The sequence below is a fragment of the Helianthus annuus genome, chromosome 13, assembly GCF_002127325.2.
Source record: "Helianthus annuus cultivar XRQ/B chromosome 13, HanXRQr2.0-SUNRISE, whole genome shotgun sequence".
In the NCBI taxonomy this organism is placed as follows: domain Eukaryota; kingdom Viridiplantae; phylum Streptophyta; class Magnoliopsida; order Asterales; family Asteraceae; genus Helianthus; species Helianthus annuus.
Genome location: NC_035445.2, coordinates 7,482,428 through 7,554,516, shown reverse-complemented (window position 1 = coordinate 7,554,516; position 72,089 = coordinate 7,482,428). Strand labels below are relative to the sequence as shown.

At 33.4% G+C, this 72,089-nt stretch overlaps 4 protein-coding genes and 2 long non-coding RNA genes across 6 annotated transcripts in view; 4 read left to right on the top strand and 2 right to left on the bottom strand.

Annotated features, from left to right (window-relative positions):
* The first annotated feature begins 25,975 nt into the window (after positions 1 to 25,975).
* LOC110897404 (F-box protein At2g26850) lies at positions 25,976 to 29,785 on the top strand. Its single transcript, XM_022144154.2, has 5 exons — positions 25,976 to 26,580; positions 26,852 to 26,931; positions 27,594 to 27,766; positions 27,866 to 27,940; positions 29,392 to 29,785. The coding sequence occupies exons 1-5, from the start codon at positions 25,978 to 25,980 to the stop codon at positions 29,556 to 29,558; spliced, it is 1,098 nt and encodes a 365-aa protein (XP_021999846.1). The 5' UTR covers positions 25,976 to 25,977; the 3' UTR covers positions 29,559 to 29,785.
* A 4,991-nt stretch (positions 29,786 to 34,776) lies between these two features.
* Positions 34,777 to 38,487, bottom strand: LOC110897403 (uncharacterized protein C24B11.05). The gene is made up of 7 exons (XM_022144153.2): positions 38,324 to 38,487; positions 38,091 to 38,156; positions 37,470 to 37,567; positions 37,246 to 37,371; positions 36,742 to 36,987; positions 36,163 to 36,228; positions 34,777 to 35,222 (listed from the first exon to the last, which is right to left on the bottom strand). The coding sequence occupies exons 1-7, from the start codon at positions 38,376 to 38,378 to the stop codon at positions 35,067 to 35,069; spliced, it is 813 nt and encodes a 270-aa protein (XP_021999845.1). The 5' UTR covers positions 38,379 to 38,487; the 3' UTR covers positions 34,777 to 35,066.
* A 5,649-nt stretch (positions 38,488 to 44,136) lies between these two features.
* LOC110900423 lies at positions 44,137 to 44,766 on the top strand. The gene has a single exon (XM_022147313.1). It carries the CDS (start codon positions 44,137 to 44,139, stop codon positions 44,764 to 44,766), a length of 630 nt encoding a protein of 209 aa, XP_022003005.1.
* Positions 44,767 to 47,476: 2,710 nt separating this feature from the next.
* On the top strand, positions 47,477 to 49,512 carry LOC110902418. Its single transcript, XR_002571096.2, has 3 exons — positions 47,477 to 47,618; positions 48,133 to 48,200; positions 49,270 to 49,512. It is a non-coding gene; the product is annotated as an uncharacterized LOC110902418 (long non-coding RNA).
* Positions 49,513 to 53,382: 3,870 nt separating this feature from the next.
* On the bottom strand, positions 53,383 to 61,374 carry LOC110897402 (CDPK-related kinase 7). Its single transcript, XM_022144152.2, has 12 exons — positions 61,203 to 61,374; positions 59,995 to 61,075; positions 58,771 to 58,901; positions 58,280 to 58,321; positions 58,094 to 58,202; positions 56,842 to 56,920; positions 56,448 to 56,744; positions 55,609 to 55,721; positions 55,369 to 55,476; positions 54,933 to 54,995; positions 54,669 to 54,836; positions 53,383 to 53,873 (listed from the first exon to the last, which is right to left on the bottom strand). The coding sequence occupies exons 2-12, from the start codon at positions 60,490 to 60,492 to the stop codon at positions 53,736 to 53,738; spliced, it is 1,746 nt and encodes a 581-aa protein (XP_021999844.1). The 5' UTR covers positions 60,493 to 61,075; positions 61,203 to 61,374; the 3' UTR covers positions 53,383 to 53,735.
* A 10,468-nt stretch (positions 61,375 to 71,842) lies between these two features.
* The window catches only part of LOC110897400, a 1,281-nt gene continuing 1,034 nt past the window's right edge, over positions 71,843 to 72,089 (top strand). Inside the window, exon 1 of the long non-coding RNA XR_002568615.2 lies at positions 71,843 to 72,089. This exon is cut by the window's right edge and continues 57 nt beyond it. This is a non-coding gene — a long non-coding RNA (uncharacterized LOC110897400).

Genomic DNA, 72,089 nt, shown 5'->3' with positions numbered 1-72,089 from the left:
GACAATCATATGCATAGCCATTTTTCTTTAGAAAACCCCCAAAGCACACCCCGCGTTGCGGCGGGGCGTAAAGCGGTGTCAAATAGTACTAATGTCACACAACCGTCATCGACCACCAACACTGACTCGACCTAGGATCTGTGTGTTGCGATAAACCTGTCAAACATGAAAAAATAGAGGCAAAAACGTTGAATCACACATGCACGTTGCGCCATGTTAACTTACAAAATTTGAAACAAAACATAAAAAAGTTGAACCACACTCGTACGTTGCGTTGTTTTAAGTCGAAAAATTTAGAACTATACGTAAAACGAAAATTTGCCAAAGCTGAAAAGTATAAGTGACAAAAGTTGTGAAGTTAAATTGCAAATAATAAAAAGTTTTGGGTTAAAATTATAAAAAAAAAACAAATTATGTAAGGTTAAAACTGCAAAAGCTAAAAACCTTTGGGTTGAAGTAAAAAATCAAGTTTAGTTTTGAGTTAAAGTTAAAAAACAAATTACGTAGGGTTAAAATTACAAAGCTAAAAACCTTGGGTTTAAAAGTAAAAAAAATCAATTTTTTGTTTGAAAACTCTCAAAGCACAAGGTACAAATGATTATACACAAAAAACTTGCTTATTTATATATGGAATAATTTTCACCATATTTTTTATTTGTCAAAATAAACCACCAAAAGGTCTACTTTAACTATTATAACTGATTCTATACAACTCTAAATTCATTTAAAATGACTTTCTATATTAGGGTCCGGATTTAAATACATAATCTCCTAAAACTAGAAAGTCATATGAAAGGTAACAAACAAACACCGATTGAACTCATTTTAGTGGCATTGGAACCATCTAGTCGAACTCTACGATCTTAGATTTTAAATTTTCGCTTTTGGTTATTTAGCTTGTATCTTTTATTTTTTTTTGTTTTAAACCATTGTGTCTTTTTATTTGGTATTGTGTTTTTTTTTTGTCATTGTGTATTTTTTACGATTCATTGGGATTGTGTTATATTGTTCGGCGTTGTGTTATATTTTGTTTGACATCGTGTTATTTTACGATCTATTATATCTTTGTACTCTTCTTAAATTTAACCCTTTAATATAGGTGGTGTTTGTTTTTCTAAAAACATCTGTGCAGGCTCTTCTATCTGCGCCGTGCAGACCACGCACAGACATTGTCATCTGCAAAATGTTTGATTTTCCAAAGACGTTTCATTAAAAACCGTCTGCGCGAGCTCGTCTTGGTGCAGAATTGGCTCAACCACTTTTAAGTTCTTCTAAGTTCTGCAGAGGGTTAAACACCACCACCGTACACCGTTCACGTCCACCACCCACCGTCCACGTCCATCACCCACCACCACCGTCCAGCACCACCACCACCCACTACCACCGTCCGTACACCACCACCAGTTTATTTTAGAAGTCTACATATATGGCAAACAACTTTCTTCTTGCAGACTGCAGAAGTTTGGTCCACCTCTTCGTCTACAAACATTTACAGATATGACCCGTAGACTGTAGATATTTTACCTCTTAAAAAACTAACTGAAACATATCGTGTAGTATTATTAAAAACATAGCATCTCTTGGTAAAAATATCAAGTTAGTATCATGGATAACAAGATATTATATTTTGTAGTTATCTTTTTAAAGTAGTTTAACTTTGTTTTTATCGTCATAAATGCAAACATGTGTAGCAAGTTAATCTTCTGGCTGTAGCGAGTGCGGTCCTACTATAACAAAATAAATAAAAACTAAAGGAAGTTGATTGAATGAATTATGTTAAATCTATACTATTCTCTCATTTAATTGATTAAAATTATTAATAATAATAATAATAATATTTAATCTAAACTAAAATCTAATTTGATACAAATTTTTATTATCAATAATATTTAATCAAATCTAATAAAAATTCATACGAATTCCAAAGTTGATATTAACTTTCAAATATTTAAAAAAAATAGTATATCTAATTTTCTTTTCTTTTAAGTTGGTTATGAAAGTTGGCAGATTGGTATGATTCGAAATATATAAATTTTCCATAGTTATAGATAAGGTTTATTTTATATAAATTGATTGACTGTATTTTACTTATTTAGATAAGGATTTACTATTTTATTTTAAATATATCTAATTTTTTTTCTTTTAAGTTGGTTATGAAAGTTGGCAGATTGGTATGATTAGAAAAGTCTTTAAAACATTAAGGTTGGGAAGGGAGGGGGGTATTGGGTTCAAGTCACACAGACGATAGAGGGTTAAAGAAATTAGCCGTTCAAAAAAAAAAGAAATATATAAACTTTCCATAAGTTGTAGATAATGTTTATTTTATATAACTTGATTGACTGTATTTTATCTTTTACTTATTTATTTTCCTTCCGTTTGTTAGTAACATATAACCAAAATAAATTCATTTAATTAACTATCTGAGTCTCAAGCATCTATCTATACTTTCTATAAAATAAGAAATCTCAATGACATAAGAAAAGCTGATGTGTCAGCGTGAGAGCATGTCCAACAAGGATTTGCTTATCTCATTATTACAACATAAAGCTTAATATTAAAAGACTTTATAATTCAAAGTTGGCCCACATTTAGATTCCAAAGGTCTGCCCATTCAAAATCTCATACGAACCACTGTCAATTCAAGCCACTGTAATCAAAACCATTGCCCATTCAAAGGTCTGCCCATTTAAACGAATGTAATCAAACCACTGTAACCAAACCACTGATGATTAAAAATTCAAACTTCAAAATCTCTGACGATTCAATATTATGGCTCCAAATTCAAAATTCAAAATTACAGTGGCTCCAGATATATAACATATCATCTTCTTCAATCAATTACTCTCTCTAATCAACATCTTCTCCAATTCAAATTCTGGCTCCACATTCAAAATTCAAACCATTCTATAAATAAGACATAATTATCTGCCTGCACATTCAAATCTCTCTCGCTGATATCTGCAAGTGTGTCTCTCTCTCAAATGCATCTTTCTCGACTCTCGTGATTTAGCCGCTATTCTCCGATTAGACAATTTTGTTCGAATGGTTGATGATTCTGTTTACATGTTATCGTTCCGGTATCATTGTTCCAACATCGTCGTATCAATGATGTTGGTCATCACACATCAACCTTTCAATGTCGATGTTGCAATATAATTGTTGCAACATCATGAAAAGTTGCATGTGTTACATTCTTTGATGGGAGAGTTGTAACTTCAACCGACGATATGTATCTTCTATCGTGAAAAGGTCAGTTGTGCTACACCAGTTGAGAAGAGATCTTTGCATTTTAGGTTTGTTTCTTATTTTTTATTAACTGTTAAGATGCATGTTTATATTATTAAAATGAACTACTACAGAGAAAAATATTGAATTTGAATGAAATATTTATAAAGTATTACACGCTAGGATTAACACTTGCTAAGATTTCGTAGACTCTAGCCTTTCTCCATGTGATTTCATGCTCTCTTTTTAATTTCAGGTCAGTTAGCATGTTGCAGATTTTCTGATCCTGTTCTAGAAGTTGTGTAAGAAACTCTTCTGCATTCTTCTGGAAGTCTGATTGAGGAGAGTGGAGGACTTCATCGAGCAATGCTATGTTGTTCCAGGTTTTGTTGAAATTAGTGTTGTTGATTATGTCGACTTTCCTGTTTACTTCTTGGTTTGTTCTTTGTTCTTTGAGTGACTACATCGAGAATTGTGTTTTAAGATCGCTGGTGTCTGACCAGTGGTAGAAACTGAACTTTGCCATGTAGATTTTTTGTAGGTGGTCTGATTTGGAACTATTTTTGACAGAAAGTGATTTCTAGGATGAGTTGTTGATGTTTTGAATCAAAACGAATCAGCGGTTTTTTATAGAGTTTAAAAAACGCGTTTACATGGAAAATGAATCGTTTAATTGTAATTTTCATAATCTGCTTTTGTTCTTTGAATTTTGATATTTTCTCCCTTGGGTTTCTTGGTATTTAATTTTACGGATTTCCCATAAAAGTTGGGGTTTTGAATTGGTTTTTGCATTAAAAGACTGTTTAATGAAGCAGATTATGTTTATATATATTAAACCTACACGTTTTCATAATTACAAAGTTCAATATATAAACTCATAGTCACTTCACCTGTTTTTTCATCACGTTTTCCTAAGTAGATATCATACTTTCAGGAAAGACGAGTTATATAGTTTATTCAAATGGCCTCATTCTCAGATGCAAAATCGGATGATTTCAAGCAGCGTTTTGTCAGGAAAATCGAGGAACAGGTGTATGAAGACAGGGCTACTCTTCAAGAGTTGAAGAGATGTTTTGATGGATTGCAGGTTGGTCTGCTCACTAGAGAGCAGGTTTCCAGAGATCTTCTGCGCATGCCTTCAACTTCCGTTCGTGAGCTTTGTGTTGTTAGTAATATAGAGTGCGGTGATAGAGACGTGGAGTTCATGGCGATGCTGAAGGACATACATCGAGAGGTTTAGCAATCGATGGAGTTGAAGCTAAAGTTTCTTTATTCTTGCTGTTATTGTTAGATTTGAACTTTAATGTTGTTCAGTATGTGATGTAATTTTGGACTTTTAATGTCATGAATAAATGAATAAATTTTAAACTTATGAATCTATGTTGCCTTTTAGTTTTATTTATTTAGTTTTTTAGTTTGAATTAGTTTAATTATTGGTAAGTCAACAGAAGTTTAATAATATGAAGGGTTGGTTTGATGGCGAAGAGATAATGTTGATGTTGTATTGTGTCTGAACATCTGTTTGGTAAGTCAACAGAGGTCTAATAGTATCAACGGTTGGTTTGATGGTTAACAGATTATGTTGATGTTCAATTCTATCTGAACATCTGCTTGGTAAGTCAACAGAGGTTTAATATCATCAGGCGTTGGTTTGATGGTGAACAGATGAGTGCAAAGATAAAACAAATGTTCAGAATTTGATCATTGATAGTAGTTTTTTTGAAAAATTTGTTGATGATGAAACAACTGTGTATGCTAACAACTGTTTGATTTACCACTGTTGACTAAATGACATCCACTGCTAAAAACACATCCACTGCTAAATGGTACCGTCTGTTATCATAATTTATGTTTTTCCTAATGACTGTTCATTTACTATAGTGCTGACTGCTGACTGTCATGCATTATGATAACAGAGGTTCTGACGTGGACAGATGTTAGCTAAAAATAAAACAACTGCTAAAAGTTATCATCTGTTGTCATAACTTCTGTTTATGTAACAACTGTTTGACTTACACTGTTTCCAACGACCAACAGAGGTTTCCAAACACATTTTGTTAGACATCTTTTGTTAAGTTTGTAAATATAAATAACAAATTCAATAAGGGGTCTATGTGTAAATATTTTCATTTGTTGAAAATATGGGAAAACGAAAACACAACCGTCATTATTTCTTTAGCATCATTACACATCAAACATCTATCATCTGACTTCTTTCAAAAATCTCTTCTTCCCAGTCATTTTCTAGGGTTTCAACTTTTTTATTCTCCGTCTTCTACACTTGAATCACTGGAGGTTTTGTTGTTTTTTCTTCAACAACTGGTATGTAAATTCATATTGTAATACTTTATATTGTTTAATCGATTTTAATTCAAAAAAAAAATTCAAATCCTATCTTGCTACAAATACGATTTTAAGTTTATTGCTATACATTTAAGAAGGGTTTAGTTAGGTGTTTGAATCATTTGTTGATAACATATTAAAATAGTTATTATCTGCAGAAAAATTTTAACTCATACTCTGTTTCTATGATTAATTTCAGTAGATACTCTGTTAATACAAAAAGTTAATGTTCATCTTCGAAGCTAACTTTTTAATTTCAATGTTTTAACATCTTTACTGATTCAGGTTTTGTCATGTATACTACATTTGTCAAGTTTCTTTATAACCCAGAATCTTTGAAACTGGTATGAAATGTTTTTATATACATAATTTATTTTTATTGAGATATATATTTAACAGTTGTTATGGTTTATATTTTCTTACACTACTTAAAAATTATATACAGGATGTACCTATAGCCTTTGCTAATCAAAAGTGGGGAGATTGTTGGCAAAAAAAAAATAAGTTGCGAATCTATCATGAGTCTGGTAAAAAATGGGTTATGAAGGTCAGAACAGAAAATTCAACACCAATAATAACTGACGGTTGGGACAATGTTGTTAAAGATCTCAATCTGCCAAGGGATACTTTGTTGGTTTTTAAAGCGTTAGGTGATTTTGGGATTGAACTTTCATGTTTTGTTGATGGGATGTGTGGTGAATCTTATTTCACGTTTAATCGTTATGCAAGATTTGGTTTTACGGTATGACTATTGTTCTTAACTTCAATCCTTTTGCATCTTAAACATGTCAGCACTTATTCTCATAAGTTACATACTTCACATATAGTATTCATTATTTTTAATTTTATGCAGGTAATCGAAGACTGCTTCATTAAACAGTTTTATGTAAACAACCCACAAGTGGCAAATTTCAAATCTGTTATAAGGGTTCCTATTGGAATGTTGAGGTGTCTAAGGTTGATACAAACTTTGTATTTGCTAGAGGATGCCCTGAAATGTGCAAGGATGTTGGGATACTTGAGGATGATTTGCTTGTGTTTAGCAGAATTAATGATGTTGTTTTTGAGGTAGTAGTTTATAGATATGAGATTGAGATTTGCTTTTGGAAGAAAGCTGAATCTGATGATGATAGTGTACTTGAGATATCGAAGGCTGATTATGTTGAGAATGCATTCAAGGTACGTATGTATTTAGCATTAGCAGTAAAAGTTTTAATTATTTTAGCATTATATTAATTATTTCATTAATGTTGACCAGGACATCTATGAGGATGAAGAAGTTGTGTCTGTAGGTGAAGGAAGAACTGTTACTCAGGTACTTACTAAATTATAAAAATTATTTACTTTTAATTTAACACATATAAGAATTTAATGTTTTTACAACTATTAGTAATGTTGTTTACTGATGTTACATTTACCCAATAATGTATTGTTTAGAAGAAGTTACGAACGAATGCCGAATGTACGTCGAAGAGACCATGTCTTCACGATTGAATAAAACACAAGATGTAAGTTTACCGTGTTAAAGATTGTTATATTACTATGGTTATTAAAGTCACTGTATGACAACAAGTTAAGAAGAAAGGTAAAGTTACTTCTGAGAGAAAGGAGACGGTCAAGAATATGACTAAGGGAATTGATGCCTTACCTGTCGACACAAGTGATCATATTGGATGTTCTTCATCTGCTCATAAAGTTAAGGTATCTATACTCGCCACTTAATCAGTATATCTTATATAAACTGTTTTTTTTTGTTCATATATTCAACATAACCTTTAATTCACATGTATATGTTTACTTTTTCATCAAGGGGAAGAGAGCCGCCAATGTTCAGAAAAAGCTTATTTGTAGAAATAAGTTTATAAAGACTGCAAAAAAACATTCTGGACATCTTCTCGACCCTGAGTTCTTTCATTTTAATCGCAAAGGAGACTATAGGCTGGTATACCGTTTTTTATAACAAACTAATGATTTATGTTTATTTGTCTGACTATTATTTTTTTCCACAATACATGTAGCGTCTTCCTGTTGAAGTTGCCAGACGAGCAGGTCTTTCTGTTGATCTTCATCCTTTGAAAGTTCAAAACATGGTTGGAGTTATGGAGGTTTATGATGTTAAGTCGGAGTTAAATGATTTGAAGCCACGTTATGCGTTGGACGGTTGGCGAAAGTTTATGACTGAGAATAAGTTGAGATTTGGCGATATGTTGCACTTCACATACGTGTCTTCGGAACAGAAGATCATATTAAATCAAGTTACCTCAGTTTAACAACGACATTTAAGTATGTTCTGATATCAGATATTATAATTATGAATTTTTTGATGGTGAAATTGTATGTTTTTTTTTTAAATTATTAACTTGATGTTTTGCTGCTATGTATAGCTAACATGATAAAACACTGTTATTAGCACTTTATGTTTTATATATAGATGATATCATGCTTCTTTTTGCTAATAGTAACTGCAATTAGTAGAAACTTGGTTTATTAATCGCAAATGTGACATTCTTCTGCATTTATGGGTTTATGAATTCAGAATAATGGATGGATATATATGACTGTATTTGGCATGATAATGTTGTGTTTCATGTTGTCAAAACCAGGGTTTGAACATCTGTTTGACTTTTGGTCAATAGTTAATGGAAATACAAGAACAAACAGTGGTTTGAACATCTGTTTGACTTTTGGTCAATAGTTAATGGAAACGGATGTTAGGTTCAACAGTGTTTTGAAGAGAAAACAGTGTGAGAAGACAGTAGATCTGATTAAGTTAAACATCTGTTCAGATTTAAACAGATGTTTGGCCTTTAACAGATGTTTCGCCTTTAACAGATGTTTGGCCTTTTATATCAGAGGTTTGGACTTAAACAGACGTTTGTGCTTAAACAGATGTTTGGTCATAAACAGATGTTTCACCTTGAACAGATGTTTTTCCTTAAACAGATGTTTGGCCTTGTATATCAGATATTTGGACTTAAACAGATGTTTGGCCATAAACAGATCTGTGGCGTTAAACCAAACATCTGTTTAAGGTCAACATCTGTTTGACTATTGGTCAACATCTGATTGACTTTTGGTCAGCATCTGTTTTAATTTTGGTCAACATCTCATTTAGTATTCAACAGAACTTTGAATAACTCAATATCTGTTTAATTTGTTGTTTCGTTTTCTTGAATTCTATGTAATTTTGTAAAGTAGTACAAAAATAAACATTTTTAAAAATCCCAAGTCACCCTATCATTAAATAATTTTGTAAAGTAGTTTGTTCTCAACATAATGGAATTGTTGTTGAATAAAGCTATTGACCATTAGTGTATATCAATTTTATAAGTCTGCATTAATTATTTTTTTACTCTCTGTCAATATGGGCTATTCATTGTTTTCTAAGAAACGACCCGTGTTTGCACACGGGTCTTACCACTAGTACTATATAATAAAAGAAACCTGTTTTGGGACACTTGTCATTCTCTCATTTAATTGATTAAAATTATTAATAATACTAATAATAATAATATTTAATCTAATCTAATACAAATTCTTATTATTAATTCAATAACCTATTGTTAAACTAAAACTTCAATAGAATCTTAAATCCTAGCTAAACAAGTTTCGAAATTTATAATAATATTAATATGTTAGACTAAATATATTATTGATATATATATATATATATATATAACTAAAATTATTATCAATAATATTAATAATAGGTTTAGAATCAAATACAAAGATTCAAAAAATAAGAAGTCGTATAAAGGGTATCAAATAGACTCTGATTGACCTCATTCAACCGACATTAGAGACGTCTTATCGAATTCTACGACATTAATTAATATGTACGAGTTGATGGGTTACATTTATGTTAACTCATTTATTTATGTGAATATGGTATGTAAATGTCTCTGTCTTTGTTTTGCATTTACAGGAAATATCTATACTGTATAGTTTAAATTGTTCAACCCGTGTAACACACGGGGAACTAATCTAGTCTATATCTATCTATACTATATAATAAAAGAAACCTGTTTTGAGACACTTGTCATTCTCTCATTTAATTGATTAAAATTATTAATAATACTAAAAATAATAATATTTAATCTAAATTAATATAATGATGAATCGGAAAGATAGGGTAAGGTTAGGTAAGTAAGGTGTGTTGTGACTTGTGAGAATTCAACAATTGTTTTGTTTTGAGTCAACAAACAACTCGTTTTGGATTTATTTTTTTTTTTTTTTTTTTTTTTTTGAACAGCAAACTCACTTTATATATATATATAAAGAGCCAGCAAGCGACTGGAAACAGGCAAACAAACAAAACAAACGAGAAAAAGAAAAAATTACAACATATCTAATAAATCAAACGCCTTCCAATCCTCCCAGGTCGCCGTTTTTAACTTTGATCTCGTCTTTATCCAAAGGAACGCATCTTCCTTAATACCGTCCACAGTCTTGCTAATAGGAATGAAATTATTGTTAAAAACCTTTTCATTCCTAGCGCTCCATATTCTCCAAACCGTAGCCAAAATGATGGTGTATACAATCTTCTTCCAAACTTTACCACCCGGGCTTTGCAAGATAATGTCGACGAACTCTTTAAAGCGATTGCACTCGACAAACGAAATCCGCATCCAAACTAAAATGTTCCACCAGATGCATCTTGCCCAAAGGCAATTCAAAAATATGTGGTCAGTGTCTTCCTCGTTTTGGATTTATTAATTGATTTAATTGCCATTCGTAGGGTTACAAGTCTACAACCAATTTGAGGACATTAAGGTATCTATTTTTTAGTTTTTTTCTATCTCTTTTACTTAATTATAGATAATTAATATTAATTAAAAGATAATTATAAAATTAAATTCAATATAAATTTAAACAATTCGTATAGGAAATAATATAATATTTTGAAATATTTATTAGATTTCAAAATTATTTATCCTGAAATTAACAAAAGACGGACACTAAATATAAATTAATATAATGTAAATGATTTATTTATTTTATTAAACTAAAATAGTTAAGGGTATAACCTATTTCAAAAATGTTTATAAGGGGTAAACAAAAAGATTAATCAATGTTTATTGGTTATATTTTTATTTTCATGTTCAACTCTCAACTTAAATACGATATTCACTATGTTTACATGACATTTATAAGAACCATCACCGCAATCACCCCATCTATCATATATCGAGTATATCCGTTAGTTTTTCTAAAGATATAATTTTTTATTAGATTCATTCAACTCGTGTAATAAACGAGGTTTTTTTAAAGATATAATGTTTTTATTATTTACTATACAAAATTACATTTATGCAACACGTGTAATACACCGGGTTTTTAAAAATATAACTTTTTTTATTATGTGGTATATAAAATTAGATTTATTCAATCCGTATAATACACAAGGTTTATAAAATTACATGTGCTCAACCCATATAATACATGAGTTTCTTAAAAATGTAACTTTTTTCATTATTTAAAATTTAAAATTAAATTTACTCAACCCGTAACACATGGTTCTTAAAGATATAACTTTTTTATTATTTAATATATAAAATTACATTTATTCAACTCGTGTAATAAACGAGATTTCTAAAGATATATTGTTTTATTATTTGGTATACAAAAGTTACATTTATTCAACCCATGTAATAAAGGAGGTTTTTAAAAATATGTTTTTTTTATTATTTGGTATATAAAATTACATTTATTTAACCGGTGTATTACACGGGGTTCTAACCTAGTAGGGGGGGATATTCCACGGTCCTCTCAACTGCCGAGGTGATCCCACCTCGCAGACCGCCACCCAGTAAGCCTGAGTCTGGGGGTAAATCTGCTACCGTAGGGGTATTGGGAACGAGCAAGACTCGAACCCGCCACCTTCGGGGTTAGAATGCGGGCTGGTGGTCATTGGGCTGACACCCAATGGTTGGGTGTTAACATATAGCAACGTGGACTCAGGATTTTTTTTATATTGGGGTTCATTTTTTGTATAAGGATTTTTTATAACCAAACATTAAAATTTTCGGGTCGGTTATCCTAGTCGGATCGGGGCTAGGAAATAATGTAGAAGCATTTAGTGGACATAAAACCACTACATCATATGTTGGAAGTTTTATTTGCTAATCAAGTTTTAAATAAAATCGACATTCAAGTTATCATTTTAAAGAAGCAAATTTGAGGGTCACTGGGTGGTTGTGCTGTTTTAAAACACTAATTTAACTTTGATGGAAAAAAAAAACTAAAAAAACAAGACATGTAAGACTTGAACTTGGGTTCTATTTGTTGAAAAAGAAGGGGATTTACCACAACACCATCTTTGCTTTCAATATTGTGGGATCCAATTAATTTATTTTATAGGGTCCATAAAAAAATTAACATACCGGTTCTACTATTTTCTAAAAAAAGATTGGGGTCCGTAGACCACGACCCAGATCATATGGGTCCACCCCTGTATAGGCATATATACTACTATCCCTTTTTCTAAAAAGTTATATTATAATATAACTTTTAAATTAAAATTCAACTTTTAAATTAAAATTGATATTATCAATTATTTATAAAATAAAAAAATATATGTTAGCAAATATCCTTTTAAAACTTCCAGAATTTAGCCAACTAAGATTTTATAACAGCAGATCTCCTTTTAAAACTTCCAGAATTTAGCAAACAAGATTTCAAGAAAGGGTAAGGATAAACTTCAAATTTCATTTGGGTAGAAAGGCCACTAAGTAATCTTGACTATTTATTTATTATTAATTAAGGGTTAAGATTGGTTAGTAAGCAATCTTGACCATCTATTTATTAATCAAGGGTTAAGATTAAATATTTAAATGATTGAAATTGAAGAAAAAAACACCTAAAATGTGTTTTTCCTACAACGCAATAGACAAAAAATACAAAAGAAAGTGTTTTTTTTTTCTAAAACGCAATTGACTAAAAACACATAAAAATGTGTTATACCTAAAACGCAATGGACTAAAAACACTTCAAAATGTGCTTTTCTAAAACACATTGGACCAAAAAAACACATAAAAATGTGTTTTCCTAAAACGCAATAGATAAAAACCCAAAAGAAAGTGTTTTTTCTAAAACGTAATAGACTAAAAACACATAAAATGTGTTTAACCTAAAACGCAATGGACTAAAAATATAATAAAATGTGTTATTCCTAAAACGCAATGGACTGAAAATACAAGAAAAAACTGTTTTTTCATTACTTTGTAAAATGCAATGACTCAATTCAAAAACACTGATCGTAAAAATGCAATTGAAAATTTTCTTACATAGATCGAAGCCGATTTCTTCATATTCTTCAACGACTAACGAAATTTGAATGCTAGAAACACTTATCAGTGATCGAATGGAACGAATCGAGTGATTCGCTTCAAAATCACAGGAAAAATGAGATATTGTAGGAAATTAAACTGGGTTTCTTCAAAAAAAAATTGAAAAACACGTTGATTGGGTGTTTGAATAATTGATTGGTGACGAAAATCGCAGTATAATGTAGTAATTATTAAGATAGAAAGTGAAGAAATGGTTGAAGATAATGGGTTTTGATGTTGGGTTTTGAAGTTACAGAAAGAATAAGAGAGAAGATTAAATAAAATCGACTAAAATACTCTTTCTATTTGTTTTTAAATTTTAACACATATTATAATTTTATTATTTTCTATCCTTTCTAGCTAAAGATCCTCTCCCTTCAAGAAAATGGTCACTTTCGTTGATATTAATTAATCTTATATTTGTAATCCAAGTATCTTAAGCAAGATAAGCAAACATTCACCAAAACTGGTAGGTAAGACAAAAGAACCAAATTCTTTTTCTTTGTTTTATTTAAAAACGTAATTTATTACTAGTTGCTTTACGGGTTTGTTGGTCAAAGTCATATATAAAACTACTAGGTTATAACCCCGTGTATTACACGGGTTAAATAAATGAATTTTATATACCAAATAATAAAACATTATCTTTTTAAAAGTCTCCTTTATTGCACGGGTTGAAGAAATGTAATTTCATATATTAAATAATAAAATAAGTTATATCTATAAGAACCATATGTATTGTACGGGTTGAATAAATGTAATATTATATACCAAATAATAAAAAATTATATCTTTAAAACCATTGTATTACATGAGTTGAATAAATGTAACATTGTTTACCAAATAATAAAAAAATTATATTTTAAAAACCCCCGTGTATTACATGGGTTGAATAAATATGATTTTATATACCAAATAATAAAAAAAAATATTTAAAAAAACTAACGGATTTTTTTTTTATATTTAAAGTAGGATAAGACTGAATATTAATCTGAACTAACGGATTTTTTTATATTTAAAGTAGATTTTTTTATATTTAAAGTAGGATAAGATGAATATTAATCTTTATTTAGTTAGTTAATATAAGATTGAAAAATCATATGATTGAATAGGTGGGAGGTTGTATTATGATAAATCGGTTAACCGTACTGAATGATAAAGATAATAGTGATTGTTGAACAAATTAATTAATCGAATTTAACAGAAACATTTGTGATGTTAGGCGGATTTTTTTTTTAATTATTTGAAAGTTAATATCAACTTTGGAATTCGTATGAATTCTTATTAGATTTGATTAAATATTATTGATAATAAAAATTTGTATTAGATTAGATTTTAGATTTGATTAAATATTATTAATAATAAGAATTTGTATTAATTTAGATTAAATATTATTATTTTTAGTATTATTAATAATTTTAATCAATTAAATGAGAGAATGACAAGTGTCACAAAACATGTTTCTTTTATTATATAGTATAGATATAGATTCGAAATATATATAAAAACTAAGTGAATTTACATTTACATTTACAATACTAACAAAATATTAAGCACAAAATAATTCATATATGAAGCCAATTTTGTAGATTGCTTTAGTTCGATTGACTAGCACGATCATTTTCTTTAAAAGAATGAACGTAAGATCTCTAGCTTATATAAGACTAAGTGTAGTGGTTGTGGCTCACTTTTGGAGGCTTTTCATCGGCTAAAAATAAAAATCATAGACATATCTAAGTTGCAGCCTTCACACCCGTTACTACTCTCACGCCCAAAACATTGTCGTCATTCAGCGTGACGTGTGGCACCCTACGTGGTGAGGTGCTATTGGTGTAACAGTGTAACACTCATTACACATATACTAAATGGCCTGAAAATAGAATGTGTTAATATAAAATTTGTTCAAACAAGTAGAAATAACAAAATCAAGTTTATATGTTTATGACATCCTTATTCAATTGTTTTAAAAAGTGTACTAAAAGTTAAATATGTGTAAATTTGAAAGATATGGAAAAGAAAATGTGTGTTAACAAGTTAAGTTAACTAGGATTGCGACCCGCCGCAATGCGGCGGGGATTCTTTAGTTATAACTAAGTCGATCTAGGACCTGCACGTTATGTTAAACCTGTCAAACAGGGAAAAAAATAGAGGATGTAAAACGTTCACCCACACACGCACGTTGCATCGTGTTAACTCGCAAAATTTAGAACGAAACGTAAAAACGTTAAGCCAAAGACACACGTTGCGATGTGTTAAGTCACAAAATTTAGAACCAAGCATAAAGCGAAAAATTTGCGGAAAATGAAAATTATAAAGGACCAAAGTTGAAAGTAAAAAAAGTTTTGAGGATAGATTGCAAAAGATAAAAAGTTTTGGTTAAAAGTAAAAAAAACAAATAGTTTTAGGTTAAAAGTAATTTATGAAATACTTTTGGGTGAAAAGTAAAAAAAAAAAACATTTTTTTTGGAAAACCCTCAAAGCCAATGTTACGACAACCATATGCATAACTATTTTTTCTTTGAAAAACCCCCAAAGCACACCTCGCGTTGCAACAGGGCGTAAAACGGTGTCAAATAGTACTAATGTCACACAACCGTCATCGACCACCAACACTGACTCGACCTAGGATATGTATGTGTCACACCCCAATTTCCACGTGTCACCGGTGGGCCCGGTGTGGGGTACAGTGACGTAGTTGGCATCGTCATAGACAATCAACACAATATAATAATGCACAGCGGAAGCAGAATAGAAACATTTCAACTTTAAATAAAGTGTAATAATAAATATCACAGTAGTTGAAATGGATCCACAGGCGGATCAAATAAAAATAGAAATAAATAGTTCAACAGATAATTGTCGTCCGAGTTTGCGAGACTATTGTGGACGCTCTCTAGGAAACAGCCAGCCTATTTCCGTATAGTACCTGCACTTAGTCTTTTGGGAAAAATACGTCAGTTTACACTGATAAATACAAATCGACTGACTCATTTTGAAAATGATTGAAAATTTATTTAAATGCACAAGGCATAAATATTTTTATTAACTTGGGATATTTATATAATATAAACTTGTGAACGAATTACATGCACTCATATCTCTGGTGGCCCGGGATCTACTGTCCGGGCTAGAGATTTAATTGACACACCACATTAAAGAGTTATACACGACGGGTGTACGCCTACACCCCGTGCTCTGGTCGTGGCCATCTCGTAAGATAATGCCAAGGATATCCGGGACACGGTCAAGAACCCCCCAAAGCCTTTAAGTAAGACAAAACTGTTTAAACGAAATCACACAAGCTATTCAAGACTGTACACCCATAGGGCGCAGGACTTGTGCGCCCGATCAAGCGGTATTTTAAATACCGTACCCCAAGCCCGTATAGGGAAAATAAGTCAAAATGTATTTACCTGAGCAAGTATAAGTCACAAACGATAAGTGTTGATAGCTTTTACCGGGCTTCCTAATCTGGAACAAAGGTTTATAATTAACCTATTAGATTCCTAACGGGTCTTTTATTTAAGCCTAAGCTTTGACCGGTTAGTTTTAGGAATGATACGGTTTACGCACGATTAAGCGAAAGACCGGATAGAATGTGATTTAGACCCGACAAGTTTGAATACTTGTATAATATGGGTATACTAAATACATTCTGGATTTTGAAATAAAAATGATATCGTTTGGCCCGTTTTGGTCAATTTACGCAAACTAGTTACGCAAACCGAACCGATCGCGAAAAGGGCGATACGGGTAGACCAATGATTCAAGTGCAAGTTCCCTGAGATGATATGCTTAAAATATGATATTATATCAGTAAGTTATGTTCTATATTGCCCGGGATAATTTCAAGCTCAATTTATGCCTTGGAAGGGCATTTTGGTCATTTAAAAGATAATAAAAGAGTAAAATCAGAAATCTGAGTTTCGGGTCTGGTTCATACAGTAAATATACTTAATATAACATATTACATCAGTAGGTTATGACCCATATATCAAATTTACCATTTAAAACCAAACTATGCATCGTAGGGGTATTTTAGTAATTTCACAAGGGCTAAAAATGCCAAAACTGGAAGTCTGAGTTTATATACTTATACTTACTGTTATTATATGAGAATATGATAATTATATCAGTAGGTATAAGTCTTTATATGTTAAAAACAAGTATAACGCTTACTATGCGTTAAAAACGCTAAAAATGCGATTTAAGGGTGTTTTCGGGTTTTCACAATAAATCTGAGATTTTTATATTTCCAGAATACTTAAAATAATTTATTTAACATTTAAAATCCGTAGAAAAAGGTTTCGGGTCAAAAGGATGTGTAAAACTCATTTTATGGCCTAAACGGTCAAAACCGACATAACCCGAAATAGCTAGGCGATCTGGGATCCGTTCAGCCAAAAATTTATTAAAAATCATCAAAATTCCCAGAATATTATAATACATCAGTTGGTAAAAAGTTTTGCATCAAAACGTGGCCAGAAACGGGTTCTACGCGAAAAGGGCCGTTTATGTAAATTTATAATATAGTTTTACGCTAATGGCCATAACTCACAATCTGGACCTCCAACTGATCCGAAATTTTCGGTGCAAGTTTATATAATAAAAATAAAGATTTCTACTCTTTCACTTTTCCAAAAATCACGTTTTATATCAAAAAGGGCAAGATAGTCAACTTTATGCATAAATCGGAAACATGCATTCGAATAGGCTAAGCATAGACTTTATCAAAGAAAATTCCAGAAAGTTTAACTAAAATAAAAATAGTCAAAAATACTATCCAATGCAGATCTCGAACATGCATGTACGAATCCGAATCGATAGTCTACGAAATAATCGTTTTACAAGACTTTCGGTTCCGATTCGTGGCTATACTATAGATCGTCGAGTTGATGATGATTAAAACACATTCTTATATGTATTACAAGTTATTTTTAATGATCAATCAGGTTGCATGTCATCTATATCATTAATCATGTCATTTTTCACAAAAATCGCTTCTGTTGACTTTTTAGAAATAGGTTTGACTCGACATTTAGCATGCATGTAGTGGGAATCAGTTAGTACCCTTTAGAGGGTTTGTTTCCCACATAAATACCAATCTATAACAAGTTTCAATTCGAGAAATGACTGAAAGAAATCCGTTTAATCGGAAAGTCAAAGGTTATGAACACCCAGTTTGACTTTTATCAATAATCACAACAAGAACGGATTAAAGAACGAATTGAAAGCTTACAAAGGTCCTATTGATGCCTAGATAGCACTTGGAAGTTGCCTTGACGATCAGAAAGCTCCTGGAAAGCTCTTGTGAATTTTTGAAGTTGTGGGTGTTCTTGTTTCTCTAACTCAAGTACCCAAAATGTGAGCTTTGATCTGAATTATAAAGGAAATCAGATGTTGTAAGGAGTCTACATGTGTCTATACTTGCATGTCCATCCATTGGTGCATAAGGGAGGTGATATTAGCTGTCAAACACTCAAAATTTCGGACTTAACAGCAGCTGATCGCAATTCTGCACCTGGGGCTGCCAAACTTTAATTAAAATTGGCAGCTTTGGTCCCTGTCTTTGCACGCGAGGTTTCGGCTATTTATTTTGACTCGTAAACCCCCAAATCTGGTTTTTAAGAACCTTGGGACATTTACCAACATGGTAATGTCCTCGGATAACTTTGCGCTCAACCGAAAATCCCTGAAATTCGACGTTGACGCTTTTAGTCCCTTAAGTACGGTTTTGGCCATAACTTTCTCATATGATAACGAAACTTCATGAAATTTTTACCACATATTCTAGTGAGTATATTTTAGCTTTACAAAGCTTCGGGTCTGCCAAAAGATCACTCAGAGGTATAAATTCAACATGTTGACACTTTTAGCCTCTATAGTTACGGTTTTGGCCATAACTTTCTCATACGTTGACGAAACTTCATGAAATTTTAACCACACATTCTAGTGAGTATATTTTAGCTTTACGAAGCTTCGGTTCTGCCAAAAGTTCACTCAGAGGTATAAATTAAACATGTTGACACTTTTGGCCCCTATAGTTTTCAATACTTCACTTTTGTGCAATTTCCGCGTCGTATGATCCATGAACCATCCGTTAAAGGTTATATACACTATGTAGGGTTATTATAGAGCCTATTTATCCATTGTTGACACTTTGGACCCTTACGTTCCATAGTTTTCACTGTTTGTCACTTTTAGTCCCTCTAAAGTATGTTTTCACATAACGGAACCTTATGACACGTGTCAAGACATTATTGGACGAAATTTTTTCGAGGTGTTACAGTATGTTGCAACGAACCTGTCAAACATGGAAAAATAGAGGCAAAAACGTTGAACCACACATGCACGTTGCGTCATATTAACTCGAAAATTTAGAACTATACGTAAAACGAAAATTTGCGAAAGATGAAAAGTATAAGTGACAAAAGTTGTGAAGTTAAATTGCAAATAATGAAAAGTTTTGGGTTAAAGTTAAAAAAACAAATTATATAGGGTTAAAATTGCAAAAGGTAAAAACTTTTGGATTAAAAGTAAAAAATCAAGTTTTTTTTTTGAAAAATATGTAAAGCATAATGTACAACTTGTTATGCACAAAAAATTTACTAATTTATAATATAATTTATAATATAATTATAATTTATAATATCCACTCGATTTTACTCGTCCTTAAAAGTTATCCTTTTTTGTATTTATTAGATTGTTTTTGTATAAACTCATCTTATTCACACCGCCTAATTTTATTTATACACTTTTTTTTCACCCAATATTAACACCCGAATCAAGAGAGATAAAGTAGAAGAGTGTACCAATATTAACACATATAAATCCAGTGTTTTAAAATCTGGTTTTATATGGTATTGGTTTGGACTTAGAAATGATTCAATCGGTTGTATCGAATGGTTCAATCGGGTGACTAATAAATCCTATAATTCCATAAAAATACAACTTCAACTCAAAAAGTAATTCAAAGCTACATAATTCCATAATAAAAATCAAATTTCCAACATTTTTTTTAAATATAAGTATAACAGGCCTATGACATTGAAGTTTTGTAGGCATCAAGTTCGCAATCGCTTAAAAGACGAAGTTCACTATTATCGTCGTCCTCATCAACAAGAACATAACTATTTTCGTTTCCTATGATATAAAATAGGAAGCTTTAGTTACCATAATCATAATATACTAAAATTCAATAAGATAAATAACATGTATAACAAGTAAACTTGTGTTTGAGAAGTTGGTTGGTCCTTGATAAAACTCAAAACTGAACATGGGTATAATCGGTTCATTAGTATGCACCGGTGATACCGCAAATATATAGCGGTTCGAAAAGTAATTGGGTATCCTAATTAGACCGAGCTCTATCGTACCGGTACGTCTCTGGTAGCCGGTTCAACGGTAATACTGGCTGGTTTGAACCGGGTTTTTTGAAACACTGTATAAATTATTGCGTTGCCAAAAATACACTTCTAAGATATAAAAAAATGTATTAAATTGACGCTAGCGTGGACCTGATTAAGTCAACATATCCTGGCCATAGTGGAGTTAGGGCCCTCTGTTTGGGAGGGTGTGAGATCCCTCTCTCAACAAGTTAAAGATTCTCACCGTTCAAAAAAAAATCTTTATTTACAAGACTTAAGCTACAATTAAGACGAAAAAACAAATTAATAATTTGTTCTAATCACAATTATCGTTGTAGTTATCAACCAATAAAGCTTGTGAATTTTGGAAAAGTTCATCCGTTGGTCCGCCCTCTCTCTTATTTTGTCTTTATAATTTGTATAAGATAAAGAAGTAGTCAAATTCTCACATTGATATTAGCTTAGATATGAGATTTGTTTTTAACATAGTTTCTTCTTTATTTAAATACAAATATTAAGCCTCTGCATTGTAGCGGTTGTTGTAAAATTGTGTCAAATAGTACCAATGCTATACCACTGTCAGCGACCACCAACACCTGAAAAGCTCGTAAAAACAAATTAAATAAAAATGAAAAAAATAACGCCGAGCGAAAAGCAGACATAAAATCTTTGAATCACGAACGCTCGTTGGAAAGAAATTAAACCGAAACGTAAAACATAGAAAAAAATAACTAAGTCAATCCAGGTTCCGCGCGTTGGTCGAACTTGTTAAACGGAGTAAAATAGATGTGCTGCGACGGGCCAGTCAGAAGGGAAAACTATATGAAAAAAATGTTGAACCCCACACGCACGTTGCGCCGCATTAACTCACAAAATTTAGAACGAAACGAAAAACTTGGGAAAGATTATAAGTATGGTGGACCAAAATTGAAAATAAAAAAGAGTTGGAATTAAATTGCAAAAGATGAAAAAATTTGGGTTAAAAGTAAAAAAAAAAAAACAAATGGCTTAAATTGCAAAATTAAAGTTATTTATTACTCTTAGATAAATATAAGGATAAAAATAAATGATATCTATATATTAGTTACTAGGTTATAACCCCGTGTATTACACGGAGTTGAATAAATAAATTTTATATACTAAATAATAAAACAATATATTTTTAAAAATCTCATTTATTGTACGTGTTGAATAAATATAATTTTATATATTAAATAATAAAAAATTATGTCTATAAGAACCATATTGTATGAGTTGAATAAATATAATTTTATATACCAAATAAAAGAGTTATATCTTTAAAACCCCGTGTATTACAGGGGTTGAATAAATGTAATATTGTTTACCAAATAATAAAATAATACATCTTTAAAAAACCTCATTTATAACACAGGTTGAATAAATGTAATTTTATTTACCAAATAATAAAAAATACATCTTTAAAAAATTTCTGTACTAAATAATAAAAAATATATATCATTAAAAATCCCCGTGTATTGTACGAATTGAGTAAATCTAATTTTATATATCAAATAATAAAAAGTTATACCTTAAAAAACTTCATGTATTACATGGGTCGAGTAAATGTAATTCTGTATAGTGAAAATAAAACTATTTAATATATTAATATAAAGTTTGGTTTTCGTGATAAAAATAGATTATTCTGTTGTTGAAAAATTTGTTAACGAAGTCTCAATAAATTAAACCCTTTATTTAAAACTCCGTAAATGTATAAATGATAAATAATATTAGTTAATTTTATTTTAAGTTTCGTAAAATCTATTTGATACCAAACTAAACAAAACGTTCAAATAATTAATTCAAATAAATAATATTATAAATGAGAAGGAGATTAAACTAAATAATAATTATCCATAGGATATTAAACTAATAATATTTAGTAGGAGGATTATCTATAATATAAGATATTAAACTAAATAATTAATTAGAAGAGATTAAACTAAAATTATAATTATCTATAAGAGATGGCATAATATGATGACAAGTGTCCCTAAAATGGTTTCTTTTATTATATAGTGTAGATTAATATTAATATTCAAAGAAATTTACTAAATAAAAATAAAATTTATGAGCTTGAAGGAGAAAATGACATGTAGCATTATTTGGAGTCTTTTATTATAAGTTAGATTATTTAAGAGTCAATTAGACACAAATGGTAGCTAATTTTAACATTTTGGTATTCCCCACAAGAAACACATTCTTTATCTAATATGCTAGTAAGAAATACGTAATCTTGTATAACTAGTCAAAGTCAGGCGTGAAATCAATTTGATTGTAAAGTACGCGGTGTACTACAAGTAACTCGCTCATTGGTTGACATATCACACTTAATATCATCTGATCGGTTAAAGTAGTTAATGTCAACTTTTTGGCAGATAACACATTATTTCCTTGTTGTATGAGATACGCAATCTTAGATAACTAGTTAAAGTCTGACGTGACATCAGTTTGGTTGTAAAGTACGTGGCATACAACAAGTAACTTGCTTAGTGGTTGACAGATCACACCTGATGTCACCTGATCGGTTAAAGTAGTTAATTTCAACCTTTTGGTATATGACACGTTATTTCTCTGTTGTGTGAGATACGTAATCTTGTATAACTAGTAAATAATGTGACGTGATATGACATCAACTTGGTTGAAAAATACGCTATGTACCATAACTAACTCACTCATTGGTTGATCACGCACTTGCTATCATTTGCTTGGTTAAAGTGTATTACTTAGAATGGAAAATATGTTTCCATACATGCATAAAAATAAAAGGTTAAGTGGTTTAAAAAAACCTTATTAGTTTTCCAATAATGTCTGATTCACAAACACATGTATCACTGAACTCGTAAAATTTTAAAATGAATAAAAGTCACCTGTATAAACATATAAAACACCCTTTGATCACTATCGTTATCACTTGCTCCATCATCGCTCAACTTGCTATTATTTCTAACTCTTAGCGTCGCTACCAACATCTTCACTTTTCACTTCTCACTTGTCTTTTCATTGTACTCTAGACATAAGATAAAACTATACATATGTTTCCTTATGATAAAATATAGTAGCACCTTTTGAACTTTCATTCAACAGTCAAGTTGTATTTTAATAATTATGACATGTCATAGTAAAAAGAAATACATTGTCCTGGAAAGGAAAGTACAACATAATTCAAATAACATAACGACATGAATCAAGACATAAATAAAAGTTTAGGTGTGTTTCTAGTCTACCCTAAATACCGTTCTTCAATCGTCATCGACTAGTTTTCTGCAACGTGTATTAAAAAAAATCAAAAAAAGTTGGTGAGTATACAAGTTTGAATACATAGCATAATCGTGTCTTAAAGTTGTCGCATATCCAATATGGTAATTTGCATACATTGTCCATTAGCATACTAGCATGTCTTAACTATAAGTCAAACCAAAATATATCGCAATCGTGCATATCCTTGTCGCCGAAACGACAAGGCCGTATAATAAATTACCTAACAATACCACAAGAATATAGGCGGTGCGTTAATCCTATAGCGCTATAATTGTTAAGGTAGGCTTGCAAAGTTAATGAGCATATAGAACACAAGTATAAATATAGCATGTAACAAAAAGAATATAACAAGTATCATGTTTTAACGGATAGAGTGTGTATATAAACAAGTTTGATCGTGAATATGTGAATTGTAGTATAGTGTACATCTTGCACCCAAAGTGTGTAAAAAGGGAAAATGGGATACTCACGGTTTGCGTAGAGAGTCCACGAACGTGAGTTTGACAAGTCTTGAGTTTGGAACACCGAAGTTACCCTAAGATGGGAAACGAAGGTGTGTGAGTTGTGGATTCGGTTGTTGGATTGGATTTTGTTTTTCGGGAACAATTTATAAGTTATAGTAACATGTAAAGAAAAAGGTACCATGAGAATGGTCATGCAAGGAGGTAGGATGATTAACATTCATTAAATCTCATTATATTATGATTCATTAAATCACAAAATCATCAACTTTGTTAATGATTTCGGTTGGAATGAATGTGGAGATAAGAACATAAAACTACTAGATCTAAAAACAACCAAGTGAGCTAGCTAGATGCGTGCATCCCAAACATGGAGAGTGTTTGGGGACGTGGTGTAGCCTTGTCCCTTTCTTTGGAAATTGTTTCGAGATTTAGTGGTATGAAGATAAGTTAACAAATCAAGCAAGTGAGGTAGTGGAACATAGTTGGAAAGCCAAGGCTTCTATGGTTCACATTTTTACCAAAACACAAGTCTCACCATATTGAAGATGATGAACTTAGATGGTCTCAACACTTGTAGGTTGCTTGGAACCTTGTTGAATCAAAAAGTTTAGGAGGTTCTTTGACCTCTAAACTTGTGGGAACCAACCCTATTCAAGCCCCATAACCCTAGATTTGGTTAGAAGCAAGGTAGGTGTAGGATTCTTACAAGAACAAGATGAACATGAACATGTAAGAAAAGTTTGATCAAAACAGAAAGTTTTAACCACTTTGGACACCATTCTTGGAGTTGTACCACCTTTTTACACTATATAGTGAACAACGGGTAACAATCCTAGAGGTTATCTAAGTGGTTTGATACAAGAAAACAAGAAGAAAAATTAGAAGAAGTGAGTTAGAACTCACTTTGAACACTAGAGAGTAACTTGTCCACAGCAGAAATTTATGGAGAGATTTTGAGTGTTTGGAGAGTGGATTAAAGGTGGAAAAGTGTTAGAGAGGTGGGGATGAAAGGTATATATAATGGGGTAATTAGGGTTTGGGTTAAAACCAGTTTGAAAGATAATTGGGGGTGAAAAAGGTGACAAAAACGGACCAACCCGTGAGCTAGGAACAACCAGATGTGGATCGTGCATGGTTGCGCCACGCGACAATGCAGACATTCCTCGTCGCTTGGCACGACGGGTCATGTTTTCTCAAGTTTTGCATTTTGTTCACTTTCAGTCTCTGCACTTGGTTTTTAGGTTATTTTATGTCGTTTTCTTATATTTTAGCTTGTTTTCAAGTATAGAACGTGCTTGCAAGCATGCGACGAGTATCGTGTACGTATAAATGATAATTCAAGCGTATAATAAGTCTTGGTTTGCATGTAAATGTGCCTTCGATAATTGTTTGCGTATAACACAAGTATAACGTGTATAAGTATAAAAGTGAATTTCCATTATGATCGAAGTCTCGAATTACAAAATTGAAAACGAAATACGAAGATATTACGAATACAAGTTTCTAAAAATAGAATTGCGAATACAATTTTCTAAATAAGAAAAGTACGCGCTAAATAGCCCCCTCCACAATAGATTCCAAATTTAAACCCTTCAATAAGAAACCCCTATCACTCAGACTCGCACCCGAGACCTGAAGGGGAAAACTCACCCGGACTCACCATATGTGAAACTTAAATACTCGTGGCCATTACTAGAGCACTAGTGATGGTTTATTTTATTTATCCCTTTTAACTTTTATAATCTTTCGATTTACATTATTAAAATATTTTGTTGTATTTTATAACAAATAAACAAAATAACGTGTCACTCCCTTCTATGTTTTACTCAAACTGATGATCTGTCTTCTGCTATGAAGGGAGTCGTGTGACACTCAAGAGTATGTATATAAATGTCTTCAACAACAATCACACATAAACTCATTTACTCTCTCTCTTCCTCTCTCTCTCTCTCTCTCTCTCTCTAACTAAAAATGCTTTTCTTTCTTCTTTCTTGTTTCTCTTTCATAATTCTCTCCAAGTTTTCTCTCTTCAAAACACTCCCAAATTGGAACAATCTCAAAATGGGTATCTTCTCATTTCAATCGTTCTTCAAACACATGTTGAAAACAAACATGATCAAACAAGAAAAGGGTAACTTTAGTTCAAAGACAGAAGAAACTTTATTGGAAAAAGATAATCTTTCTTTACTGGATTTGCCAGATTTGCCCTTGGAGTGCATTCTTGAGAAGCTTTCTCCATCTGGGTTAGCTAGTATGTCAGGGGTATGTAGGTCTTTTAGGGTCATGTGCACACAAGATCATTTGTGGGTTAAACATTTGAACCAGAAATGGGGTAAGTTCTTGATGGGTGGGTCTATGTTTGATGAATGGAAGAAGTACATTGATGTTAAAAAGAAGCAAAGCTTGAAGGATTATTGTAATGGAAAAGGGTATTTTGGTCTTTTCACTTGGTGGAAGAAAAATGGGAAGTTGAATGAAAGTAGTGTTTTTTTGCCTGTTGATTCTATCATGTCTTGGTATCTTTCTCTTGAAAGTGGAAAGTTTTCTTTTCCTGCTCAAGTTTACAATAGAGAGGTATTTTTTAGAACAAATTTATGCAATTACTTAATGGTTTTAACTTTTAAAATGAAAAATTAACCTAAGTTTTTTTGTAGCAATTTTTGTGAATTTTTTTTTTTCTAAATTTATTTTACTTGTTGTAACATTCATCCTAGTTCACATTTTTTTTTTCTTTAAAAGTTATTAAAACTGTATCAATTTAGGATTTTGAATTTAAATAGTTGATCATATAAAGTCAAAATGTTCTATGATCTTTGCTCATTTATCATTTATGTTTCAAATGCAGAATGGAAATATTGGGTTTTTATTGTCTTGTTATGATGCAAAAGTTAGCTATGATTCTCACACAGACAGTTTCAAGGCCAGGTAAAAAGAAAATTCTTAATTTTCTACATTTTCCAGTAATTATATAACTATATTATAAAAAGAAAATCGAACTATTGTTTTTTCCAAGTTATATTTTACAAAAGAAAAAAAAATTCAAAGTTTTCTTCATTCCCAGTTATATTTTGCAAAAAAAAAAAATATTTATATATATAATTCTCTCCATTTCCAGTTATATCTTGCAGAAAGATTCGAAATCTTTCTCATTCCCATTTATAAATTGCAAAAAGATTTAAAATTTTCTTTATTCCCAGTTAAATTTTGCAAAAATATTTATAAATTTCCTCATTCTTAATTTTATTTTATCAAAAAAAAAAAAGCAAAATTTTCTTCATTCCCAGTTGTATTTTGCGAACATTTTTTTTAATTTTCTTCGTCATTCCCAGTTATTATTATCTTTAAATATTAATTAATATAAGAAAATTACATTTTATTATTTATTCATTCGTTAGTCTTTAAATATTATTTAATTTAATATAAGAAAATTACATATTATTATTTATTCATTAGTCTTTAAATATAAATTATTACATAAGAATGACTGGCATATTTTGAAATATTCAACTCCAATTTATGCAAAAAAAAAAAAAAAAAAAAAATTCTTGATTTTTGGTAGAATTTAATGACTTTGGTGAATTATGTAGGTATGCATCACAGGGTAGGCCAACAATTGAAGAAAATATAAAATGGGAAAGGCTAAGATCACCAGTAGTTGATACATCACCATATGATCTTCATGTTTCTGACTGTTTGACTGATTTACAACCAGGAGACTACTTTGAGGTTCAGTGGAGGAAATCTAAAGAGTTTCCCTATGGTAGGTGGTGTTCATTAATTGTTAATATGTGTTTGTAAATTGTGCATTAGATGCTTGTACATTGAGCTTAATGGGTTGTAACTTGTTGATGTATCTCAGGTTGGTGGTTTGGTGTTGTTGGCCACTTGGAATCATGTGATGGTAACAAGCTTTATTGCCATTGTCATCATAGTGGTGAGTAGTAGTTTCACACCTTTTGTTGATTTTTTTTTTTTTTTTTTTTTTTGTGATTTTTGGATAATCATGATTTGTTAAGGAGTTAATTATTTATTTGTTTTTATCCCAAATAAATTTGTTTAAGTCTTGGTTTCTTGTTGGCCTGAATCTTGAATAAAACAAGAAAGGTTGAGAACAAGTGTCTTTGTAAAGTTGACCAATTTTATTTTACTTTTATTAGACTTATCTACAAGTTAGATCTTCTGGTATGTTCTAGGTCACCTAAATACACAAGACTTCACCATCCAAATACTAGTTTCTCAAGATGTTAAACCTGTCGTGTTTCTGGGTTGGACCCTACATAAACCCAAATTATGTCAGACACATGAACCTAAACACAACACGAATATTTGTGGGTAGTTACAAACATAACCTGTTCAACCTACTTTTTTATTTTTTACTTTTTGCATAATAATACTCTAGAATACAAATTTTACAAGAAAAAAAAATACTATATGAAACAATTTATTTATCTACTATAAATAAACAACATTTCAATGCATAGATGTGTTGTACTCTATGCATAGGGTGATTTTCAAATAGATATGTTGTACTCTATGCAGGGTGGTTTTCAAGAAAAATATATAATGTTATACTTTTAGTCCTAAAGTTAATTGATTTTTTACTTTTAGTCCAAAAGTTTTCATCTTTTTCAATTTAATCTTATAATTTTCTTTTACTTTCAACTTTGGTCCCCTAACTTTTCATATTTCGCAAAATTTTCGTTTTACCTTTTGTTCTAAATTTTGCGAGTTAACATGACGCAACTTTCGTTTGTGGTTCAATGTTTTTTACGTTTTGTTTTACGCTTCGTTCTATATTTTGCAAGTTAACATGGTGCAACTTGTGTGTGTGGTTTAACGTTTTTATGTCATCTATTTTTTCCCGTTTGACAACGCGCGAGTCTTTAATCAACTTAGTTATTATTTTCCACGTTTTACGTCTCGGTCTCATTTCTCCACATTAACACGCCGTAACTTTAGTATTGGTGGTCATTGGAGGTGGTGTGGTATTGGTGCTATTTGTCATGGCTTTACGACCCCACCACAACGCCCGTGCACGATGGGTGGGGGTGAGGGGGTGGGGTGTTAATACTAGTTAAGGTTAAAGTATAGCCAATGATGTCATTTTCACTATTAGATCTTTAAAGTTTGGCATAATATATCCAACCATAATAAGTTTCAACATAAAAACACATTTAAAAAAAAAAATCAACATGTCAACCCGAACCCAACCCGTTTAGCTAAACGTGTTTACAGGTTCAACCTGAGGCCGACCCGAACCCATTTAGACCAAACCCAAACCCCTGCATTTCGTGTTAGGTTTGTGTCCTGTCATAAGCTCACACCCCTCATTTCTGTATCTATATATCTTTTTATCATATACATGACACATTTTCTTGGAAACAGACTCGGTGATATTGGAGTTCAGGCAGTACAATTTGGGGTCAAGATGGAGGGAAGTGGTGATTGACAGAAGAGACCATAGAGAAACAGGCAATGAAACAAATGGGTTTTATGCAGGGATCCGGAAACTTAACGATGACAAAGAGATAGCGATGTGGAAGAGCCTTTGACCGGCTCAGCCGATGTTCGATTAGTATGAACTTTGTCGTAAATAGAAGGTTTACATAGAGAATTTAGAGGTCAATAGAGATGATTTGGTATTGGTTTTTGTTGGTTGATGCATAGAGGTTTAAGAAGACGAAATGTAACTTGTAAAAAGTTGGTACCAAAGGGCTATGGTTAAGGTTAGGTTATGTATGTATGTGTCGGTTGATATAATGTTTATCATGATTATTGACACACATAGTTAACAAGGATCATGAAAAATAAGACATGACAAACACAACAAAATAAAAGGATATATAATGAATAATAAGACACAAACATGATAAAATAGAAGTTATTAAAAGTTGTCCATTATATTATATATTGTTTACGAGTGATCTGATTTAAAATTTAAAATAATATATACCTTTTTAATATTATAATAATTATAATTATATTTTCTTTTAGCTTTAACATTATTTTTCTTTTTTTTTTTCTTTTCTAAAACCAAATTTATTTATTTTTTTAATATTTTTTGTCAAAATATATTTTCTTTATCAATTAATTTGATATTTATTTAATAACATATGTTGGTTAATTTTTTTTTTCTAAAAATTTAAGCACATAACTAAATCGATTCTGACGCTTTAGCTTTCTAAATAAAAATGCTACATTTTCAAATAACGTCTGTTTACAGTATCATTTGCTCTATTTCGTCGCAAAGCGCGACGCGAACAAAACTAGTAAAACCTTTAAGAGACTACTTTAGGTATAATGAGGTAAGACTTTAATTAAGGTAAATTTAAAAAGATATAAAATTATAAATCTCCGTCAAATTAATAATGTGTCTTTAATGTGTAGTGAACCTATTAACCCATTTAATACGATAAGTTAAACGTATTATTTTTGTCATAAATGGGTTAAGCTGGCTTAACCCATCACGTTCTATTGGTGATGTTAACGTCTCGACTCGTTTATAACCTGAACCCTAGTTCAATAACTATGTGCTGAGTCATGTCGTGTTAATAAGACATGTCATAAAACATTAGCTTTATTAGGAGTGACTTGGGTGTCACGTCTTATGAACACGTTTTATTAGTATGCACCGTCACGCTACCACAACATCTATTTTCTTCAAACACTTCTATATAACTAACTAGATCTTACATCTCAAATAGACAAACTCACAACTAACGATGATCACATCACAAGCTACATTTACAATTAAGGTTGCCAAATGAACCTTATATATATGTACATAATACTAGCAAAGCCGTCTCCAATAAGCCTCGAAAATCCGAAAGCCCAATGCGAGTAGAAAAAATGGGTCTCTAAATTATAAGTAAAAAATAGCTTAAAATATATAAAAATTAAAAAATATATATATATAGCTCAATTTAAAAAAAATTCAGTCCCCGTGAAAAGCGGGCCCTGACAGTCTCCACCCCGCCCTTATATACTAGTAAGAATTAAGAGTAATTACATGAATACAAGACGGTCTTCAGACCGTGAGGTTGTACAACCAGGTGAGCCGTGAGCCTCAGTGGTCACATCTAGACATATATCACTTGTCAAGGAGACAAGGTCAAAATTGGGGGGGGGGGGCATTGACTTATCATATTTTTAAGAGGTTATTTTTTGAAAATGTTCTTTTTTACATTAACAATTTATATAATATGCTCTAGAATAATTTTGATATCTAGTTTGTTGTAAGTTTAGTGGCAACTTCGGTTTTCATGATGATATCACGGTAACAATCCATTAAACTTGATTCGTCACGATTAAAGTGTCCCCTTTCCAAATTGGTGTGTGTGGAGGGGGGGGGGGGGGGGGGAGGTTGACTTATCATATTTTTAAGAGGTAATTTTTTGAAAATGTTCTTTTTACGTTGACAATTTATATAATATGCTCTAGAATAATTTTGATATCTTGTTTCTTGTAAGTCTAGTGGCAACTTCGGTTTTCATGATAATATACCATGGTAACAATCCATTAAAGTTGATTCGTCACGATTAAAGTATTCCTTTTCCAAATTGAGAGGGGGGGGGGTGTGACTTATCATACTTTTAAGAGGTTAATTTTTGAAAAAGTTTCATTTTAGATTAACAATTTATATAATATGCTTTAGAATAATTTTGATATCTTGTTTGTAGTGGCAACTTCGGTTTTTATGATGATATTACGGTAACATTAAACTTGATTCGTCACGTTAAAGTATTCCTTTTCCAACATTCGAGCATGGAGAGGCTTAAAGATTGTAATCTTCTTCAAGATATTGTTGTATATTCATCATGACCGGAAATATAGACCAACCCATTAATGTTATCCTGATACTTGACACATCACCTAGCACTTTGTGACCAAAAATGATGTATGTTCACACTTTGACACAACCAATCAAAGGACATGTATCATGTATGTGATTTCAGTGCTCACTTTATGCTGTTTCTTTTGTGGGAAGCATATTTATAATCTTTATGACCATCCTATAAAAACTGGCCAAGCCCTTAAAATTTTGACACATAAAAAGTTCAAAATCAATATCTTTTGGTTTGTGCTCATTTTAAGTGTCTTTTAACATCCACACATGAATTTGTCTCCCCCTTTTCAACTTTTCAACAGGATATTACACTCAAAAAAACTAGTTGCCAATTGTCAAAATTAAAAGAGTAGCTGACACGTGGTATCATGACTAGGATGGTAGTGAGTTGGGTATGTAATGAGTTGAGATAACCTTAGTTTCGTACCCGATTATAAAACCAAATCTCATACCGGTTTAAAATCTAATGAGGTAATAATCAAGATTCAACTAGTTATGTATTGAAAATCGTGCCAATCGGCTGACTTATCTACTGGTAAGCCTAGTTTTTAGAAAACCAGATAACAATATAATTAATGTAGAGTCATAGAGATATAGACAACATACAAAATTTAACAAAAAATTCAAATGTTTGGAAAAAATAAATTAAGGTATTAGTCAAACGTAAACTAGTTTAAGAACATCACTAATCGGATTCAACATTAAATGATTCTAATACCACTCTCGTAAACATTAAAAAGTATTAGTTTCGACTTGATGGATAAACTAGTGTGTCCTTGAATTATATATGTTTGTTTAATATAATTTCTTTTAAACATACCATCTTTTTTAAGTTAATTCAGATTGAGATTAAAAAAATCTAGTTGAGCTATAAATCAAGTAGATATTGTGACAACCCGTGATTTCGAGGTTAGAACCGTTCGTTTTCGTATTTATAAATCAAGTCTTGTACTTATTTTAATTGACGAGTTAATTATACTTAACTAACGGGTGTTGCTAAATGCACCCCCTTTTTACTAAATGTACCTCCTCCCTAAACTTTCACATTAATACTATTCAACCCTTTTTTGTTTTTATAATATCTTTTTTATTCTTTTTGTTATCTTATCTTTTTATTACTATTATTTGTATTCTAAAACGTTTTTTAACTTAAAAAGAAAAATGTGGTTTCTTATTAAAAGACAAATGCTTTAAATTGAAGGGGTTTCTTAATTCTTAAACCGACCCACATCTTGCAAATGTTCAACTCGGTTTCCAGTTGAACCCAGTTTCGAGCAAAATTGGTAGGTTGCAAAACGGTTTACCTGGACGAATAAAACCGATGACCATGTCAGTTTCTGGACAAAAAAACAAGCACTTGAAGAATTATATAACGTTAATAGTAAAAGGTGTGGACCGTTTTGAGGGTAATGAACGGTAGCATTAAGGTACAAGTACTTTAAGCACTATTTGTACAAACCCGGCGGATTTTGAAACTTACAATTTGGCCCTCTCAAAAGTCACATTTTACACCCTAAACATTTGTCTTTGTTTTCTTTTTATCTTTTTAAACAACCACATTGTGCCACGTGACCCACTCATATTTATTTCTTTTTATTTTTCTCTTATAGTCTATTAAAATTTGATATGCAAAAAATTTTGAATATACTAGTGCGACATGTTTATTTTTATCTACGATTTTGTGTAGTTTTTCCAAAACCGAGTTGTGCGTGATACTGTACAAGTCATCAAAGACGGTCATACAAGTCCTCAAAGCTGCTCCAACATTTTATTTATTTATTTTACCTTTTTCCTCTTATGACCTTTAAAATATGACGTTTTATAAAATTTTGGTTATTCACGTTGCGATGTGATTGTTTTTATCACGTAACGACTCAGGTTTTCTGTGGTCGTTAGTGTTTTTTTATCTATGTTTCAAAAATCCTTATAGGGGCAACGTTTCAAAGAAACGAGGTAACGAAATCGAAAAAACGTCAAATTTTTCCAAAATTCACACTAAATTTACACTACCGTACCAGTGCACCACAACTATAAGTGGTGGCCCAAGGATTTGTAATCAGCCCAAAAATTGTAGGCCTGGTATGTAAACAATATGTTTTTGTGATTGGCAGCCCACCAGATCCGTTTGTTGGGCCAAAAACCGGTTCACTAAATTGGCCCGACAGTGTACGATGGCTTCATATATTAAGGGTAATAAACCCGGTGGTGGATTAGAGTAAAATAATAGCAAAATCATTATTTTATAACTTATAACAAAATAACCATTAATATAATATCGCCCACTTGGTAGAGGCACATGCCTCTTAAAGGGTAGTCTCAGGTTTGGGTTAAAAGTAAAAAAAAAATCATTTTTTTTCTAAAAAAAACTCCGAAAACATTAGGTACAATATATGATTAAATAAGTTGTTAATTTATATTAAATATTGTTGGATTATGAACTTGATATGTCTCATGCTACGAGTGTAAATGAGCAAAGTTCGTCCGTAAGTTACTCGAGATTGGTTTGTTAAAAAATTGAATTGAGTCGAGTTTAAACTAGCTTAAGCCTAAAAAACCTTGTATAATAGATGAGACCAAGTCCAAGCTTCGCTTATCTAGCGTGAGTTGGCTCGTGAGACTAAACAAACCTATTATTTATATAATATTATTTAGTAATTATTTTTTATTGAACCGAGCTCGAGCCTAAACAAACTCAAACTCGGATCATCTCATTTACGCCTCAAGACTTCATACCCATTGAAATCAAATTATACAAAATAACTCAAACTCGGATCAGCTCGAGCCTAAACAAACTCAAACTCGGATCGGCTCATGCTTTTATTTTGTTGGGCTAATTTTGGTCATTTGGTGGGTTAGTTGCTAGATATTGGGTGGTTTAATATATTGGGTTAAAAATAAATTAAAACTAAAATAATACAAAAAAATAATCCGAAAAGATTTATTCTAAGACAAAATCTGAGAACAAATCCCATCTTCAATTCACAAAAAAAAAAAAAAGACAATCTATCAATCAGAAAACTTTTGAGATAATTAACTTGTTTGAATCTTTATTATCAAACATTATTCATATACCATCTTATCAGGTATAAAAGGTGATTAATACATATGTATTTAAACCATCCGCGAGGCGGACCTCATGGACGCCCACGGACGCCACTTAGGACCATCTACGCCATCCCCACGAACGCCGCAGATTCGACAGACACTTCATATTTTACGCGTTGACAACGGTTTCCACAGCAGACTGCTTGAAGAAAATTTGTTCCAAATGTTCTCCTTCATCCTCCCATAACTCAGGCAATGCTTCTCTAATATTATGGATGCTGCTTAAAGCATGATCTGCTCCGGGTACAAGACTCGACTTTCCCACCTGTATATATGTATGTTTTTGTTAAAGTCCAGTGGCGAAACCCATAGTTATTAAAAGCACTAGGCGCACTCAAGGCGCATAGGCCTTGCCTGGGGCCTAGGCGCAAAGCGTAAAAAAAGCGAGGGTCTGAGAAAAATAAAGCGCATAATGAAAAATATTAAAAAATATATTATGTATTAGAAAAAGAATATCATTCTTCAAATAAAATAAAGAAAGTCTATTATGTAACACTTTATATCATCTAATTAGTACCAAAATATTAGTGTATTAGTGTAGAAAAGTAGTTTTCCTTGATTAAAAGTAGAAATTTGGCTAGAATCTTGTCGGAATTTAGCCAGAAACTCTCCGGAATCTAGGAATCTTGCCAGAATGCGCGCCTGAACCATCACCTGGAGAGTTAAAGCGCAATTTCCTCAACTTAAAGCGCAACTACCTCGCCTAAAAAATGGGCCTAGGCGCAAGAGGCGATGGCTTTTAACAACTATGGCGAAACCAAAACTTTAATACAAGTTACAACATGGGGTCGAGCTCATCCTTTAAAAAAAAAAAAGAAAACTCATATTTTATACAAATAAATCCAACAAATTATGGTAACCCATGTCAGTAGACTCTCTTGACCCTCCCTTGGTCCCGCCCCTATGTCAAATTTGCTAGCATAAGTGCATAACCAATAGGATCAGGTAAATCACAACTTGTGACGGGTAGGTGGCCTTCAAGAGTTTATAGTAGGAAACTAGTGGAAGCAAGATTTAAACCTGAGACCCTACTAGCGGGAATCAGATACTTACCGCTACACCACCCCTTTAGGTTTAGAAGAACAAAGATTTCAGGTTTTATGAGGTTTTGTGTCGATTTCTTTGATTTCGATGTTTTGAACCTTAGAATTCATATCAACTAGTTTTTCTTTTCAATGTAGTAAGAAAAATATTTGAGGACTTACAATGACGGTATGAAATCCGGCTGTCTTTGCTGTCGCAATGTTTCTAACGCTGTCGTCAAAGAAGATCTGAGGGGAAACAAACGGACTAACATCATTCACCTTCTTACGTGATCAAGAAATATACAAATAATACTTTATTTGATGAAGAAAAAATTTGTTTTTAAGGTTTATTGCTGGTAGAAAATGGATCCGGTTGCAAACCTGTCACAAACAGGGAAAATTGCAAATTCTGTCGCAAATTTAGAGGTTTTTCTGTCACTATAACCTGTCACGAAGCCATTTTTGTTGCAACATCCGACAGCAGGTCGGATTGGCTACAAAAGTTTTGCAACTGAATAAACAGTTACAAATCAGGTGAAATGGCATTAGTGACGAATTTGCGACGGTTTTGACGGTAGCAAAGGAGTTTTGCATTAGTGTTGGAAATGATAGCAACAAACTATAGGTTATAGTTGCTACGATTGGTTAAAAAAAATACTATGTAACAATTTGTGCAATCATCTCTTGTTTTCCTATTTTTCTTTCTTAATATTTTTCATTTTGAAGCCTTAATCTTGAAGATTTGATGGATGAAATTACCGTTTTGTTCGGGTCAAGATTAGCGATGACTGTAGCAGCTTGGAACGACTCAAGAGCTGGTTTGCAAATGATTCGCGTCGCAGATTCATCGCTAGAATTGTTCATCCCACCATCATTTTGAGTTTCGACTTCTTTTACCGGATGAGTGTTAAGCGTCTCAAAGCATATGATACCTTCAAAACAGTCTTCCAAGCCCAGCCTATTCAAGACCCGAGCTGCGTGAGCTTTATCCGCGTTTGTGAATATCTGAAACCAACAAACGTACACATTTAAACGATATAGATAACGTCTTTGTAGCTTATTTCACATCTCCAGAACCAGAACTTTTTAGTGAGGGGTCATTAAAGGTCATTTTCCTACTAGTTACATATAGGGGTCTAGTTCATGTTTTTTTCATAGAAAAAAACTTCATTTTTTCATATAAAAATCCAACAAATTTTGATGACAGGATGTCAGCGGACCCTTTTGACCCCCCTTTTGTTCCGCCCCTGTTATTTGACGTACAATTTTTCGTTGTGGCATTGACAACAAAAGGTTTCTTAGCACCAAATCAGGTTTGAGAGCAAGGTAAGGTAAGGTTCCATGAACAAAAGCATGATATGCATCATCATCAAACTTGTAACCAAGAGCCTGTGCCAAACAACCAATGAATTTAAATTAGATAAAAGTCATGAATGTACATTTAGTGCCTAAAAGCAATAGCAATATGTCAATTAGTGACCAAAAACCTTTAGACCAGCCATTGTTGTCCCGTGTTCTCGGTACAAGTCCAAGCACATATCCGGGACTTGAGATTCTTCTATGTTCAAGTAGGTCGACATAAATTCTGGATCAAAAAACAGTCTATGTTACTTATAAGATAGTTGCGGTTAGATCTAACTCTTTTGCGTCGAAAGATCGAAGCTACACATAATCACATTTTCTTCATAATTGTTAGTGCTAAGACATTTACAAACATCAATGTTACGCCATCTCCACCCCCCCCCCCACCCTAAACGAAAATTTAGTATATTTTTTAGGTAAAAGTTCTGATCGCTCTCTTTAAAACTTGTTCATCTTCATTCATTAAGGAAATAATGTGTTCACGAAGGGTTCATGAACACTTACCGAACGAGATTTTTTGTTTATGTTCGTTCATTAAGGAAATGACAATAAAATCGGTGAAGGTGACAGGGGTTAGAAATGGATGTCGGCGAGAGCAACACTGGAACTTGAAGTCCTAATAGTGGAACAATGGTCGACGTATTCATCGATGTGAATAAACAGGAAGGAAAGAGAAATTGTGCAAAAGTAAGGTGGGAATAGCCGAATAGGGTATATTAACGGAATAAAAGTGATCAGTCGAGTACCTTCAATGTTCTTGCGGCAAGCATAATTAAGACCCGTGCTCATGGGGTATAGCGTATCGTCCATATCTAAAAAAAGGAATAAATAACTAATGGTCACGTGAATTTAAGAGGTCAAACTACATAAAAAGAAGCAATTACACTTAATACACTATAAGTAAAAAATTTGATCGACCAGAAGGTCACAAATCGCAGTAAAACAATACGAATAAACATAGAGATCATTGTAAACGTACCAAAAAGCAAGCACTCGTACTTGAGTAATGCTCGCGTTGATCCCACTGTCTCCATTACCGACGACACAAGCTTTGATCTTCAAGGAAATCTGTGTTGATTGTATCGTATCGGTTTGAATAATATTATTATATAAGACTCCCAAATAACCACTATTTGGGATGGTTTGTAGCACAAAATAAGCTTATTATTTATAGATCCTGTAAGAAGTTAACGTAAGTGATGTCGCTATATGTTATTGCAAGTTTACGTTGATATTCCACCAATGGTACATTAATAGTTTTTTTGGGGTATATACCTACTTTTAACTCTTTATGCCACTTTTCAAATCGACCAAATTGTAGCTTAATATTCTATTCTAGTTTTTTTTTTTTTTTTTTTTAACTAACATAAGTTTACATAACCAAATACTTGCTACTACTAGTGAGGAGCCAACTCATTACTCGTGGGCATACTCACTCTCTTTTGTTTAGTAGTGATTTCGCTATAATCTACTAATGTATCTTGATTACACATAACATAATCATGTATTATCTTTTGAATTTAAACTTGTTAATTTACTTTTTAGAGTAAATTGTTAAAATTGTCCCTGAGTTTTGGGCATGTTTGTCATTTGCATCCAAAACAAATTTTTTGTACCATACAGTCCTTCAATTTCGGGATTTTTTTGCCATTTTCATCCAAACGTCTGACTTTTTTGCCAAAATCGTCCATAAGATTTGGGATTTTTTGCCATTTTAATCCAAATGTTTGATAGAAAAAATAAAGCAAATTAGATGTTTAGATGAAAATGGCAAAAAAGCTCAAAAGTGAAGGAATATATTGTACAAAAAAGTTGTTTTAGATGAAAATGACAAATATGTCCAAATCTCATGGATGATTTTGGCAATTTACTCTACTTTTTATAACTTATAAACATACACTTATTTATTAATATGAATTCATTAATTGCTTTATGTAATAATTAGCATACATGGTTGAATATACTTTCTCATGTTCATTTTTTATCTTACTTTGTATTCTAAAAACGAGAAACTCATGATATATGATGAAAGAGCACTGTTTTACACCTAGGGTACAATTGAGCGAAACACCTAATGATTATGTTTTAACTTTAAGATATATTAATCATTAGAGTAAATTACGTTTTTGGCCCCTGTGGTTATATCAGTTTTACTATATTGGCCCAAAATAAGAATTTTTAACGTTTCTGCCCCCATGGTCCCTATATCTAACCATTTTGGCCCCTAATTCTAACCAAACCCTAACTCAGGTTAATTATTAGGCACATGACTTGCACATGATGGGTAATATGGTAATTTCACCTCCCCTTTAATGAGTTTATAAATAAAACCCAGATCTTCAATAAATCATCATCATCTGCATCTCAGATCTTCAACAAAACATCATCTGCAACCCAGATCTTCAACAAAACACATCATCTTCAAACCCAGATCTTCAAGAACATGACCACCTTCAACCATCATCATCATCCCCTAACCAAATTAAATGCAATGATACAGAAAAGAAAATAAGACTATGATTATTTCTTATTAATATCAACCAGGTCTTCAATTCAAACACAAATCAAAACGAACATGATCATCTTCAACCATCATCATCATACACCGCATAAACCCCTAAATTCCCATCATCTTCTCCATGAAAACCCCCAAATTTGCCATTGGAATTCCATTCATCAAACAACATCCAAACACCACCTAAATTCCTAACACAAAATTGTCAAAAAACATAACAAAATACAAACCTGAATATGAAAATCCACATAGCAAAATACAAATCTAATATCCCAAGGTGCATAACCCAAAACAAAAACTTACTCGTGTCCATCAATTGCTTTATGGGTATTATCATTATGCAGTTCAAGAACAATTTTTTGAGTTTTGGTTAACACTTCTACTTCAGATGATAGTTTTGGTGATGATTCTTGTTTGTCTAGTGCACTGATCTTACCATAAATCCCCATATCTTACCATCAATACTCAGAATTGAGTGAGGGGAAATTATTGGCCACCATTAATCCGTCACCCGCCATACCGTCACCAAATCAAAACCTTAGCCGTCACCATATTAAAACCCCACCCTTCACTCCTCTCACCAAGTCAGATCTGTATTGCGTCGACGAAGAAGAAAGCTTCAATTTGTGAACCGAATGGCTTGATCTTGTGATTCGATCTGTTTTGCGTCGAAGAGAGAGGGGTGTTTATGAGAGAGAGATGGTGGTGATGATACGGTGGAGGAGGTGGTGGTGGTAGGTACGGTGGTGGTAGGTACGGTGGTGGTAGGTACGGTGGTGGTGGTGATGATACGGTGATGGTGGTGATGATACGGTAGTAGAGAGAAAGAGCAGAGAGAAAGATGAGAGAGGGAGTGTGTGTGTTCTGTATGTATGTGTGTGTTCTGTATGTATGGTACGGTTGATTGATGGTATGGTGATGATGGTATGGTGAAAGGTCTGGTCTGAAAGTAGGGTTTTGAAAGAAGATGGAATCACAGAGAAGATGGAATCAGGAAGAAGATGAAGTGGGCTAGGGTTTTATCTATAAACTCATTAAAGGGGAGGTGAAATTACCATATTACCCATCATGTGCAAGTCATGTGCCTAATAATTAACCTGAGTTAGGGTTTGGTTAGAATTAGGGGCCAAAATGGTTAGATATAGGGACCATGGGGGCAGAAACGTTAAAAATTCTTATTTTGGGCTAATATAGTAAAACTGATATAACCACAGGGGCCAAAAACGTAATTTACTCTAATCATTATTATAATTATATACATAGCAATTTTTGGGGATTTATTTTCCTTTTGATGTAATATGGATTATGGAACACCCAAGTGTACCACTAAAAAAGAAAACAAGAAGAATATAATATGCGTACAGGATATGTTTTTCTTAGTATGCTTCGCACCTTGCATTGTTTATTTGGTGGGATTATGTGGATAGGAATAAAAGTATATCTTAACCATAAATGGATTTCCTAGGAAACAAAATCAATCAATCCCAAAGGGCATCTTGCTATGCAAACTTTCACCAAGTACAACCTAACCTTTTTTCTAGAATTTGCATCACCCATAAGGATTTGTTCTGGTCATTTAAATGAACGAGGTTTTGGTAAAAGCTCATTTAATAAGCCAATTTGAGCCAGGTTATTAGCCTAAGCAAGTTTTTTATTTAAATAAAAATGGCGGTTCCGGTTCAGTTTTCTGGTTCTGACAGTTCAGAACTGTAAATTGCTTAGCCCTATCTTTAAGAACACTCTGTATAGTTAAAAGATGGAAATGCCCCTCACATATGAGGCGCGTGATTTTATTTATGATGCAGGGATATCAGATATTATTTTAGATTTATTTGAATTTTAATTTCCTGATATTTTGTTATTTAGTTTCCTATTTGAATTGTAATGCACCACTATAAATTAGGGTCTAGGGTTAATTGTTTATTCAGTTTCTGGTTGATTAATATTTGAAGAACATTGTTCTTGAACCTTTTGGTTCTTTTTATCGTCTTTGATTATCGAATTGTTCTTGAGCCATTTGATCGCACGCGAAACTGCATCAGGTGGTATCAGAGCTTTGGTTTTCAAATGGCTCTACGTGAAGGCGAGTGTTTTCTTGTTCGAAGAGTCGCCGACCGAGGCATCGACAAGAACATTGGTGGTTCACGTGCTCGTGGAGAAGATCGACACTCTGTTCGTAGAACCGCCGACCGAGGCAACGACAGAGTTGATTCTGATTCATGGGATCTAAAGATCAAACGACTCCAACAACGAGTCTGAGATCTTGAAGAGATCAAACGACTCAGACAACGAGTCCGGGATCTTGAAGAGATCAAATGGCTCCGCCAAAGAGTCCGAGATCTTGAGTTACGACGGGAGATGCGCGTTAAGGAAACCGAATCGTGAACTATCGTCCGGGACGACGGGAACGAGGAGGAAGAGCATCCTTTCGGCCATCCCCACCCCCGGTTCCTGGAACCGTTTGGTCAGGATTGTTTTTCTGAAGAAGAACCAAGATTCGATGAAGACGGTATTGAACCCGATGAAGAAGAATGTTCGTTTTTGCAAACGCTTCTTAACGGGACTACTATTCAAGAGAACAATCCGAAGAACGAAACTAATGATAATTATCATGAGTCTGCATTAGGTATGTTTAATGAGGCAGATCATGATAAACCTACGGAAGCTATGGTATCTTTTTCAAATATGGGCGCCACTCAAAGGTATATGGTGAGCCTCCTTGTCGGCAAGTGTATGAATGTAAAGGATCCACCATATGGAAGTAGCATGCATGATATCTTCCATATGGCTTCTGATGGGCCCTTGGTAAAACAAAATAATGTTAAATTTTTGTTCTTAGAGGATAATACTCATGATTTAACATTTGTATATGGAGCAAAGATGTGGAGTAAGAATTTGTTTCAACAATTGATTATGAATGATCATGACGTGAAAAAACATGGAAAAAATTGTTAAGCTTAATGGTTACTTTATAAGAAAATGCAACGAAGTCCATGGCTTACAACAATATAGCTATCAAGTTGGGGCTGAGCTGTTTAAGCGAGTCAAGTCGGTAGTGAACAAGAGACACTCCAATGTTCCATTCGACCCAGGTGATGCAAGTCTCAAACCGGGCGAGACAACTCGAAAAGTTAAACTATTTAGACGGGTCGTGTAAATAATAAATATGAACCGCGTTGATGTTCCCTATGATCCGGGTGGCTTTGGTCTGAAGGCAAAACTCGAGGACAAGTTTTTTCGAAGAAGGAGAGTATGATGCAGGGATATCAGATATTATTTTAGATTTATTTGAATTTTAATTTCCTGATATTTTGTTATTTAGTTTCCTATTTGAATTGTAATGCACAACTATAAATTAGGGTCTAGGGTTAATTGTTTATTCAGTTTCTGGTTGATTAATATTTGAAGAACATTGTTCTTGAACCTTTTGGTTCTTTTTATCGTCTTTGATTATCGAATTGTTCTTGAGCCATTTGATCGCACGTGAAACTGCATCAATTTAACTAGAAAAATTAGATGGTGTTGGCTTTTAGGAAAGAAATTACAATAACTAGAACGTAGAGGGTCATAGGAAGAGATTATCCAAGTGGAAAGCTAAGGTGCTCTCGGTTGGTGGTAGATTGACGCTAATTAAGTCGGTATTGGAAAGCCTTCCATCTTATTATTTTTCATTGTTTAAGGCTCCCGTTTATTATTTTTCGATAAATAAACTCGAGTCGTTGGTTAAGAAGTTTTTATGGGGAGGCAATGTGGATCTCAATAAACTTCATTGGGTTGGTTGGGACATGATTACTAGACTAAAGAAGAAAGGTGGATTGGGCCTATGTAAACTTGGAGATTGTAATAACGCTTTACTACTTAAGTGGTTATGGCGTTATAGAAGCGAAGGTGAGTCGATGTGGAGAAAAGTCATAGACGCTATTCATGGTTCATCAAGGAGATGGGAATCATACCCGCATAATTCGAAGTACTTGGGGACTTGGACTAAATTGGTAAAGTATGGAGGCCAATTACCAGTGGGTAGAATTAACGGTATCAGTATGATCCGGGGTGTTGTTGGAAATGGGACGATTATTAAGTTTTGGATAGACCCATGGCTTCATAGTCTTCCTTTGAAGGTTGTGTTTCCTGATTTGTTCTGGCTTGAGAAAGACGAATGATGTGTTGTGGCGGATAGGGTCGGTGGTGGTACGTTTGAAGGGGCGGCTCATTGGCAGTGGAAATTGTATCTAAGTTCGATACAGGAGGTCCAACAATTGGTGGATTGCCACCGTTAAATGGCTGGAACGAAATTGGTGCAAAAATCCGATGAGTGGGCTTGGAACTCTGATGGGCCGAAGGCCTTTTCTGTGCAGCTTGTTAAACTTTGGCTGCGAAGTGAAGACTCGGTGGATGACATGCAAAACTTTGAATGGTGCAAGTGGCTTCCTTTGAAGTGTAATGTTTTTATGTGGAGGGCGTGCTTGGATAGAATCCCTACCAAAGTGGCGCTAAGAAGAAGAAATATTGGAAACGGGGAGCGTTTGTGTGGCTTATGTCAGGAGTTTGAAGAGAGTGTTGATCATTTATTTGCGGCTTGTCGTATCGCGGTTGAGGTGTGGAATGGTATCGCCCGGTGGGTGCACATGCCGAATATTTATTTATTTTCTATCATGGACGTTTTGCAAGCGGTGGACCACTCAGGATTATCCAAGGGTAAAAAGGAGATAGTATATGGTATATTTGTCTTAACTTGTTGGCGCATATGGAAGGCCCGGAACGAAAAGGTGTTTAACAACATTAGTAGAAACATGGCTGAGATTGTTTCTGATGTAAAATCGTTGGGCTTTCTTTGGTTTAGTTGTAGAAGTAAGAATAGTGTGGTGGATTGGAAGGGTTGGAAGTTTTTTAATTTTGAAGTGATGTAATTGGTCTGAGTGGGGGTTTCTCCGTCTTGGAGATTCCCGTCTTTTGGTTTTATTGAAGTTAACTTTAAAAAAAAAACTAATGTATGAAAACAATAATTTAATCTTTTATTTTATTTTATTTATTATTATTTCTTTTTGAGTTTCAAATCATTAAGAATTACGAGAATCATATAAAAGGAAATATTTGTATAATTTTTTTATTTATTTTAAGTGTATCGTGTAAAATCATTTATTTACTGTTAACCCACTCCTATTAAAAATACGTCTGCCCTTTTTCATATTAGATTATATCGAGCGGGCGTGGAAGCTAGTTTACGCCGAGCACACCACCCCGGACATGGCATGGAGAGCAGCGTGGGGAAGGGGCGCGAGGATCTTCACTGACGTGGGGCACTTTGGTGTGGTGATGTGGAGGCTCTTGATTGGTGGGTGTAGTTTGGGTTGGTTGATGTTTATTTTTTTAATAACGGGAGTTTAATGCCCCTTTCACTCCGTGTTTTTTTACAAGGCCTCTATGCTGACGTGGCTGCTACATGGCACTTCATGTCCCCTCTTCATGCTCCGCCACCCAGTATAGTATGGTCTGAGGGGGATGTCAAATTTAAACCAAAGTACCTTAACACTACAAAATACTGGTGGCGCCTACCCTAAGTACCCTAGAACCATGGACTCCACTCTTTTACTCCGTCCATCAATCAAACACACCCTAAACCTTAAATTCTTCAAAATCCCAACCCTCAACCCCTTACCAGTTATCCTTGAGGCAAACCTTACCAAGATGTACCCATAAAGCCTACGGGTGACGCTGATGTTATAACGTGGTTACCTTACCCGTATTGTGTTACCCACAAAGCCTACTGTAACACCCCTAAAATATTAAATAATACATGCGTGGATACATGTATAATTATAACAACAACAACAACAACCATACCCAGTATATCCCACAAATAGCAGAACTATTGGTAAGGTCTAGGGGGATGTGGGATGTAGGCAAACCTTTCCTCTATCCTACGAATAGAGAGGCTGCTTCCTGAGAGATCCCCTGCTCCAAAACAACCAACAGGCAGATAGATGAAAGATGGATAAGTAAATAGCATAGCAGTAGTCAGATAGATCCTCAGCAAGCACACATAGGCATAGATACAAGAAAATCATCATATGTTGACCTACCTAAAGTGTAAAAGAAAACTAACACCCCTTCCCACGGCAAAGCTAGGGCACGTCTATACCCTTACCTACAAGTCCTTAACCTTAATCCTACATCTCCACGAACTCCTATCATGAAACATGTCCTCAGAGAGGTGCAACTCTACCAAATCTTTCCTAAGTCTTTCCTCCCAAGTCAACTTGGGCCTGCCTCTACTCCTCCTTCCTTCCACTGTTATGGTTTCCACTGCTCTAACTGGTTCTGTCAACTGCCTCCTCTTCACATGCCCAAACCATCTCAATCTCCCCTCTTTTAACTTGTCTGATATACTAGCTACTCCTAACCAATCCCTAAAAACCTCACTTCTTATTCGGTTGAACCTTGTGTGGCCACACATCCACCTCAACATTCTCATCTCCGCTACCTCCATCTTGCGCGCTTATGTTTTCTTGATGGACCAACAATCTGTCCCGTATAACATAACCGGTCTAACTGCTATCCTATAGAATTTCCCCTTCAATTTTGTTGGGAACCTCCTGTCACACAATATCCCAGTGGCTGCTCTCCACTTACACCAGCCAACCTAGATGCGGTGAGATACATCACTATCTATCTCCCCGTCCCTTTGCACAAACGATCCTAAGTACTTGAACTTAGTCATTTGTGGGACCACTTGACCTTCAATGATAACCTGAGTGTCCTCGTTGTCACCTGCACCGCTGAAATTACAATAAAGGTATTTAGTCTTAGACCGACTAATCCATAAACCATTGCCTTCTAATGCTGCTCTCCATTCCTCTAGCCTCGCATTTAGGGTTTGTCTAGTTTCAGCAAGGACTATATCATCCGCAAAAAGCATGCACCACGGACTGTCTCTTGAATAGACTTGGACAACTCATCCAAGAAAACCGCAAAAAGAAACGGACTCAACGCGGACCCCTGGTGGAATCCTACTTCCACGGGGAAAGACTCTGTATCTCCTATAGGCGCATGAACCCTAGTCACAGTCCTATCATATATATCCCTAATTAAGTCTATATACTTCCTAGGAACTCCCCTACCCTCCAAGCTTTCCCAAATCAGTCTACGTGGCACACTGTCATAAGCCTTTTCAAGGTCAATGAAAACCATATGTAGATCTCGCTTTTTCTCCCTGTACTTTTCCATTAATCTTCATAGAATATGAATCGCTTCTGTAGTTGAGCGCCCTGGCATGAAACCAAACTGGTTTACCGTAACCTGAGTTTCTCTTCTAATCCTAGTCTCAATTACCCGCTCCCAAAGTTTCATACTGTGGCTTAGTAGCTTAATCCCTCTGTAGTTCCCACACTAAAATAGTGAAACTTAAAACTATGAATTATTATTATCAAAAATAAAATAGTGAAATTTAGAAATAGGAATGACTAACCAAGTTAAAATTTCATTATAAAAGATGGGAATTTAGGGATTTTAACTAGTTTTATATACTTTAAAACTAGAGGGGCTAAATATGGTCATTGTGAAAATAGTGTTTTAAAACACTGGATAACTACAAAACTCACACACCTTGTGTGTGAGCCTTGATCGACCAAACACCCCTGTACAAGAGCTTCTCTGTTAAAACCCTAAATTCATCCGTCTACATCAAAAATCAAAGAAGGAAAATCAAGTTTGAATCAATTTCAAGTGAAATTAGTGATCATCATACTTAGTATATCACAAGGTATGTGAAAATTTGATATGTGGTGATGTTTTGATTATTCTTGAATTCTCATAACTGAAATTATTGAAGAATTGATTGATGCTTTGACGAAATTAGGATGATTATAAGTCTAGGAATAAGCCCTAGATAAGAATTTGATGATTTTGAATCATAATCACTTGAATTGATGAATTATCATATGAATAGTATATGGGTTTTGATTAAAAAGGATGAACCCTTTGATGATGGTGATAAATTGATGTTATTTAAGAGTTAGTATATAATTATAAATGTTCTTTGTGGATATGACATATCAAATCTTGAATATGATGAGTTAACTTGGTTAAAAATATTCATCATGAACTTGATTGTGTTAGAATAAAAATTTCGCACATAAGATGTTTGATAAAATGCTTGAAAGAACTTGAAATAAATGAAAAATATGAAAGAATCACTTATTTGACTAGTTAGAAGCATTTAGTGTTGAATATAGAAATATGAATTCTAAGCGATATGTCCAAATTGAATTCTATAGGCAATTTAGGTGGAACCTCAAGTAATCAAGGAGGATCGGATAACCATTTGAAAGGAAAGCTTTAAAAGGTACGTGGCTATACGCTTCGTAGAAAATGTTAGTTATTTACTTCCAATTGTATTGAATGATAAATGTATCGTTATGAAGTTCGGAGAGTGTCAAAAAGGTGGATTCCGTATAAACAAACCGAACAATTTAAACAAGAGTTAGAAGTTATGATTATAAAATAAAAGTGATGGATTTCACTATAATAGTTAGACGGGTCAATGTGAATCAATTGGTGATTGCTTGGTAAGATATAGCGACAGATATCGTTAAGGAAACCAACGGGTCAAAGCAACTAAAGTAATGAAACTTTGGTGAAATGAAGCGATGGATTTCGCTAATAAAGTTAAACGGGTCAATACTCAATAGGATGTCTTGATGTAATCTGGAAAGATTACATGAATAAATACATCGAAATGATGTCGGATTTTGAAATAATACAAATTATAATCGTTACCCGAGAAAAAGGTTACGTTGAATCTAAGTCATGAACTCAAGTTTGAGTATGACTGAAATATGCGTAAATTCCTAATATAGGATTTGTGCTAAATTTGTTTAACTAGTCAAAGTTAAACGGGTCGAATAATTAAAATGCATATAAACATAATGGGCATATAAACTTCATGGTCACTTTGACCAAAATTGATGTTTAAAACTCAAATTGGTCAAAATAACTTGAAATTTTTATAAGCCGAGGGCTTAAATTAAAAAAATTTGTTCATGCAAATATTGGATTTTGATTCATGTTATAGAGGATCGAATTACGATCACGTAAAAAGAAACGTGACCCAATTCGGATCAATATCGGACAAGTTATGTCCATTTTCGTAAAAAAACATCATAGCTGGAAAATGCAGGATTTCAAAACAAACTCGCTGGAAATATGTGACCCCCGCGCCACGCGACGGAGATCCCTTCCACCCTCGCGACACGCGAGAACGGCTCGCGGCCCGTGAAAGATCTAGCTTCCTCGGTCGCGCCCCATGACAGAAGCTCAGACCTGCAAAACATGTTTAATTGATGTGTTTTGACTTTAGGAACTTGTTAAACCACATTGTAAGCTCAAATAACTAATGTTTTGATAAATTTTAGTTATAGGTAAAGGAATGGACTTGCGGATGATGATCAAGTCTTGTTAGAGAACCGAACACGTGCTAAAAAGGAGCTTCCGCAAAGACAAAACTATTACTTTTGTCACTGTACACTTTAGTGTTGTGTTATCAAACTTTTGTAAATATGGTCTACATGTTTTAAAAGTTAAGTATGTTTTATTTTAACAATATGGTTTTGAAACTTTAGTGAACGTCTTTTGAAGGTTTTGAACTTTATATAAATGTCGTTAATTCGATGTTTTAATAATAATTGCATTTTAAATGCAATATTTATTGTATGAATTATAAAGTGAATGTAAGGGTCTTCCACCTACGCTAGAGGTGCTTTGTGTGGCCTAAAAAATAAGGGTAAACTCTTATTTTGGTAGGGGGATTTATTCTAAATAAATTTATTAATAAATTGCTAAAAACACGTTGTGATCTGTATTTTGTTGCTATTTGAATCAAGATCATTTAACTGTGCTTGTTTTTATATTAACTTATAAGACAATTTGGTTTTTTTTTCACCTTAGATCAGACGGCGTGGGTGGTTTTTAGTGGCGTTTAGGTATTTCCATGCCGGACACACCACCCGGCAACGACGTGGAAGGCGCCGTTGAGGTTGGGGCGAGAGGATTTCCACTGGCGTGGAGGTAAAGAGTGGGTCGATGTGGCGTTAACTCATTGGTGTGGCATGTAGTCGTTGGACCCCAATGACATAATTTAAAAATAATCCAATTAAAAAATATTTTAACCCACCTACATAAAAAGCTCGACCTTTTCACCTCACTCTCTTTTACCCAACTCCACTTCATCCTTCATTTTTATAAAATCTCAACTTTTTATAAGAAAATAATGCATCCACACGACCGCAACTTCGATCCGAACAATCCCTATGGTGTGGGCGAAGTACCGAACACCACTTCACCTCAAGGGTCTCAACCGATCCGCAACTTTGATCCGAACATAATGGCGTACGACCATCTTCTTGCGAACCTACCCTTTATGTTTCCACAACAAATACAAGCTCAAAAACAACCGCTCACTCCTCTATCCCAAACGCCCCCTACACCCGAATCCGTACCGGAAACTCAACCTACACCACCCGAATCCTCTACGTGAAGAAAACGAAACCATAAAAAGAAAACCGAGGCTAAGAAGGAAAAAAAACAAAAGAGGATCGTCGCGTATATCCGTGGACAAATGATGAAGAGTTGGTGTTGACGAAAGCTTGGCTTTCAATTTTAGAGAATTCGGTTTTAGGTATAATATGGTTTTTATTTATTGTAAAAAAATATCTTATACTTATAATATATATGTTTTTGAGTAAATTACAAGGTTTGTCCTTTAACTTTATACCAACTTGCATCGTGTGTCCTTTGTCTTTGAAAATTACACCGAGTGTCCTTTATTTGAAACTTTTTCATACCACATGTCCTTTACACTAACCTCCATTTATTTTCTTGGTTAAGACTAATCATGTGCTCCTTATATGAGGGGCAAATTTGTCATTTTATCATTTTCATTTAAATAACATGTATTGTCCTTTAAAAAAAACATCACAAGTTAATATATGTAGCACATTCAATTGTCTCCTCATCTTCTCACACACAATCATCTAAATTTAAACCCTAAAAACCCTAACAATCCCCACACACACCATGGATAATTCTCTAGATAATGGGGAGAGGTATACACTTTACATGATGGATAGGTGGAGGGAGGTTTTTAAACTTTGTTTTGTGTAGATTTTGATCACATTATGTGGGCTAATGACAACAATTTTTTAACAAATAAATTACATACACCAAACATGAAAACAAGGTTTTTTTTACCAAATAAATTGCATACAGTAGGTTTTTACATCATGTGACTATTGATAGTAGGTTTTACCAATTGCAACAAAAAAAATGTATACATTATACAACACCTGTAGTTGCAGCAATTAAACACAATTCCATACACATGTTTCATACAAAAGAACTAGGAACAAACACAATTGAATAAACACCCTAATTTGATGAATGGCGTTGTGCACGCGCCCACACATACACATACACATACATATATATAGGGCAATTATAGGAAGAAATCTCATATTAGTTAAGAAAACTAAGAAACCCAAATGAATAGATCTCCTTTTGCCATGTGCTACACCTTTTTGCAGATGTGTTACTTGTAACAACCAGAGGCTTCCACGTGTCACATAACAACTTTTACCTTTTCAGAAAAAGCTGAAAGTCTGCAAAAGTTGTTACACGTAACACGTAGCAAAAGGAGGTCTATTCATTTGGGTTTCTTAGTTTTCTTAACTAATATGAGGTTTCTTTCTATTCGTCCTATATATGTGTGTATATATATATCTATATAAACCTGAGATTTTTTTTAAACGACAATACATGTAATTTACATAAAATAATTAACCGACAGTTTTGCCCCTCACGTGAGGGGCACATGTCTGGTCTTAACCAAGAAAATGGATGGAGGTTATTGTAAAAGACTTGTGGTGTGCAAAAGTTTCAAATAAAGGACACTTGGTGTAATTTCTAAATACAAAGGACACACGGTGCAAGTTGTTGTAAAGTTAAAGGACAAATCATGTAATTTACTCTATTTTTTTAATAAGTACCAACCATCATAGTGAGGATTTTTAGAACCAAATAAACGACCTTTATCACAAAACCTTGGGACGAGATTACTATCGGAAAAATGATAGTCTCTCGTCAAAGTAGCGTGAGATAGTGACGATTTCAGTTGTTGTTTTTGGTTTTTATAGCTTTCCTTTTTTTAATTTATGTAATTTTTTTTAATTACGTAAATTTTTTTATTTTAATTATGTAATTTTTTATTTAAATTATGTAATGTTTTTTATTTAAATTATCATCATTGTTAATTATTTAAAAAAAATTAAATACATTTTTTATAGTTTTGAATATAAAATAATAACAAAAAGTGAGTGTCACGTGTTGAATAACATCACTCTTTCACGCCCCGTTTCACATCCTCCGTTTTTACACCACGTCATTTTTCTAATGTGTCATCCACATGCTAGATAAGACTCCACACCATATATTCTTATTAGTATGTACATCTGTTTAAGCCCAATATATAAGCTTTCTATTATGCAAGATTCCTTGCGAAAGGTTAAATAAATAACTGTTTCTCAAATGTTTCTTTTAAGAATCAAACAAAAAAGATTAACTGTTTATTTAATAGTTCTAAAAAAATGTAAAGTCAACAAAATAATTTTTTTATATCTTTTATTATTTAACTAAATATTATTTTCAAAAGATAGTTTTTTTCCTAAATAATTATGTATATTTTTTTTCTTTTGATTGATATACCAAGTATCGGTATTATAACAAATATCTATCAAATTCACACCACAAACACGGGTAATCGACTAGTTATTGTTATATCACATTATTCTTTATTATTATTATTATTATTTTAAAGTGAAATAGCATTTATTCTTCTTGTGGTCCCTTACACATGCTTCAAACTAAACATGCCCATGGGTAAAAAGATCATAAACAACAGTACAGCATGGGCCCCATATTTTTCATTTTTTCTAAAAATGTTTGGCATTGATTCACTTGGTATCAATACGCTACCAGCATAAAGGATGTGCGTAGAAAAGAATCAAAGGTATATAAAAAAATATTAAAGTGCGAGAGTGTAATTAACTTTATAAAAGTTCAGGGAAATTGGTTAAAAAAGGAAACAGTAATTTTATTAAAGGTAAGAGACCGTATGATAAATTTATTAAAAGTTATGAGGTGTAAATAAAAATATTCACTTAGAGATAAAAAGTTATTGTAGCTAGAAGTTGTATTTTTATATATAGTATAAGTGACATAGTTATTTATGATTATTTTAATAATATTATTTTTACAAATTAAACCCGTCTTACATTGTCAGTGAGTCGCTGGCTTCGTCCTATCATAAACTCAATTGACCTTCGTTTCAACAAGCAAAGCACGATAAGTGCAAACGCTTCTAGTATACATCTTTAATTACTCGTGGAGACACTTCGAAAGGATATGCAAGATTGACCAGGAACGACGACGAACCGTCACAATAAGGTTACAAAAATATACACAACAAGATTTGGAAATTCACTCAACAAGTTGTTTTGACCATTATTAAGATGACATAAAATTGTTTCAAGTTACATAACAACAATACATCTCAACACATTAAAAAAAAAAAAAAAAAAAAAACTGACACAAAATTCACTCAACCATTATGCAGTTTCTAAACTAGTAAACTAAACACACTGAGACTACTACCTATGTACACAATTCTCTATTTTGACAATGAGGTTGCTGCAAATGGTCTTTTGAGTGAACGAAACTTGCGAACGTTTCTCGTTTCGTGGATTCTCGCTTCAAATTCTTGAAGACATTTTGTATCACCCGTTTCTGATGGCGTTATTTTTTTTTTCCGATTTTTTGTTTATATGATTCAAGCCTTCTGGAATGCGCGTGATGAGGCTCCATGCAGAAGCCGAACGAATCCTAAGAAACTGAGCTTACCGTCTGCATGTCTAATCCAGTCTTGAAGAACCACGTGAACTGGTATCGACGGGCTTAGCCCAAGTTCCTTCATTTATGGAATAAAACAAAATAAATCTGTTAAAATTTGGTATCCGAAAAAAATATATATATATATGTGCAAAAACAGTGGCGTTCAGAGTTTATAATAAGGCGTAGTGATTTTTTAATTATTCGTATATTTAGACAAAAAAATAGAACAAAGTGTATCGGACCAACCTAACCCGTTTCAACTAGGGGTATTCAAAAAGCTCGCGGCTCCATCGAAGCTCGCTCGAAAAAAGCTTGACTCAAAAAAAGCCCGGTAAATCGGGCCGAGCTAGAGCTAGTCCTGGCTCGCCTAGTCGCCTCATGAGCTCAAGAGCCGGCTCGAATTATTTGAATTTATATAAATTAATTTTAATTTTAAATGTTTTGAAATAAAAAAAAATATGTGGGAGGGCAATGAAGTGTTAACATTTTAATTTATATATAAAACTATGAGAAAATAAACAAAAATTATACAGTCTTTAAAATATTAGAAAAATTACAATAATACATATAGATACGTGTATTTTTTTATGTTTATCAATATTTGTAAAAAAATAAAAATAAAAAAGTTAACGAGCTGGCTCGAACATTTTACGAGCCGAGCTCCACTTTTCAGCTCGATAAAATAAACGAGTCGAGCAGAGCTGGCTCGTTTAAGTTCGAGCTCAACCTGGCTCGGCTTGGCTCAATTACAGCCCTAGTTTCAACCCATACCAAGAATTACCCGTTAACCCCTTTTGACTTGTTATCCAAACTATCCGACCTACCCGTTTTTCCACCTCAAACACTCATGGGTGGAGGTAGAGAAACATACCGAGGCAAGTTCTTCGATCATGATAGGGCGATTTCCGTCTTTTTCAAAGAGCTCATACGCACGACGTGCAAGTTGCTCCCAGTTGTCCATTGCTTCTAACTGATGAATGCTAATGGCTGCCGCTCCAAATTCCTCAAAATCCATTTTTTTGTATTGAAGAGAACTCACCTACAAAAAAATTACCAAAATGTTCATACTTCATATTGAGTTTCTTCACAATTTCTTATTTATCTTGACCACTAAAAGGGTATTTTAGGAAATAACCATATGGACAAAATCTAGCACGCGCGAATCCTTTACAGCCTCGGTGCAATTCTTCAATAAAGCCTGAAAATTGTAAAAAGAGTAAATTATGTTTTTAGCCCCTGTGGTTATATCACTTTTACTACATTAGCCCAAAATAAGAATTTTTAACATATCTGCCCCCATGGTCTCTATAACTAACCATTTTGCCCCCTAAGTCTAGAGATCATGGGGGCCAAAATGGTTAGTTATAGAGACCATGGGGGCCAAAATGGTTAGACTTATGGGCCAAAATAGTTAGTTATAGAGACCATGGGGGCAGATATGTTAAAAATTCTTATTTTGGGCTAATATAGTAAAAGTAATATAACCACAGGGGCGAAAAACGTAATTTACTCTTGTAAAAAATTAAATTACCACTTATGACACAAACTTAAATAAATAAATAAAGGCGTACCGATTTGAAGTTTTGCATGAATATAAATCCGCTTTTATTCGGCCCTAACGACACAAATTGGTCACGAATATAACCGAGATCTGTAACTGTCAAAGTCTTTGCGACAGCCTGCCAAGTAGGATACAAATTTAACAATAATTTGACTTGATATTTAAATTTGAGTTGACCCGAAAAGTCAAAGGAGGTTTTATATATTTGGAGGGAAATACGAAAGTCGAAACATATAAAAAATGTATGTACCACTAAAGCAGCTTTTCGTAGAGGAGATGAACATATATATGATTTTACGGTCTTGTAGATTATCATATCCAACGGTATTCTCACATCGTGATAATTGGCCAACCATGGATGACCTAACAAAGAAAACACAAAAAATACATTAATATAATACTATGGAGTAAAGTACATGGGTGGTCCCTGTCGTTAAACAAAATTTTGGATTTAGTCCCTAGCTTTTCAAAAGTACACAGATGGTCCATGTGGTTTGCACTTTGTAACGTATTTAGTCCCCAACTTTTGCCAAAAGTACACGGATGGTCCTTGTGGTTGTATTTACGTTACGACTTTATTGTTTGGGTTTTTTTCCGTTTGCTGTATCATGGGTCGGTACTAGACATGGAAAAATCGAGTTTTTTTAAAAAACTGTTTGTTTTTTACTGGATTAAAAAAAAATCGTTTAAAAATAAACCGGTTTGAAACCCATAACATTCGACCTGCTCTGGACCAGTTTGGGTCGGGTTTCAAACCGGGTTTTCCCAAACCAGTTATTAAGAAACAAACAATTAACAAAAAAAATTCACTTTATTTAAAGAAACGTTTTTTTTTTTCCAGTTTTTAAACCGGTTTGTTTTATGCCGGAAAAAACAGTTTTTTTTACAAACCGCTTAATACAAAAACGGGACTTTTTTTTGGGGGAGGGGGGGGGGTCCAATCCGATTTTTTTTCCAAAGAGGTGTAATGAACCATTTCACGTAATGGACAAAAAGAAACATTTTTCTAAATTACGTGTCAAGTCAAACGTTACAATTTTAATGGAACAAAACAAGTATATATTTGCTTTTAAACACGTTGAAACTTACTTAGAGCTTGTGAAGCGGTAAGTCTTTTTCGGTAATCTTTGTTTAACAACCTTTTGACAAAGTCAACCGCTTCGGTTGACAAAGAAGGCCACGGGGCTTCATCAAAACTCGGGTCCGCCTTCAAAACGGCCCGGAAGATTCCGGACTCTGTGCGGGCCCAAAAGGGCCGACTTCCACATAAAAGAATATAAGCAATGACACCAATACTCCACATGTCGGCTTCTGTTCCATATGATCTATGTAAGACCTCGGGAGCTACATAGTATGCACTTCCAACAATATCGTTCAACCGCTCATCTGCACATGTTTAACGATCGGTCAAAACATGGTCAAACCTAACTATAGTCGGTCAAATGTAGTAAAGGCATGATCGGTCAAACATGGTCAAACAAACCTGGCTTTACATAGTCGGAGAGTCCAAAGTCAATGGCTTTAAGGAGTGAATGCTCGTCCTTAGATATAAACAAAAAATTCTGAAATGAAACGAAATAAAGAAATTATTAGCAAATATTTTGGAATTTCTAAGTCTATATTCTTTGTATTGTTGTAGTTCCGAAATGCACCGTATGTCTAAAAAAAGCAATGTTTGACTTTGACCCTTAGTTTCATAAAAGCATTGACTGATGACTAAAAATAGAGACGGTAAATGGGTCGGTTTGGTAACGGGTTTGGTTCAAACTAGTAGTTTTATATTGGTTGAAACGGATAAAGGGTCGGGCCGGGTTGGGTGGACTTGAACACTTTTTTGATCCAAATTTTTAAACTTTCCATATTTAGGGTGTCATATATGATATTTCAAATTATGTCGTATCAATGATAATCCAATTATTTCAAATAAAATGATTTAGAATGTTTTATGCATTTCAATATAATACACTTTGTGCAACTTATTACCCATATCACTTTTTTCTTTATTAGTTAATATTTTAAATTTATCTGTTTGGCCCATCAGAGATTTAAAAAAAAATCCAGGTCTATCCATTCATAAGTAAATGGTTCGAAACTGCCACCGTAATTAAAACCATAAAAGTGACCCATAAATGAATTACGATTGCGAATAGTTATGGAACACGATAAGGCCAGGGGTGTGGCTTAACGCCACCTCACCTTTTTTAGCGCCCCGGGGCGCTATGGACCACACCGTGGCGGTTAAGGAAGAAGAGGGGGGGGGGGGGGGGGGGGGGGATGGCCCTTCTGCTAGCACGCTAACGAGCAAAAAAGGGGGTGCAGGTGGGGCCCACCTCTTTTCAACCAATAAAATCTTTTTTTTATTTGTTTAATAGGGGGGCTTTAAACCATTGCATGCAAGTTAAAGGGAGGGGCTTTAAAGCCCCCCATATGACGTGGCGCCTAGGTGGATCTGACGTGGCGTGATAAAGCCCCTAGGGGCTTTATACCACACCCTCCAGCCTAACCTAACTAACATTTTGTAATGATTGCTTATGGTCAAATTAGTAAATTAGGATTAAAATCTTTTCAAAAAAGGAAAACATTATAGCCAATTAAAAAAGGTAAAAAAAAAAGTCCTAATTTCACACTCAAAAGTCATATAAAGACTCCTTTTTAACTTTGTTAGGACCTAAAAGTTAAAATAAACAACTATAAAAGTCAAAAATACGAAAAAAGTGAAATAATCAATCATTTACCTCAGGCTTGAGATCGCGGTGAACCACACCTTGTAGGTGACAATACGCGGTGACTCTTAATATTTGGACCATAACGGCCTTCGCATCTTCTTCGGAGTATTTACCACCCCTACAAAAACAAGTATTTACACATTGACCGAAAACGTGGACTATCATGGAATGTAAACAAGATTAATATGTATGTACCTTGCAAGTATCCTGTCTAATAGTTCACCACCTTTGCATAACCTACAAAAAGGTAAAACATATCATACAATAGTAAGCACAATGCCTTCAAAAAAAAAAAAAAAAAAAGAGTTAAGTACACGGATGGTCCCTATGGTTTACAAAAATGTTGGATTTAGTCTTTAGCTTTTCAAAAGTACACAGATGGTCACTGTGGTTTGCACTTCGTAACACATTTGGTCCCCAGATTTTTTTCCAAAAGTACACGGATGGTCCTTGTGGTTTGCACTTTGTAACGCATTTAGTCCCTAACTTGGACATGCTAAAACCTTTAGATTTGTTGGTTGGGGACTAAATGTGTTACAAAGCGCAAACCACAGGGACCATCTGTGTACTTTCGAAAAGCTAGGGACCAAATCCATAGTTTTGGTAAAACACAGGGACCAATCGTGAACTTTACTCAAACAAAAAACTTGTAATAGTAATAAACTATGGAGAGTCTATACACTTACTCCATAACTATATAGACATTATCTTCATCCTCATAAGCATCGTAAAACTGAACAAGATTGTCGTGACCCGTTAAAGCCTTTAATATTTTTACTTCTCTCCTAGCATCTTCAATGGCAATTGCCGTTGTCATCTAAACAAAATAAAAAATAAAAAAATTATTAGAAAAAAGAAAAATAAAACAAAGATGACTTTAACAAAATATTAAAACAAAGGGGTTTATTGTTTTAGTGGCTTTTATAAAGCTTAATGTAATACAAGTTTAAGTCTTTATATCAAACTAATAAGTCAACATGTAATCAGTTTGACCACAAAAGTCAACCTAAATAGATACAATCATGGTTGTAAAAATCCCGACTAGGATCCGATTAGTTGCTAGTCGGAGGTTCACTGAGTAATTTTCCTCTAATCGGCCAATTAATCGTTAGACGGTCAACAGCGGCCCTAGGCAGTCCTAATCGGCCAAAAAGTGGAGGTTCTGGACAAATTCCGGCCATTTTCCAATCAAACCTTGTAAATTTCGGTGATTAATCTTGTCTACTTAAAAAAATGAGTTGATGAGGGGTTAAACCTTGTCTTGCTAAATAATGCACATAAAAATGTGTGCGTATATATAAATAAAACTGAAGCTTACATATAAAAAAATCCCAATCCGAATAATCCCAATAAATCCCGATTAATCGCGTCCCGATTCTTCCAACACTGCTAATAAGTTAACATGTAACCAGTTTGACCAAAAAAGGTCAACATATATATATATATGATCATAATACCAACTATACTAGATATTAGAAGCTCTAAGGCCGTGGGGTGTGGGGCGTAGGTTGGGGTGGGGGAAGCCAAGCAACGCCGGTTCAGCCACACGGGCCAGCGTGGGTTGCGGCGTTGCCCGCTGGCGTGGCTATGAAGCCTGGCGTGGGGCGGGGGGAGATGATGTGGATGGCTGGGACTGGCTGGGCATATTTGACCCGAAAAAAGCCACGCCACCCCACACCCAAAAAAAGCCACGCCCAACCAAGCCACACCATGTGGAGCCCACCTCCGCCACATGTCAACCCAAGCCCCCCACACCCTGCAGTCTAAGGGGGTGTTTGGCATTAGGTTCCGAAAGTAATTATGTGATGTTGAATAATTAGAATCAGATAATCAGCGATTACACAAATAAATAATGGCAAATACAATCTACATAATATTCCTAAACAAAAAAAGAAAAAAAAAAATCAAACCTTTGATTTGGGGATGACTTTAACAGCAACATCTTGACCCTTCATACTCCCTTTCTTACCCTTCGCAACACAAGTATACCCAAAATGCCCCCGACCCACTTCTTCGCCAAGCTCATAATTACTCAACAACTGTTTCGAATACCCAAAATTCTTATCTAACCCAACCACAAACTCATTTCCTTCAGGAATCGAAGCCTCATTCGGCTTAACGGACCCGTGTCGTCTAGCAAGCAAAGCCCGTATATGTTTCGCAGGCGATGGCGGTGCGAAAGACCGTTTGAATATCCGTAAAGGCGTCGAACTTACGCTAGAGTTTGCAGGTGAGTTCTTGAATGCAGAACTGTTGTGAAATGGGCTTGGGCTATAATATGGGAAATTTGATGTTTTTGATGTTTTGTTAGTGGAATTTAGTGTTGTTGGTTCGATTTCGTCGAGGGAATTCGTGTTTTCGAGTTGATTTTCGAGGGTTTGATTGGGTTTTCCATGACAAAGTCCCATGGATTCACAAATAAGAGACTGAAGTAAGAAACTTTTTTTTATAAAGATTCCAGAAAATTAAGAAAAAACAGGCTAAATCATTGAAAAAAATGAGAAATTTAACTACTTTTTATCAATTTGAACCATAATAGCCTCTAAATTCTTGAAATTTTATAAAAATAAATTCACAAACAAGGGATCAAAGCAAGAAACTTTTTTTATAAAGATTCAAGAAAATTAAAAACACAGGCTAAATCATTGAAAAAAAATGAGAAATTTAACTACTTTTTATCAATTTGAACCATAATAGCCTCTAAATTCTTGAAATTTTATAAAAATAAATTCACAAACAAGGGATCAAAGCAAGAAACTTTTTTTTTTATAAAGATTCAAGAAAATTAAAAACACAGGCTAAATCATTGAACAAAATGACAAAATTTAACTACTTTTTTTATCAATTTGAACCACATGAGCCTCTAAATTCTTGAAATTTATAAAACCCCCCCAAACAAAAATAAAAAAAATAAAAAAAAACTTGCAATGATTTTATTAGCACAAACCCACTAAGAACAAGAGCAGAATTCTTGAAAATAATTATGTTTTCCTGCAAAAAGAGGGGGAAAAAGATTGATTCTTGAAAAAAGTAATGAACTTTAACATCAAAGAAGCAATATAATTAATAATAATTATAATAATGTGTAAGATTTACAAGAATTGAGATGTGGGTATACCTTAAGATTGTGAAGAAATGGTTGAGTGAGAATAACAAGAGGTTGAGAAGCACTAGAGGTTTAAGTTTAAGAAGGTAAAGTGTGGGTGTTGAGAGGTGAGAGTGGAAAGAAAGGAACCCATAAAAGTGGAAAGAAGAAAAGATGCTTGGCAGAGAGAAACAAGAAAAAGAAATGGGTAATGAAAACCATCCATTATTCTTTATATGCTTTTTCAAGCTTTTTGTTTTTATTTTTTTCTTTTTCTTTTTAAGTTATGAAAAAAAATGCAAGAATTTGAATAAGAATTTGAATTGGGTGGTAATAAACCGTTGAAATCGACTAAACTGTTTATCCGAAGCAAATCGGTATGTTTGAGATTTAAACGGTTTAGTTTTGAGAGTTTAACGGTCTGTTTAAAACTTGAAATTGGTCGTGTAAAAGTCATTTATCATATCTATTATTTGTTTTATTTTTTTTATTATGAGTTACGTCTACGTATTCTAACGTGTAGATGTAGCTGTTTTTTTCTTGTTTTAGAAATTTTAATACGAGCTAATGATTTTGATAAGAAAAACAACTGTTAAACCGGTTGGTTCACTTTGTCGTTTTCTAAAATCGTAACTAGCTATCTGACGCAAAGCTTTTATTAAATTCGACTAAACCGGACTGTAAACGCCTCATATCATATTCAAAAATAAAATTCCAATTTTAGAACTTATCTTAGATTATTAATTGTAAGGGTTTTATATCACCGTCAAACTTCTTTAATGTTGACTATTAGAAAAAAATAATATATTTTTTACGGTAAAACACACACCCTCTAAAATCTAGATATATGCAATGGAATATTATGGATAAAAAAAATTAACTATCACGCCATTCACTCTTTTATCGATACTCTTAAGTGTACATATTCTTTTTATAATAAATGTCATATCTTCTTTGACACGAACAAAACTTTCCTTTTTTATCCGCGAACAATTAAATAATCAACATGACATGACATCCCTCGTTGAAAAATATGTGTTGCGGTTGCTACAAGTGTTTGAAAGTTTCTAATTAGTTATGACTTTTTTTAACGGCAAACGATATTTTATTTAACACCCAAAAATTTTGCTAATACAAAATGGTTAGTAAGTAACTAAATCAACCACCTCAAAATTTTAATCACCTATTACAATTTAAACATTTTTATAAAGAATTCAAGATAAAATTAAATTAGTTACGACTTAAAAGTGTAATTTTTTTAATAATTCACATAATCAATTTTATTAAGTCCTAAATTCAACTTAAGAAGAGAAATGGGTGTACTATATAAAAATGATTAGCGGACCCTATTATTAATGAGGTGTATTTATTTTGAGTGTAATGGTGGTGAGTGGGGTTGGTTCTTTGGATGCTTCCAGGCTGTCCTTATTAGAGTGAAGGACTAAACATTTGCTATCCAACATTTTTAGACTTTGAGCTTTGACCATTTTCTACTTTTCACAAATTTATATCCACTTTTAATTATTATTTTATAATACATGTGTTGTTTTTTTTATTGTTTTACTATCTATTTTATGTCCACATATTATTACTTTATTAAAAACTAAAAATGTTTTAAATTATACAAACTTGAACCACTTTTTGTTAGTTACATAAACTTTGAATAGAGTATGTATTGTGGGGCTTTAAAAAAGCTTCAAATTAAAAAATAAATAAAAAATATTGCTATGTAAGCATCATGTGAGCGTCATCTAAGACAAAAGCATTTACATTTTCCCATCTCCAAAACCTATAAGGGTGTTAGGAGTGGTTAAACATTTGAGAGTGACAAACTAAAAAATTAACCAATGAGAGTGTGCCATGTCAAAGTGGTAAACTATGCTCAAAAGTGTTGGCAATGGTTTAGACACTTGGTGAAGTGGTAAACTATTTTTGAAAAAAAAAAAGGAAAAATGTGTGATTGGTTGAGATTGGAATGGACCCCACCCCACAATACCCTCTCTCTCTCTCTCAATCATCTTCCCCGCGTCGGCATGCGTACCCCGATCCACGCCTTTCTCGGCAACGGCAAAGGGTTGGCGGCGGTGTTTGTCGCGCGGCAAACCGCTTTGCCGCACCCTTTGCCGCGTCCACTCCTAACACCCTAATGATTAACACACCTTGGTGCCCCTTCTCCCTTGTAGCCATCGCTCAACCACCAATCAGCATCCCTCCTCCTTACCCCACCCCCGCAAGCCTAACCATGGCCCCGCTCTTACACCCTTGTTCGCACCAATGAGTGGCGGTGTACCCCATAGTGGCCAACCTATGTGGCCACCCTATAACGCCCATAACACACAACCTTATACAAACATATCCCCACTATTGAGGAGGTTAAGAAAACACCAGAAAAACTAAAGTACAAACCGAAGAGTCAAAACAAAAAAGACCCAACAGATTTTTGACACCAGGTGTGCTTCCTCTCACAACACTAAAAGTATGAGGATTTTGTGGTATGCCCCATTGAGAGCCTAAGGCTTATAAATGTTCTCTAACCACATCAGTGATGAAACATCAGATAGAATGGCATAAATCTTATATTGAAATAAATAAAAAGGTTACAGATTTGATTATTTAACCTTTTTGTTTGGTAACTTTGAACACAAATAATTATATTTATGATAGACTAATGCCATACATTTAGTCTTTTAAATTTTTCATCATATGACACTTAACAAGGTGGGTTCCAATGTTTCTAGTGCACTTTCACACAACACGCATGCATCTGAAAGTGAGTCTTATCTCATGATTTTATAGTTGATCACTTGACACTTGCAGCAATCACTCAAATACTGGTCTTTATAAAACCACTTGTAGTGGTACACATTAATAATGCTTCACCCCAGGGCGTTTTGCCCCATGTGACAATCCAGTCAGCAATGGGGTGTTTTTCATAAATGGGTGTAGTGGGGATGTGGGACATTATGTTAAAAGGGGTTTAAAAAGGGTGATTGGTCAACACACAAGGGGCTCGAGCGTTCTAAATACAACGCCATTCACAAAATTGAACAAAAACGCCACGGGGGCCGTCGTGGGGCGTGCTTGGGCGTTGTTGGGCAAAAAAACACCCATTGTCTGAACGACTACGCATGGTCTAAACGTATGTATATATTTGTTGTCATCTATATGTTTGATCTGAAATAAACCTTATTAGCTGGTGTTTTTTTTTTCTAATTAAACCATGTGATTCACAGTTAGCAATATTATACTATTACATTAATAGTTATTAATGAATAAAACATTTGTGATCATAAAACTTACTTAAAAAGGAAATTTCTACAAAATAAAAATCCAACTATTTTATTGTCTAAATTCAGAAAAAGAGAGTAATGTTTTAGCAAGTTTGGATCATATGAGTCGGTACCTCACCTATTTTTACTTTTAGATTATAATCTTATATGCATGTCAAACAATAATATTTTCTATAAGTACCACCTACATACTATATAATATTTTATGTGACAATCCTTTATCCTAATTTTAATATATTAAAAATTTTAAATTGTTTAAAACAAAGTTAGCTGTCAAAAACATGACTTGTTACTTATTACACTCACTAATTTTTTTTTTTTTCTTACACCCAGGTTCTCAAGAACATGATGTGGATAACTTCTTTCGGTCACATACAAGAAGACATGAATTTATATTTAAAGGACATTAAATTAACGAGTTATTTCAATAAAAATATTAGAGTAAACTGCCATTTTGGTCCCTGAGGTTTGGTTACTTTTACCACTTTAGTCCAAAACTCAAACCTTTTGCATCTGGGTCCCTGTGGTTTCAGTTTTATTGTCATTTTGGTCCAAAAATGAAATCAGGTCATACTTATCTTATAAAATCCTGCAATTTTGTCATTTTTCTCATGGGCAAATCAGATCATATTTGTCTTATAAAATATGGTATTTATTTATAAAAAAAGAAATGATCATTTTGCCCCTTCGGAAAATGACAAAATAACATGATTTTATAAGACAAATATGATATGTTTTCATTTTTGGACCAAAATGGCAATAAAACTGAAACCACAGGGACCCAGATGCAAAAAGTTTAAGTTTTGGACTAAAGTGGCAAAATTGACCAAACCACAGGGACCAAAATGACAGTTTACTCAAAATATTAATGTAGTTATTGTTTTACGCAACTAATAATTATGTCAATAGACCTTTGGCTCAATGGCATTGGTGAATTCCCTTTAACCAAATGCTGAGGTTTCAAACTAAGGGTTAGAAATCCTGACAAAATTCGAAACACAACACAAAAGAATATAGGTTTTAGGTCGGTTAATACAACTTTTTTTATTAAACAGGTCAAACCGAACATGACATATTTAATAAATAGGTTAACTCAAACACAACATGTTTAAAAAGTGGTTCACGTATCAACTCGTTTAAAGGTTTTTAAAAATGTTTAGATTTAAACTTTAGAGATGAAAAGTGTTGATAATTGAACTTAAATATTTTGTTTTTTTTCTTCTATTAAATACAACTTTAAAAAATATTATTTTTTGAACACTTTCATCAACTACTCATTTCCAACATATTTATTTTATAAGGTATACGGATTCTCCAATTGTTCCATTCGCTTCTCCTAATATCAAAGTTTATATAAACTCAAGTTTGAAATTGGGAATGAGAGATAAATAAATAAATAAAAACAATTAATTAAACCACATAATCACAAAAAAATTGTTTGAGTCAAAGTAATTGATTATTGAAACTGTATGTTACAAAATCACTAGTTATCATTCATATTGTCAAACGAATATGAACCGGGCCGACACGAATTTAAATGGGTTCGACATGACATTACATGAATAAATATATGAACCGTATTAGGGTTGTCGAATCCAACTCGCTAATCTTAAAACCCATTAACTTGTCAACCTGACAAAATTGACACTCCCAGACCCTAGTTCAAACCCTGTTATAAGTATTTAAGTGAATTTTAGGTGATGTTCACATCAATAGAAAAATCACTTGCATAATTTGTTAAATATTAATATACATAATTAGGTTACTGGATTTTTTTTTTAGTTTTACAAAATAAAAAACTATCTTCCTGCTATTATTGAAATATAAACAACAATTTATCTAAAGAGTAAATTACTTTTTGACTCCCTGTATTTTAGTGGTTTTAACCACTTAAGTTCAAAATCAAAAAGTTTAATGCTTCGAATCCTGAACCGCTCATCTTATAATGTATTGAGTCCTTATGTTTTACTGGTTTTAACCACTTGAGTCCAAAATCAAAGTACAAGGGTTAAAAAATTAGACTCAAAACGTTATAAAATGAGCGGTTAGGTACTTAGGACGTTAAACTTTTTAATTTTGCATTCAAGTGATTAAAACCACTAAAAGACTTAAAAAGTAATTTACTCTTATCTAAAATTACGAATTAATATACTTGTACAAATTCCATAAAACGGTGCCTACTTGCAATAATTGTGATAATTGATGGTGGCATTAAATTTTCTGTTGAGTCAAATTTGGAAGTAACTAATTTCTTAGACTTTCATTTAACTACATGTACCACTTTATCAGATGTTAATACAATTCAAATAAACATTTCTTCTACTAAATTAAAACAATAAATTTGATTAATTGCAATTTCAATAAGTATTTTGTTATGATGATGAAACAATTCTACTAGCAATTTGAATAGTTAAAAGCAGACAGCATAAATTCGTTTTAATTATGCTATTTCATTTTTTTCTTATGTTTTTAGAATAATATAAAAACATTATTTTTCAAGTTCATTCTTTTTCTAACCAAAGTTACTGTGTAGGTTGTCACTACGAGTGATTATATAATTGTTTTATATCTAAGATTAGTAGGTTTTTTTATCCTAGTTTTGACGTATCCGTGCATGCATCACATTTATTTTTTAATAACAAATAAATCAAAGATGATGTTAATTGTCTAACTTATTGACCAAATTAATAATAATAATAATAATAATAATAATAATAATAATAATATGTGGTTTAACGACCATTAGATATAATGTAAGTGTTGTGAAAAATAACAAAATATGAGAAGTGTATACCTTTCATTTATCAAGCATATATATATATATATACAGATGATTGTAGTCAAGATGTAACTGATGTAGTCAACATGTAACTGAAACTTAACAACTTAAGAGGAGAATTAAGAGGAGAATTAAGATGGTAATATATCTGTATTTATAACACTCCCCTCAGATATATATTATTATTATTTATTATACACAGTTAATAACATACTTCAGGATGATATTAAATAGATACTTCAGGACCTATATAATAAACTGATACTACTGGATCAATTGTACTGCCTCATTAAAAAAACCTTACTAAGAAAACCCAAAGGGACAAAACTTAGTTAGGGAAAAAGAGTACAGTGTGTATAATTCTCCCCCTGAATTCAACAAACATCTTTCAATCTACGGAGACCGATCTTGTGTGATAGTTGCTCGAAACTGTTTCTTGGTAAAGATTTTGTAAATAGGTCAGCTAAATTTTCACTTGACTTGATTTGGCAAACATCAATTTCCCCTTCTTTCTGCAAGTCATATGTTGAGAAGAATTTTGGTGAAATGTGCTTTGTTCGATCACCCTTGATGTAACCTTCTTTGATCTGAGCTATGCAAGCAGCATTGTCTTCATAAATAATCGCCGGCTCCTTCTTGATCTGTTCTAATCCACATGCTTCTTGTATGTGAGTAATCATTGATCTCAACCACACGCATTCTCGACCAGCTTCATATAATGCAATTAGTTCGGCATGATTTGATGACGTTGCTGTAACTGTTTGCTTAGTTGACTTCCAAGAAATTGTTGTGCCACCATATGTGAATACATAACCTGTTTGAGATTTTGCTTTATGTGGATCTGATAGATATCCAGCATCAGCATACCCAACAAGCTGGGACTTTTTATCTTTCTGGTAGAAAAGACCTAAGTCTTGTGTCCCGCAAATATATCGGAATATGTGTTTTATTCCATTCCAGTGTCTACGTGTTGGGTTTGAACTATATCTTGCTAGTACATGTACTGAGAATGCAATATCAGGTCTCGTGTTATTTGCAAGATACATAAGGGCACCGATCGCACTTAAGTATGGTACTTCTGGACCAAGTACTTCTTCGCCTTCTTCTTGAGGGCGGTAAGGATCCTTTTGAGGATCTAGCGGTCGGATAACCATGGGTATGCTAAACGGATGAGCTTTGTCCATATTAAAACGTACTAACATCTTCTGGATGTAGTTTGACTGATGGACGAATGTACCGTTTCGTAAATGCTCAAACTGCAGGCCGAGACATAATTTTGTTGTGCCAAGGTCTTTCATCTCAAATTCTCTCTTTAATATATTAGCAGTTTTTCTATCTCTTCAGGAGCTCCGATGATGTTTATATCATCAACGTAGACTGCTACTATAGTGAATTTTGATAGGGATCTTTTTATAAAAACACATGGGCTGATTACATCAGACTTGTAACCTTCTTTTTCGAGATATTCACTGAGCCGGTTGTACCACATGCGGCCAGATTGTTTAAGACCATATAAAGATCTTTTTAGCTTTATAGCACACATGTCTCGAGGTATTGATTTTAATGCTTCGGGCATTTTTAATCCTTTAGGGATTTTCATGTAGATGTCATTTTCTAGTGTCCCGTACAAGTATGCGGTGACGACATCCATAAGTCTCATTTGAAGTCCTTCTGAGATTGCAAGGTCAATTAGAAATCTAAGGGTTATCGCATCCACTACAGGGGAATATGTTTCCTCATAATCAACTCCCGGGATTTGGGAAAACCCTTGTGCTACAAGACGTGCCTTGTATCGTACAATCTCATTCTTTTCATTTCTTTTTATAGCAAACACCCATTTATAACCTACTGGTTTGACGTCTATGGGTGTTCGGACTACAGGTCCGAAAACATTTCGCTTTTCAAGTGAACCTAACTCAGCCTTTATGGCCTCTTGCCATTTTGGCCAATTAACTCTGTACATTACATAATCATTTTCATTGATTACATCCGTTGCTATAGCATATGCAAATATATCATTAACACGTGTTTCATTTCGGTTCCATATTGTACTATTTTGTACATAATTGATAGAGATCTCGTTTTCGTTTGGTACCAGTGTATCTTCTGGATTTTCATTTTCCTTTGGAGTTATATTTGTCTCTTCTGGGACATTTACCTCTTCTAGGGTTTCATTTACTAAATTTTCACCAACTGATTTATTCTGCTCTTTTCGCTTACGTGGGTTTTTATCTTTGGAACCTATTGGTCTCCCACGTTTTCTTTGTATGGTAATCGCTTCTGGGATTACTTCAATTCGAGCAGGTGCATTTGATGCTGGTATATGTGACTTTGTCACCCTATTTGTGTCTGTGAATGCATCTGGTAATTCATTTGCGATTCTTTGCAAATGTATAATCTTTTGGACTTCAGATTCACATTGACCACTTCGGGGGTCGAGATTCGATAATGAGGATGCATTCCATGGTAACTCTTGTGTTACCAGTCTTTCTTTAGTCTTATCTCCCCCTAAGACTGGGAATATTGTCTCATTAAACTGACAGTCAGCAAAGCGTGCTGTAAACATGTCACCCGTTAATGGTTCTAAATATTTAATAATAGAAGGGGAATTAAAACCAATGTAAATGCCCAGTCTTCTCTATGGTCCCATTACTGTACGTTGTGGTGGCGATATCGGTACATATACCGCACAACCAAATATTTTGAGGTGGGACAGATTTGGTTCTCTTCCGGAGACCAGTTATAATGGGGAGTATTCATGGTCGGCAGTTGGTCTTAATTGGATTAGTGCAGCAGCATGTAGAATAGCATGTCCCCATGCAGAAGATGGCAATTTGCATCTCATCAAAAGAGGTCTAGCGATTATTTGTAATCGTTTAATTAATGATTCAGCTAAACCATTTTGTGTATGAACATGAGCTACTGGGTGTTCAACCTTTATCCCAATCGACATACAATAATCGTTAAAAGCTTGGGATGTGAATTCTTCTGCATTATCCACTCGTATGGTTTTAATTGGATTTTCAGGGAAATGAGCTCTCAACTGTATGATTTGCGCTAATAGTCGGGCAAACGCTACATTTCGGGTAGCTAAAAGACTCACGTGTGACCATCGCGATGAGGCGTCAATTAAGACTAAGAAATAGCGGAATGGACCACAAAGAGGATGTATTGCCCACAGATTTCCCCTTGGATTCTTTCCAAGAATGAGGGGTTTTCTTGTGTCAACTTAGTTTGTGAGGGTCGAGTAATGAGTTTACCTAGAGAGCATGCCGCACATGATAAATCTTGTGATAACAAGACTTTTAAATTCTTAAGATGGTGCCCATTTGCACTTTTAATTATTCGCCTCATCATTATGTTACCAGGGAGACCTAGTCGGTCATGCCATATTGTGAATGTGTCTTTATCTAGTACCTTATGGTTACTCACCACCATGTATGATTCAATAGGAGTAATATTAGTACAATATAATCCAGAGGATAAAGCTTTTAGCTTTTCTACAATGGTATCTTTGCCATTTTCATTTGAAGTAATTTGTAAGTATTCAATATTATTTTTGGATGTTGTTTTGAGGTGGTAACCATTTTGTCGAATACTTTTAAAACTAAGTAAATTTCGTCTTGATTTACTATAGTATAATGCATCATTTATAATTAGTTTAGTACCCGATGGTAATATGATGCTTGCTCTTCCAGAGCCTTCTATAAGATCACATACACCATAAATAGTACCAACAAGTGTCTCTGCAGGAGAAAACTCAGAGAAAAATTTCTTATGTTTGAGAATAGTGTTGGTAGTACCACTATCTACGAGACATTCATCGCCAATAATAGCTTATTGGAGCTTGTAAACATATTTCCTCTGGAAATAGTAAAATAAATTAATATAATGAACTACTTGCTTGAGTATGATAAAAAAATCACATCACACAAATATGAATCAAACGTCACAAACATTTTAAGTAAAACCATAACAATAGTTCAAAACATAAAATACCACTAGAGTTGAAATAAAAACGTGCAGTGAATTCAAGCTTTGATAAATTCGACATTTTATCTATAAATGAAAGAATCAAGGATTTAAAATCGAGACGCAATATAAAATATATATTACAGGAGAACTTCAGGTTCTCTATAGGTAGAACTGCAGGTTCTATACTTTACGATGTTTTAATAATAGAGTAGGAATTTAGAAACTCTTGTATAATTTCGTATTGTAAATAGAAATTGTGTTTGATGATTTAATTAAATATTTGAAATATAATAAAATATCTTAAACTTTGAATGTTGATATATTAAACTCTAATGTATATTAAACAAGACTCCAATGAAATTCGAAATTTATTTTCCATAGTTCTCAAAAGATCAGTTACCAAAAAAAATCAATTTTCGGTTTCCTATTTTTTTTCGATGGAAGGCAACTGTTTAAAATGGAAACTGTCAATATTGATGAAAATTGTTAATATTATATCAATATAATTTCTATTTAATATTATGAAATGGAAGACAACTGTTAAGCACAACAACTTTCCATAGTCATCAATTTTCAATTTTATAGCTTTAGTTGTTCAATTTATTGATAAAGAAAGTGTGAAATTAATTATCAGTTACTTTTATGATACTAAAGGTTTTGACAGTTACTTCAATATAATTTCAATTTATTGCTGTTGACGGTGGGGATTGGACGGCTTTGGACACGAACCGACACGAACAACCATGGAAACCACCACCTTTCTCGTCCTGTTTTGGACACTCGCACTCGCTAACACATCACCCTCGGCCAACCACGGTACACCGGAGGAAACCGCATCTTTGCCCGAGACAACTGGAGATAAAGCTCGCAACATCC

Coding starts and splice junctions, on each gene's coding strand:
- LOC110897404 (XM_022144154.2), top strand. CDS start 25,978: ATGCTTTTCTTTCTTCTTTCTTGTTTCTCTTTCATAATTCTCTCCAAG. Junction 26,581..26,851: donor CTCAAGTTTACAATAGAGAG/GTATTTTTTAGA, acceptor TTTCAAATGCAG/AATGGAAATATTGGGTTTTT. Junction 26,932..27,593: donor ACAGACAGTTTCAAGGCCAG/GTAAAAAGAAAA, acceptor TGAATTATGTAG/GTATGCATCACAGGGTAGGC.
- LOC110897403 (XM_022144153.2), bottom strand. CDS start 38,378: ATGGAGACAGTGGGATCAACGCGAGCATTACTCAAGTACGAGTGCTTG. Junction 37,372..37,469: donor CAACAATGGCTGGTCTAAAG/GTTTTTGGTCAC, acceptor TGTTTGGCACAG/GCTCTTGGTTACAAGTTTGA. Junction 35,223..36,162: donor CCGGATTTCATACCGTCATT/GTAAGTCCTCAA, acceptor ACATATATACAG/GTGGGAAAGTCGAGTCTTGT.
- LOC110900423 (XM_022147313.1), top strand. CDS start 44,137: ATGGCTGGAACGAAATTGGTGCAAAAATCCGATGAGTGGGCTTGGAAC.
- LOC110897402 (XM_022144152.2), bottom strand. CDS start 60,492: ATGGGACTTTGTCATGGAAAACCCAATCAAACCCTCGAAAATCAACTC. Junction 56,745..56,841: donor CTCCGACTATGTAAAGCCAG/GTTTGTTTGACC, acceptor AAACATGTGCAG/ATGAGCGGTTGAACGATATT. Junction 55,722..56,447: donor TACCGCTTCACAAGCTCTAA/GTAAGTTTCAAC, acceptor TTTCTTTGTTAG/GTCATCCATGGTTGGCCAAT.